Raw genomic sequence first — 56,910 nt, 5'->3', positions numbered from 1 at the left:
GTTACAAGTATATGAGATTTTAATATGGCCTTAGTATCTGCAAAAGAATCTGGTAACTGATTTGCAATCCCTTGCAAATGTATAATCGTTTGAACTTCAAGTTCACTTTGATTTTTCCTAGAATCTAAATGAGATAAACTCATAGCATTCCATGTGATTTCATGTTGTGCTTCAAGCACTTATTTTGCTCCCCTGATTGTAAGGAATACTGTTTTATCAAAATGACAATCTTGAAACCGTGTTTTAAACAAATCACCCATTAAAGGTTCTAGATATCTAATACTAGAAGGGGAATCAAAACCAACATAGATACCAAGCTTACGTTGAGGACTCATTTTAATTCTTTGAGAAGAGGCAATAGGAACATATACAGCACAACCAAAAGTTCTTAAATAAGATATATCAACTTGTTGCCTAGAAACTAATTGCATGGATGAAATATTATTGTAAGTAGTTGGCCTTATATGAACTAAAAACGTAGCATGAAGAATAGCATGTCTCTAAACAGATAAAGGCAATTTGGTTCTCATAATCATAGGTCTAGCAATGAGTTGAAGTCTCTCAATAAAAGATTCAGTTAAACCATTTTGTGTATGTGTATGAACAACGGGATGTTCAACATCTATTTCAAGTGACATACGATAGTTATCAAAAGTTTGAGATGTAAATTCACCAGCATTATCCAAATGAATTGATTTAATTGAATAATTGGGAAAATGAGCATGTAATCTAATCAGTCAAGAAAGAAATCTAGTAAATGCGATATTACGAGTAGAAAGTAGAGAAACATGTGACCATTTAGTAGATGCATCAATTAAGACTATGAAATATCTAAATGGTCCAAATGGTGGATGTATTGGTCTGTATATATCATCATGAATTCTTTGTATGAAACTAGGAGATTCAAGACTTATATTTGAAATAGATAATTTGACAATTAATTTTCCTTGAGAGCAAGTAGTACATATGAAATCACTTGATAAAAGAATCTTCTAATTCTTTAGTAGATGACCATGTGAATTCTCAATGATTTTTCGCATCATTATATCTCTAGGATGTTCAAGACGATCATGCCAAAGTGTAAATAACTTTAGATCATTACACTTATGGTGCAAGACATTATATGATTCTACTACTTCAATTTTGTATAATATAGTTAAGAAGATAAAGTTGGTAGTTTTTATAAAATTTGTTTCTTCCCAAAAACAATAAAAATAATAATAACTCATTATTATAATTAATCATAGCAATAATAAATATGATAGTTTATTTATTTAAAATCAAATTTTGCTTACTTTACATCTTATATTGCATCATTATTTTCGTCTTGATTTGTAAGAAAATCAAAAAAATTTATTTCTACTTCTTTACTATTTTCCTTTTCATTTATAGAGGCTTGGTATAGATCTATCAAGTGTATAAGCGTACGACAGGTACGCCACCAATGACTTTTTCCTCCGCATCTATAGCATTCATTTTCATGATGTCTAGGTCGCTGATTTTGATCATTATCCCATTTCTGGGTCATCCCTCTTCTGAAGGTTATCCGTCTTTTGGGGGATTGTAATCTCACGTCGATGTCGGTGATTATTTCAATCATGGCCATGACCATGCCCACAACCATACCCATGGTCTCGTCTTGAGGAGGTCGATTTGAACATCTCTTTGGGAAATTAAAAATATATCCTCTTCAGGAGGTTGATTTGAACATCTCTTCGGGAGGTTAAAAATATACCCTCTTTAGGAGGTAATATTTACCATCTCTTCTGAAGAGTATATATATAGTCTCTTTAGGAGGTCTATCACTTTGGGAGATTAAATACGTAGATAAGATATTTAAATATATTACCTCTTTAGGAGGTCTATCTCTTCAAGAGATTAAATATATAGTCTCTTCAGGAGGACTATCTTATCATCTCTTCTGGAGATTGGTACTTTATAAACTTTAAAAGACGTTCTCTTCTAGATAATATTATATTCTTGTGGAGTAAAATTTATAAGAAATAAATAAATTAAATATGATTTTTTTAAAAAAATATCTCAGTTGGTTAAAGTCTCATGCTGATAACGTGTTATAAAAGATATAGGAAAATAAATATAGATGGGACAAAAATTTACGTGGTTTGGTTATGCCTACTCCACGAGCGAATGGAATCAAAAGTTTCGCTATCTCAGGAAAAATTACAAAATGATTTGAAACCAGCCTTATACAAAATATCTCTCTTCTCTTTATCTTTCCTCTCCTCTCATCCTTTCTATGGGTCTACTCTCTTCAAGTATTTTTCTATATCTAAAAAAAATGAGAGAGAGAGAGAGAGAGAGAGAGAGAGAGAGAGAGAGAGAGAGAGAGACCTTTTATAGTACATAGTGGTGAAAGATGAAGGGGGGATGTAATTCGTAGGATTTTGCATTTTTTCCTTCCTAGTTATAACGATGGTTGAGAAAACATTGTGTAATGACCCGGCCCTTTACACGGACTCAGGTGTCACTCACATACATCAAATATCTATACCTGTTCAAGATATGGAAACAACCCTCCCTAAACAGGGACATACGAGTGTAAATCATACATAATCATGATGTAAATGTCACGGAAAAACATAAACATCCATTGGGATTACTACTAGCCTTATACCAGAGTTCACTAATACATCCATAATTTACATACATTCGGACTTAGAGTAATCGTCATATTACAACCCTCCTAAAAGGACTTTCATCAAGTTTAGTACAAAATTTGGATGCTTACGTAAGTTAACCAAAATAACCTCCCCAGTCCCTTTATCTACTAGGACCGACGCACGGACGGACCTGAAAACAAAGGTTGTAAGATAGGGTGAGACACCTCTCAGTAAAGAAGAAGGAGTTACAACTGTGTGTGACTGCATACATGCATATTTTCATTCAACATCTGTAATATAAATCAAATATTTTCAATACAGTAATGCATCAGTTATATCATTATTCATATTACAAAATTCCCACATCTGTCTTTCGACCATTTAATGATTTATCAGATGACCAACAGCAAAATATCCCTATAACCAGTTTTACCCCGTGGCTCGAGTTGTGCACTGGTACTCGTCCAATGCCCTGTTCGTGTAGCCACTGCCGAGTACCTACATACGACCCAACTGCCTCCATTGGCCCAATATCAGCCAATGGTTTCACCCTGCTAGCCGACCATCTTGATACCCACATCGTTTAGTACGTGTGGTTGCACGTGTACATCTAGCTACGATATCGTGCCATATCATATAACAGTGGTTTCATTTCACCCTGCAAAGAAAGTATTTTTCAACCCTCCTGAGACTCTCAAGCTGTGGTTCTGTGTATCATAAATTCAATTTATACAAATATAATAACTTGCGCATTTTCAGTATTTTTCACAAATTCACATAATAGCATTGGGTTCAAACCGGTGTCTTTCCACTCAGTTTACCCTTCTTTGTTTACTGATGCGGCTCGGTGTATTACCAGCCTCTGTTTATTCACATTATCAATATAACAAATTTGGAACTTCATTCCCATATTCTATTTCAATAGTATAGAAAATTTATTCATTCCCATATCAACATATATCACACAAGTTTAATACAAAAACCCACTAAATGATAGAAATTCAATATACATAGTTTAACTGAATAAATAAAGGATTCGAGCCTCTTCTACTATAGTATAAACACAAATAAACAATATTTGTAAAATTTGGAAATCACACGTCGAAATCCTCGTTTTTACCAAAAATCGTAAAATCGTCAAACCGGCATTTCTACTCAGTAGAATTTCACAAATAAGTATTTAAATCATACATAATAACATAAACTAATTTTTTAGCGGTTTAGTTTTTCAAAATAGCTGTTGTAATCAAGTTCCCCTTACTTTATATTCGAAATGAAACTTCGTACAAAAACGGTCCAAAACGACAACTCGAGATCCCGAAAACCTAAAACCACAAAACATAACCTTACTATGTTTTCTATTGCTATCCAAATATCCAATTAAAATTAGGATCAGATTCCTACCTTGATTCTTGGGAAAATCCGAAACTCTCCGAAACGATGATCCGATCCACTAAAAGTATAGAGTTTTCTCTTCTGATCCACGCAGTACCCTCCGTTTTTTGAAACGTACAACGAACGGCGAAGGATCTTAGAAAGAGAGAGAGAGAATGAGAGAATTTATAGAATAAATCCTAACTTAGCCCTTAAGTAGTTTAAATAAATATCTCCTCCAAGACATTTATATATAAATATCTCAAAATATCTCTTTTCAAAATATCTTCTCCAAAATATCTTCTTCTTTTTTTTTTTTCGGGGTCGGGTTACTACACATTGCCCCTAATTATTTCGATAAATAACTTCTAACATGTTGAATTTTTTTACTTTATAATGATGGAAAATTTTAAAATATAAATTTAATTAAGTATATATTCTTAATAAGTTTTTGAGTTAAAATTTTGATTATTCCTTATATTGTTCATACACACATTAAGGACATAATGGCCATCTTGAAATGACTACTAGAATTCTCATATTAAACTAGAGAGAAATACTAGTTTTTGTACATTTGAAAACCAAATAAAATTATCCTATGGAACAAGCATCATATTCTCAAAAATGATATTATCATAACCATCCAAAAAGAACCTAGTTTTTGTTCTTTTCTCCTCCTCTCCTCTTTTCATCTATTTATTTATTTCTCTTCTCAAATTCTCTCCAAGCAAATTGAGAGTTTTGCATTGCATCAACTACTTATACTCATTTTCCAAATACCATATGGTAACGTCGTCTTTGAAAGCCATTGCACATGGTAAAAGAGCTCCAGAACCAGCCAGAGCAGAATTGAACAATTGGCCATGTACCGAAACATTGCATATCGCCCAGATCAATCCGCATCTCGCGTCTCTCATCGAAATTTTGGAAACAAAAACCTTCAAACCTTGGTGCATGTCAAAATAAATAATTACACACTTTCACTTGAAGCTACAATGAAGGATATCCAAATGCTCATTGCTCGGTTAAAAAAAATTAAAAACAGAAGTTTAACATTCATCCTCAAGTACTAAAGGGAAAAAATCTATTCAAGTCCTTACTAAATCTTGCCATCCATCTAAGATTCTATTCTCACCAATCTAATTAACAAGACAATCTTCCATATCATCATCCTTCTTTCCACTCCTAGATCTCTGAGAGAAACTTCTGCCCAGGTGTTAAGCCAATAACTTAGCATTTCCAGAAGAACATGAAAACTTTACAAACCCCAGCAGCAAGAAATATAGATGATTTAGGAGAAGCATCCACCTGCCCGAGGTTGGGAATCAAATTTGCTGCCACCAGTAGATTTCAGATTCACCATCAGCCAAATAGATGGCAGGAAATGGAGCAAAGAACTGCAAGGTTTGGGGCATGGTTACATCAACAGGCGCATCCTCCTGATTGAGGCTGTGCCTGTGAAGCAGCACTGCTGGTGGACTTCAGATTCACATCAACCATGTCCTCTTGTTTCGTTGAAGAAAGATTTTCCATTCCTGGTAGTGCTGCAGCAATTTTGCGGAACAGTGCCTGCAAAAAAAGGGTTCGTCAATTGGATACAAATCCCAGCATTATAGGCATGGAGTATTACAAACCACCATCGATGTCACCATTCCCCAGAACTAAATAAAGGAAAAAATCAAAATTAATACAATCATTAACTATGACAATTAGACATGAGTTAAAAAGGCATGGCGAAGTGGTCAAAGATTTTATTTTTAAAAAAGTGGTCAAAGAGACTCTTTGTATGGTATATTCCAAGAAAGAAAGAAAAAATGTTAGCAGAAGCAGTAGTCACCATCTAAACTGTCAAGTTCCTTATGAACTCTCTCCCCTTTCTGTTCTAATATGATAAAATAAATCATTACTACGATTCTTGCACAGGATCTTGTTCCCCTTCAGTGACTCCAGTATATTCAGTGACCAGTGGGCGATCTGACTTGCCATGTCAACGTTTTTATGATAAACTAGAATTTTTCACCACAGTTTGTCCAAAAATTCATGTACATTTAAAAGAAAACATTTCCCAAGCTAACACAAGGGAATAACACTAAATTTAGTACAAAAAAATATACATGACCTGAAATTCAGTAACCTGATGATCGAGAAAGGGAGTGCAAAAGCACAAGGGGAAAAACACTTTAAACAAGATATTTTAAACTAGAAACAGAAACTAAAAACTTGAAACTAACAACCTGTTTGGTTAACATTTATAAAACTAAAACAAATTAAAATTTTAATTAAAATATGCTCATTTTCATCTTTAAATCAAAATATTATAAAAATATGATTAAAATAATAAAACTACAAATAATACACATTAAAAAATTACTATGATAAAAATAAAATTTATTATAATTATTTTACTTAATTATTCTACTTTCAAATTTTACTTTACAGTAAAAAAAATTTTAGACGTGACAATAAAAGATAGTAAAAGTATTTTGTAATTGGCTTTATTACTATTATTATTATTTTAAATTTATGTATATTCTTATTTTAATTTAAAAGTATATAAAATGAATAATTTAATCCAAAAAACTATTTCTGGATCTAAAAATTTCTAGCAACAGGTTGTCAAAACAACTGAAAATCATAAAATCTAGTTTCAGTTTTTTGACAAACAGCTGGAAACTAGCTGCAAAAACAGAAAACTAACAATAGAAACAAACGCATTTTTATAATCTATTTTTTTACTATAGAGAAATAGAAACGGAAACAGGAAACAGCAGCAATACCAAAGAGGCCCTACAGGTTTGGTTTACTCAAGAGCAAATAAATGGTCTAGTATCATGCATATTTTAAAAAAGCTTTGAACAAAATCTTAATCTATAGCATTACACAGTGCATGGGGGTAGCATAGTAAGCAACAACCACCTACCCACTCCCAATTACTGCCTGAGCTTTGGTGTTGACCCAAGTTCTCTAGTTCAACTCAGCTTGTAACATATATTCCAAACACGGCTTTAAAAAATAAAAATAATAATAAATAAAGAAGAAAAGGAAGGGCATTGAAGAAAGATCAGGACCTATGGTATAACGCATGTCAAGCAGGAAGAAAACATTTTGTAAAAAAAAAATGAAATCAGAACAATATTGGCCATGCAATTTGTTTACTCTTTTCAAAATCCAGAAATGAGACCGATAACACCAAAAACAAGCCAACTTTGAATTCTTAGCAAAGTAGGGAACCCATTGTAGAGTAGTTCCCATGCTTTTATAGTGAATTGTGCTCCCATGTAACAAGATAGGGTGGAGAATTTCGTTCGCTGAAGTTCAAATTAGGTTCATTCTATTGTACAATTTCTGCCCAAGTATGCGCCAGAAAATTTGAGGGACCCGTACAAAGGTTGGGCCTAAAACCCTCACCCTCACATGCATTGACAAACCACTAGTCTGTTTTTCAGTTGCAACCTATGTGCCACCTAAGAATACAGAGAAGTGCTACATTACAAGAAAAAGTTTACCTTTATATTAAAGCCAGCTTTTGCACTGGTTTCAATAAACATGACACCAAGGTCACGAGATTTGGCTTCTCCTTCCTCTATAGAAACTTGCCTGTCAGTTCATCCACACAAGAATAATGTGTCAGAAAATAACAATGAAAATGTAACGAGCACCATGTAGAGACCAAATTCAACAATATAAAACATCAAAAGTAATTATTGATGTGAATTAGCATTTAAACCATTCTAAAAAATGAAATACACAGGGTTTAATCTAATATAGTTTGGGGCATTTTGGCCAAGTGGGACTTGCCTTATGAGATGCCCTCGACTGCCCACTCCCTTTACACCCAGGAAATTGTATAGTTCGCCTGAGAAACGTAAGCATACTCATATGGTACTGCATATCTCACTTGAAACCAATAATTTTAAGATTTTTCATCCCTTTGGGCAGGCAAGTAAAAACTTTCAGAGAGAGAAAGAGAGAGGATTACAGCTCATGTTTAGTACCATTAGTCTTTTATCTTTCATCATCACAATTCTCATTGTTTCTTTCCATTGGTTCTTTTAGAATATATATCAACACAAAGACTTCTATTAAGGAAGTTGCTGAAGCTTCTTTTTTGTGCTGAGCAACATAATGATCAAGTTCCTCCCCAAAATCATACAATGCTAACAAGGTTGTACAAGAGCTTGATAAATGGAATATAGATTATGGGTGACTGTTAACTATGAGTCTAACACTCAAAGATGATTTATCACAACAATCATAAATGAATGTAAGTACCATGGATGGGCATCTCTCTCACACACATACACACATATCAGGTGTCACACATAAGGGTGCTTAACCTAGAACAGCTTTGAAGAGCACCAAGACGAACAACATCCATGGACAGATGTATATCTAGCCTCATAACTAGGATTTTCAAAACCAAAGCATCGTTCTCTTAACTTTGACTGAAAATTTTCACTTTCCCTTTCCCTAAATGATGCAATCATTGCTGCAATTTCAACATGATCAAACCATATCAAAGAACTCCATCCTCCCATCCTAAATTGTGCTGCCTAAAAACTTTTCAACAATGCCGTCATATCCAATTCTATCTTTCTTCACTTGCCATTCAGTTAGTTAAACATAATTTTTCAAACAGAGGACAGAGCCAGCTAACGCAGAGATAAGGCCCTAGAATGGTTCTCCCCAATCAATATCTTCGTCGCAATTGTGTAAGTTTAAAGCTGAGTGCTGTTGCTTGCTTGCCCAAAATTAACTACCATAAAGCATGGTCAACCAACAACTATTCGTCCATTTTAAAACTTATCCCTCATCAACTCTTTAGTAGCTTTCACTGATCCACCCTGCTATCTGATTTGATTAGAAATGCTCCCCCTTGAGCATATTTCCTTGCTTTAGGACGCAATAATTTTTTTATTTAAGACACAATAATATCGCATACCTGGGCTCATGAATTATGCAAGCACCAAGGCCCACGCCCTGTCAAAAATTTTTTACCGCATAACTTACCTCAAATGCCCCACGATTTGAACTTAGAAAGAATAATAACAGCAGCAGCAATAATAATAATAATGAATATCTGCCAGAGAAAGACAAAGGAAACAAAAGCAATGCTCGGGCCACTAGTAAATACAACTATAATGCCTTCTCCAGTATATAACAATATACACAATTCATTCTATTTTCGTAATAATAAAAAATTATCAAATCATTAGTAATTCTGAATACCCAAATTCAAGAACCATTTCAGAAGGAAAATGAGGTTTAAAAACTAGCAAAAGTAGGTAGTAAATTCTAAAGCTGTGGGAACAATTCAATGCATTGCCTCCTCCTCGTTCTTCTCAAAGGTTTCAGGAAGCAGCCACAACCCTTACCAACATAAACATGTTGAGAACCATCAACTGCAGGCCTCAAAAACCCGAACAAGACAAATGCGTGTTTTTTAATTGAAGTGTTGGAGTTGCTGGTTGCAGTCCGTCCAACTTTCTATGTTCTTCCCAGTTTTATTTGAGTTGTCATGAGTTGGGGTTCTCTGAGCTGGGTAAGTTCCCCACTTTGTTGGTCTGATGTGCGCCATTTACTACTGGTTTTGTTTGTAGACAGACTGTTCATAGTAGACTTAGTTTTTGTGCCACAGCTGATCTTTGAGTGTTGTCAGTGTGTACTGCCACTAGTCTTGTTTGTTGCAGGGTTCTGGTTTCTGCCGATATTCCTGGCTATGTGATGGTTTCGTTTTGGCTGGGCAGCATATTTAGTGTATCATCTGGTTTCATCAGACTGCAAAGGCTGTGGGCCTGATGTCTATGGGAGTCTCTCCTAAAATACGACTCAAACCCTGCCGGAAGGTCAAGGAAGTTGGTGATCTGATGACAGGGGAGCCAGCAACTGAATTTCCGGTGAATGGCTGCCATAATTATAATGGTCCTAAGGTAGTGAAATTCCTTGTCAGGGTAAGTTCCAACTTGCACGGAAGGCATAACGGCATGGGCACTATCTCGGAGAGAGGCTTCAATGAAATAGACATGCCTGTGAAGATGTGGATGCAATATACTTGGACAGAAAGATCCTATACAGCTTCATTTTTCCTGGGGATTGACTTTGGGCCTTCCTGGGCAGCTTAGGCATTTATTTTTAGCTCAATAAGAAGTAATTCAAATTTGACCGAGAGAGCAGATACATCAATCAGCACCACAGTACCCTAAAGAACAACCTAAATATGGGAAGAATTGTATCTCTATTAACCAATAAGAACTGATGTTAGATGCTTAAGAAGCAATAGGATAATATTTTAACCACTAAGGTCTTGTCTAGGTTGAGTTCTGACTTTCATACAATTTGCCATCAGATCTGCTCAAGATGCATAGATTTCATATCTTCTATGAATGAAGCAAATGCCAGAATCTAGAGGATCACTAAAATGAATTTATCTGCTCTTTTCAAGCTTCTCTCAAGGACAGTTCAACCAAGGTTGGTGCTACATCTGGTGGGAAAGGCGGTGCTAGTGGGAGAGTAAAGGTTCAATGAGTAGTAGTGAAAGAGGTGGAGTTTCTAATAAGAAGGAAAAGGACAGTGTGTGTCATTGTTGGGATCTTCATGAAAATAAGCTTGAGCAAATAAGCCCTTTGTTAATGGTGTTTCTCAAGTAGATGCTTCCAACACACCTTACCATTCTACCGTGCCCCTAGAAAGGCTTATAACAATCCAGTCCATGAGTCCAGCAATTTTAACTCAACCCCGTACTACATCTAGTGCTACTGTGGCTCATTCAGATGCAGAAGGTTTCTAGTCTCTTCATCCTCTGATTCTAGGATTATTGATTATAGTGTCACATCCAATACGATAGACAGACCTAATTTATTTCAGTCCCTCAAACTAACTCCCAATGCTCCAAAGTTTGTCTTTCTGAGGGTTTGAGTTACTCCAGTTTCAAGTTGTAGTTCCTTTTATTCCTCTTTCAGTTGTACTGTATGTGCCCAAATTTTCCTTAAAATAATAATCCATGAGAGACAAAATGATCCAGGACAAATGTCCAACAGCTTCAATTCTAACTCCAATCTCCAAAAAAAAAAGAAAAAATACATAAGAGGCTTTTTGTGGGCTTACAACATTTGGAGAATAAAAAACTAATTTAAGAAACCTGAAATATAACTAAATTACTAGTTTACTAAACAATCCAAACAAAAACTTGGCAGCCAAGAACTCTGTAGATTGCCTGTTAATCATCTCAATGCCAGCACCAGCTTATTGGTAGATGTTGAGTTCCTCCCACATATCCTTCAAAGTTAATACTCACTAATGGACCTACCTTCATGATCTTATTTGAAAAACTTCTCATATAGATCAAGAATACCAATTTGATTTTATCCTATGAGAAGCTTTGGAGATCACTCCACATGGCCTTGGCTGCTCTATGAAACATCTTATGTTCACAGCAATTCATGGCTCCATTTATCCCACAACCACCAAGCAATATGGCATTTCCTTTCATCCAACCTTCATAATCCTTGGAGTTTGGAGATGACAGAGGAGAGTGCAGCACATACTTAGATTTCCCTTTTGTGTGTTAATATACGCATGCACTGCTGCACGCCACAACAGATGGTTGGAAGACCCAACCAATTGATGGATGTGACCTACACGTTAATAGTATCAGCTGAACCTCTCACCATAGAGGCCATCAAAATCACCACTGGCCCTAGTACACTACAATGAGCACACACCAGTATTTGGATTGAACACAGCAAAAATGCAGAATCAGGCAGCACACACTAGAACATAACAGCACCTCAAAAATTCAAAGATCCAGAACTTCAAGAGGCGGCCATGACCACAGAATTGAAAGTTACAAAAAATACCACATGCACTCAATAAACAATCCAGCAGGTATTATGGCTGGCCACAGCTAGAAGGGATTGCAGGCAAGAGCAGGAAATTGAGTTATCGAACACTAATTGGAACCAACCAGCGATTGATACAAGTTCCCAGCGATCAACCACGAACACATGCAGCATTAAAACAGCATCATCACGCCACAACCAGCCAGTGGAACATTAGGACAGCAACAGCAGTATACCAGTACTAAATTAACACAGCAAACCACGATGAACACGCACAACATCCAATCAAGGATGCTGCACAGCCTAACTGAGCCGAGGAGTGTCCCTAAACAACCCTCAAACCATACAGGAAGTCAGGTTTGAGAATCAATTAGGGAAAGATTTAAAAAAAAAAATTGAAAAAGGAGTGTCAAGAATCAACCTAGATAAATCAGACTTAGAGAAGATCAATACTCTAATACCATGTTGGAGAAGAGAAGAAGAATAGAAAATAAAGCGAAAAGGGTCAGGTGGCAGTTTCCTGGAGCATACGTACAGCTCCAGGTCTTCCACATATATATAAGAAAAAGAAATTTATAACAGCCAAACCAGAAAGTACCATGAGGGAAGAACAAGATGTCCTCCCAAGAAGAATTGAAATACAGCCAAAAGTAATTGCATAAGCACTGCTGGCCGATCTCTAACCAGATGAGGCAGCAGCAAACCCCTAAAGAACCCAAGAGAATGGACCCAGAGAGACCAAAAAGACTGCTCTATCCCGTAAGAAGAGCAGTCCACTAAAGAACCTGCCCATTCTAATGCACCTCATACTTACTTTTAATCACTCTCTTCTGTAAGGAGTTTACCTCTAAGGGGACCTCCACAACCATTCTCCCAAAGAGAATTTTCTGGAAACCACATTCCCAAGTCCCACCTCCCGTTCTGATTTCGATCTACTGACAACTTCCCAACTAACAAGATCTCCTCTATTCTCCTCAGGACCTGATCATAGAAAGGCACACATTATCCTCTCCAAATCCTAGCCAGACAATTGAACATTGTAAAATAGAGAGGAAAAACAACACTCCCGAGTCCCACCTCCCCTTCTGATTTCGATCTATTGACAACTTCCCAACCAACAAGATGATCTCTCCCATTCTCCTCGGAACCTGACCATAGAAAGGCACACATTATCCTCTCCAAAATCCTAGCCACATGATTGAGCATTGTAAAAATGGAGAGGAAAAACTAACAGGATGTTACAAAGGGTTGCACTGATGAGGATGGTACAACCCTCTATGGAAAAGGACCCCTTTTTCCCACCCCTCCAACTTCCTCCTAACTCTCTTGATCACAGAAACCAAAAAAGCCACTGAACTAGGATTTCCTCCAAAATGGAGGCAAAGGAAGGATAATGGCCAGTTGGCCACCCTACAATAAAACAACCCACCATGGCCTTTAACCCCTCCAAAACCCTACTTCCCGCATTGATGACCTCTATCCCGCTCTTAGACAAATTGATCTTCAATCTAGAAATCCTTTTGAAAAATTTTAACAAAATGAGAGCCTTTTAGAATTTCTCAGCCTCGTCCTCAAGAAACATGATAGTGCCATCGGAAAATTGGAGATGAAATGCCTCCACCTCTTCCCTACCTACTGGTCCCCTAATCACCCCTAGGTCATATGCCTAAGCCCTCACAAGGCTCTAAACCACTCTTTGGGCTATCCGTCAACAATGATAGAAATATTGATTGAGCCCAAGCACCCTCTTATCCATCTCCTCCACACATGCCCCAATTATATATCATAAATTAAAAGACATGAAATCAAAAATGCTCCCAGACACCACAAAATTACTAAAGTTGCATATTCTCTTCTAACATATCTTAATAATCTGCATTTCTTGTTGTGTCTCATGTTTTTGGGTGCACCTATTTTGTTTATGTGCACCATGCTAGTCAGCGCAAGTTGTCTCCTCATGTTGTAGAGTTTTTATGGGTATTCTAAAATGCAAAAAAGCTATAGGTGCTATGCTTCTGAAACTCATATACCATATGTAAATGTAAATGCAACCTCCTTTGAGGAAACAACTTATTTTTCTAGTGCTAGATATTCTTTGCATAAATCTATTCTTGGCCAACAATTAGTGGTTCTCCTTCTTGCATCAACCTCTTATTCCTACCCCACTCCTTTCTAGGAATCTCCTACTGTTGTCCTATGTGATGCATTTTCCATTACTCTAGAAAGAATTAACACGACTGCAAATATCAAGGCCCATTCCTGTGCTGGGTAAAAGCAGGCAGTGGGTGTAGAAATGCAGACTCTAATTTCTTCAGGGATATGGAAATTGGTAGACCTTCCTTTTAGTAAGGAGTAGGTGAAGTGTCGCCGGGTGTTCATGTATACAATGTACTCCAGCAAAAATTTACTTTATACTTGCTAAGTACACTATCATGTTGGGAACTAAACCAGTTGATACTCTTATGAACTCAAATTTGAAATTATCCAAAGATAGTAGACCAGATGTTGGAAGGAAATTAGATTGTTTGGCTCTCACTACATCTGGCATATTCTTTTCTGTGAGGGTTATCAATCAATTTATGGAGAATCCCAAGCTAGTACACTAGGACGTGAATTAGGCTGAGTCTTTTGAAGATCAAAGATCTATTACCGATACTATATTTTTTTGGGTAATAGTTGCAGCCTTACATAGCAAGAAACAAACTGTGGAAGCAAGATCCAGTGTCAAAACAACATATTGAGCTATGCTCATACAGTCATTGAGTTATGGAGGATGAGGAGATGGGACTTCTAGAAACAAATCTTATAGGTATTTGTTCTATGATAGTAAGACGGCTAACGATGTTGTATGTTTGATGAGAGAACAGTGCATCAAAGTTGATGAACACTTTGTGAGAAATGCTATAATGATGATGATAGTGGCCACCAAATTTTTGGAGTCCTGTTATCAGCTAGGAGGTTCATGTACAAATGAATTTGTTTAGAACTAACTTTTCTGATCAAACAAAATGGGATTACGTGATATTTATGCTCCTCAAGGTTGAGGGGAAGTGTTTTGGTGGCAGGATATTACAGTTTGTGGCGTGTGTTTTGTGTTTGTCCTAAGAAGGCATTAAATAAAATCTACAACTAGTATTCCCTCCACTAATCAATTGTCCTCCCATCCTTCTCTGCCCTCCTCCCCTTGCATAATCCAGAAATTTCTAGTTACTTAGCCGATCAATCTACATCTGAATTGTATCAGAAACTCAAAGTGACACTGACAAGGCTAAATCCAGGAGGGCAGTAAACAGGGTTGTGTGGAAGGAAGATGCATGAGCAGAAAGTAAAGGTGCGAGGGGGAGTGGAATGACAATAATAAAAAAAGAACAATCAGCAAAACTATAATATTTCATACAGCATAAAACCATACATAAAACTAAGTGGATGTTATCTGAGACAGAGAGCATATTTATACTACAGACCCAAGTACTTCGTAATCTTGGAACAAAGTACAGTGATTATGCTGATATAAAGATAAGACCATATATTCAATTAAGATACTTTCCTGGATGTATTTTACATGACTTAATTATTCTCCATCTTTTAGATTTCTTAAACAGCATACTAAAATTTAAAACTATCAATGTCAATCAATTTTTTATCACAGCACATAAAAAGGTCATCTCCCCTGCCCCATATATTTCCTATTAAGTAACACTTCATCCATCTCCAAGAAACAACTAAAATCATAACACTTTGCCTGTTCTCATTTCATCCAATAGAGAAGGTTTTGCATTGACAAGTTTATTAGTTCTTTTAAAGCTCTCTGTTCCTTGACCGTCAAAATTTATCTCCAGACAAAAAGCAACTCCCAGAACAAAACCTTAACTAAAATAGAACAAGAAAATGCACACAGAACTAGTTAGTCAGACAAGGCCAATATTAACCATCTTCAATTGGTTGAAGTGTACCTTTTCTCCACAAGGTCAGTTTTGTTTCCAACGAGCACGATAATGACATCACTGCCTCTCTCAGTACGAACCTCCTCAATCCACTTTGAAGTGTTTAGGAAAGACTGTCGGCCTAATACAGTGAGAAACCATTATAGTCAAAAGCATCAATCAGGTCTGGTAGCATAATACCCACACAAACAAGTAGAAAAAGATAAGTATCTATTACATTTAAGAGAGATTGAGAAAGAATCTTGGATGCTATTTAGTTAGAAAGATAGCAACACAGTTATCTAGTTAGAAAACGAGCTCGAAGATTACATACTTGCGACATCAAACACAATAACAGCAACAGATGAATCCCTAATGTAGCTTGGAATGAGGCTCCTAAATCTTTCCTGCCCAGCAGTATCCCTGCAACAATAAAAGTATCATTGGACAAACAATCCAATGAAACAAATTCTCAAATGAAAGAAATCTTAAAATGGTAGATGAAAAGCAGGCATAACATATAGACTAGATTAATCATCTCTCTTCTCAGAGATCATGCTAATAATTGCCTAGGGAAGTGAAATAGTCAGGATTACATGCATGAAAGAAACTCTCAAAGTCACCCACTCTCAGCAGTCATTGTGCTCATCAGCCTTCCAGGAAAGCACTACAATTTTCAATTATGTTTCAGAGGGGTTTGCATTAATTAACTCATTACAGATTATATCTTAATCAAATACATCCATACTTGGCATATACAGTTCCCAAACACATGCTACCCTTACAATTAGAACTTAGAAGATGCAATTGAGTTTTCCACACAGTTATCAACTCTTTTATTACACCAGCAGATGTATCATCCTCAAGTCGATCATCTGCGCACCAGGAATGACAGGAGAAGTTTCTGGGAAGTTTATGGCTTGTGTACAAGGTTGGACCATTTGATGACAAATTTCAGAAAAAGGAAGCAAGAAATGTCACAAATCACTGCACAAACAAAAGAAGCGAAAGGAGAAAAAAACGAATGTGTCCAATGTTTTAGCAGTAAAAAGATATCAAGCAATTCCATGATGTTCAGTAACTCATCCCCTGCATCAAAGAATCTGCAGGGGACATCTGAATATTGTAAGCAGTTCATTAATGTCCTTGTTAATAAAAAGAACAGAGTTATATTTTTTATTGAAACTAAAAATGTCCTAGATATAAACAATAAATAAAAAAATGTCCCTACATCATGCAAGAACTTCCTAAAAATACTGTGCTATCAGTTTCAAGAAGCGTATTTTGAAGGATTCATAAGATAGTTTGAGTACTGAGAGGCATTCTCTCAACATAAACTGCTGGGTAAGTAGAAATATAAACAACAACTAAGCCTTAAGTCCTACCAAGAGGAGTTGGCAATACGGATGCTTTTCTACCATTATGCAACAAAAAAAAAGTAAAACAATATAGATATAGATGTGTGTGTGAGTGGATATGTGCATATTAAAACAAAAATAATGGAAATATCTAACCTCCTTTATCACCCAAAATCCTCTCAAAAGGGAACACAGATGAAAGAAGAAATTGTTGTTTCATTTTTTTGAAAGGGTGTTAATAATTATGTCAAACCAAACCATTTCAAAAGGAGGAGGTGGTGGGGAGGGGGAGGGGGAGCGGGAGGGGAATAGGTACATAAGCCAGCAGGGATCACACATGTATGTCAGGAACTTCATGCTTATTAGACTTGGATGCCAATTTGAATAAGCCTGTAGCTTTCAGTTTGGACCATCTAAGCAATTGAGTTAGACATCAATGAAGATAGACAAAATTAGGTTAGACTACCAAAATTAATTCTAAATTGACTTGAGGCAACTCATTTGCTTTTAAAGAAAACAAAGCAAAAGCCTATGAGAATTGAGCAGTTGTTGTAAGGATGATGATAGCTTTATTAACCATTCAAAGTTTAAGCCCTCATTAGCTGTAAACCCTATTTAATACTGAACAAATCTTTGAATGGCTCCATCTTTTTGTAGCACAACCATTTTTTCTCGTTTTATTTAATTTCCAACCTTTCCTTTAGTAAAGAATACATGGAAAGCTAATAAGTTTGTGAATTTTGTTCAGTCTTTAATGAAGTTAACCCCAACAATCTGTTGCAGGTTTAAAAGAGTGAATCATGGTCTTAAATTTACACTAAATTGTCGAATTCCCGTCAAAATTTCCGCTTTCCGTTGCCCTATAAATTGAAATGGCAGTTGATTTCCATCTTGCATAATTCCCGTCAAAATTTCAGTGAATCAACTGAAATTTATCAAAATCTCAAAATTTTAGCAAAATTTGTCAAAATTTTAACTATGGAATGAAGTTTTTTAGAATTCAAATAAGAGATTTAGACACAAAATGAAAGTTCTCTCTTACTTTATCTTTTATTATTATTATTGAAACAAAAATTTATTATAAGGGCTCTTAAATTACATGAAAAATTAAACTTTCCATTAATGTCTAAATTATCTTTTTTTGTGTAATAAATAATATTTAATTAATTTATGAATTTCATTTATATTAACCTAATATATCTAATACCTCATATATTACAACTATAGCACCTAGGAGTGTAAGTGAGTCAAGTTTACTCACGAGCTACTCAGATTCAACTCGTCCCCTAATTGGACTTGACTAAACTCTACTCGAGTTCGAGTCAAGTTTGAGCTACTCAAGTATTTTAACGAGTCGAATTCGAGCTTCGTAATAGTACTCAAGTTGAGTTTCGATCCAAATCAAGCTTTTTAATTTTATTTTCTTATATTATATATGTCATATAATATATATTTTATAAATATATTTACTATTACATGTACATTACATATATTTAGATATGTATTTAATATTGATTTATAATTGAGTGAAGCTTAATCAAGTTGAACTCGAGTTTTATGAACTTGTAGTCGAGTCGAGTTTGAGTTTTAACAATTATGAAATCAGTCGAGTTCATTGTTTTAAAAGGCGTTCATAAGGTGCGCCTCTTGAGGCATTTGGAGCATAAAACACCTTAAGGCGTAACTGGAAAGGCGTAAAGCCCTCCAGCTCCTCCAAACTTCCGTATCTCTCCGACGATTCCTCCAGCTCCTCCTCTCTCTCCAACAACTTGACAGCTGCTTCCAACGATTCCTCCAAGCTTCTCGTCTCTCTCTAATGAGTTGACGTTCCCTTCCAAACTCTGATCTGCCTCCGACGACTCCTTCTGACGTATCCTCTCCCTTCGACAACCCTTCGGAGTTGTCGTCTCTTTCGAAGCTTGCGTCTGGCTTTGAATACTCCCCCAGCTTTTCGTCTCTCTCCGACAAGTTGAAGATCCCTTCCTGCCACTGATTTGCCACCCCTTCTGACATCTCATCTCTCTCCAACTACCCATTCAAACCTCTCATCTCTCTGCAGCGACCCTATGCAGCCTCTCGTCTCTCTGCAGCAACCCACTACAGCCTCTCGTCTCACTTCGCGACCCTCTCGTACTCTCTGCCACTGTCTCTAAAACTGAAGGTAGCTGCAGCTGGCTTTTAGAATTTAGAATCTTGGATGATAAGACATTGTGATGCTTTAATTTGACTTTTTCTTATGGCTCATGCTTATTTTTTAACATATATTGTCTGTGTTTGTTAGTTAAAATTGGCCTATATGATATTTAAAAATTATGCTTTTATATTTTTCTCCATTATTCTAAAAATTTTCACATTTTTTTACTGTATATAAATTGATTTTATTTATTAATTATTTAAAAAAATACAGTCCCAAAATGTTTACGCCTCACCTCGCAAAGGGTAAAAAGCCTCACCTTACGCATTTGCGTTTTAAAACGTTGATCGAGTTTGAATCGAATTTCGAGCTTAACATTTTCGAGTCAAGTCGAGTTCGAGTTCGAGTATTTTACTATGTCGACTCAACCCTCTCTCATTTTTGTGTTAAAATACAATAACTTGCTACATACACTTTTGAATGGTACTCTTATTTTTACTTATGGTCCCCACATGTTTTTAAATGAAGGATCTTAATTTAAAGTCAAACAATTGATATTTTGGAAATTTGCTTGACCAATTTACATGTAATCTTAAATTCGTACGTAATTCCTTGAGATATAATTTATTAGTGGAACTTTCCTAACTATTTAGTTTGAAACTTTTGTCTTTTTTTTTCCCCTTTAGGAGAGTGATTAAATAATGTCAAATTGAATCCAAAAAAAAAAAAGAAATGGAAACACAATCAACCAATTATATTCTTCTCTCTCCACGTTAACCTGTGCTTCTTATTATTACTGATCTAAAGCTGATCTTTAAATTGAAATTATTTGGAAACTGAAGCTCAATATCGAGATTTTATTGTTTTATTGTGTGTATGAATTATTTAATCTTTTAATAAGATTAATGGAAAAGTTTAGAAAAAAAGAAGAGGGACCTGGATATGATATTTATTGACTTACAGAAAGTATATAATAGGGTACCTAAGGAAGTGCTATAGTGGGTTTTAGGAAAAAAAAAACTACTAATGTCATTAACGATATGCATGATGGATTAATGACTAGTGTTAGGACTATAAGTGGAGAAACTAGAGAATTTCTAATCATAATAGGTGTACATCAAGTGTAGAGACCCGAAAAAATAATAACAATAAAATAATAAGGAAAAGAAAAGAAGGAAAAGGGGATTATATTAAAGAAGCATCAGCAGGCATTCGTTGACGAACCCAGGGTTCTCATTAATGAACGTCCTTCTAGATCTCGTCAACGAAGTACACATGTCTCGTCGACAAGAGGATACCGAGAGCAGGGAATTCAGGCCAGTAAGGGTTCGTCGACGAACTTATTATCTTCGTCGACGAACACCCTTCTGCGACTCGTCGACGAGTCACGTGTCTCGTCGATGAGTACCACATGACAAGCAGCCTATATATATGCAGAAATTGAATTTTCAGTGAGGGTTTCAATTTCTCTCTCTACTTTCGGTTTCTCCTCCTTCTCTCCTCCAATCCGGCTCCATTTTACTTTGTTTCGACGATCAGAAGTTACCACGTTGATCCCGAAGAGATTCTCTACAACTTAACCGAAGTGGAATGCTGATTTGGGGTTCTTGAGCACCATCCCAAAATCAGGGTAAGAAAGTTATTTTAGAGTTTATGCAGTTATTTGGTATAGGTGAGCCGAGGAAAGGTGTTATACGGTAATATATTGGGGTTTGAATTGATTAAACTGGGGTTAATTTGATTTCAGGGTGTGGAGTTCTGAACGACGCAAGCATGATTTAGGGTTTCCTACAGGCTTCTCAGGAAACGGGTAATAGAATAGATTAAGTCAAGCATTTTCAAAAATTTATTTATGAATTAATGTATTTTTGGAAATACTGATGTTGAATAGAGAAAACAAATTTTATAACATGTTATATTATAATACAGAGTAGAACTCACTCGTGTGGCATGAGTATAAATTTAATGTAATAACTGTATGGTAGAATATGTTATTATTTCATAGAATAAGTATGATTTTATAGTAATTTTAGAAAGATGATAATCAGTACAGGAATTAAGATATTTTCCAGTATATTATGATATGACAGCCAACGCAAATGCCGAGATAGTATAACCGGCGTAGATGCCGTGATATGACAGCCGGCGCAAATGCTGTGATCAGTTTTATTATGATGATATGATTCAGAAATTATGAAATAACAGTTTTTTATTCAGAAATATGTATAGGCCAAATTTTATTTCAAAAATATGAGAATGTTATTTACAAACAGAAATATATATTATGTGAAATGTATTATATAGTAACAAAACCCGGATGGTTACGTATGTTAAGAGCACGATACCGTAGCTAACTAATCAGATCGGTGAGAGGATACCCACTATGTGCCGACCTGCAGAGATTTGACAAAGAGTAGGTTGGGCGGACCAGATTGGAGTATAGCCGATAGTGCAACCACACTATTCAAGAAGAGTGGGTCAGAGGCCGATTAGCCCAGAAGTGTAGGCGGTGTAGTAGGATACCCACTGTGTTACTGACCCGTTAGAGGTTTGACAGTGTAGTAGGATGAGCAAGCCAGGATAGGTGGGCAATCGTGCGTATTTATGTCATGTTTGACTTAACCTAGTAGGTCAGCCAATGTTAAGTCCAGCATACGTGCCGCACAACCCGGATCATGTGGGATGAAATCATGATATACAAATTTACATCCAAAGTAAAATTTCAGTAATGTACAAATTTAATAGATGATTTAAATGATGCGATAATTCATTATGATATAGCAAGTTTATGTTTATAAGTACAGATTTTCATGTATTATGAGTTACAACTTTAGTTATACTACAATTATATTATTTGCAGTATACGTTTATAATATGATTAAACTCATGATGTCACACACTGATATTAATTTATTTCCCTTACTGAGAGGTGTTTCACCCTAACATTATAAAAATTTCAAGAAATCCTGACATACGAATGGAACGAACTCTGTGACAGAGGAGTTCATTGGTCTTACCCAATTGCAGGGTAAGTAGTCGAGTCGGGGACATGATGGATTTTTGGGATATATGTGTGTATACATAGAAACGGTGAAACTCTGGTATTGTATATGATAAGTACATTATAGTTTCCACTGCTTAGATGGCATGTATGTATAAACAAGTAAACCCTGGTACCTATGGGTCCGGGTTGATTTTGACTATGTTTTATGGTATCAGAGTATTATTAGTATGTGGAATTATATAGCAGAAATTTGGGGTCGTTACATCAAGGATCTACTTAGAGCCCTTATCTTTTTGTTTTAAAGATGGATGAACTGACTGGGAATATCCAAAATGAGGTTCCATGATGTTCTTGTTTGCAAATGACATTGTCTTGATTTTGTCTTAATTGATGAAACTAGGGGTGAAGTAAAATCTGAATTAAAATTATGAGGAGAAGCTTTAGAATCTAAATATTTTAGGATAAGTAGAAATAATACAGAGTATATGAAATGTTATTTCGGTAATAGTAGGAGGAATATTGAAGACAAAGTTAGACTTGATAAAAAAATCAATACCATTAGTAGACTTCGATACCTTGGTTCTATTATGCAAACTGACGGAGAAATTGAAGAAGATGTAATGCATAAAGTTAAAGCAAATTGGGTGAAATGGAGAAGTACTTTGAGTGCGCTCTGTGATCGTAGAATACCCTTAAAATTAAAAGGGAAGTTATAGGACGGTTGTAAGACCAGCAATGTTATATGGATCAGAATGTTGGGCGACTAAGAAACAGCATATCCAAAAAGTAAAAGTTACTGAAATGAGAATGCTTAGATGGATGAATGGTCAATCGTTAAAAAATAAATTAAGAAATGAATGTTTTACAGTAAGTTAGACATAGCTCCTATAGAAGATACAATAAAGAAGGGACGATTCAGATGGTTTGAGCACTAGCAACGTAGGCCACATAGTGCAGCAGTGAGGAAGAGTGAATTAGTCACTGTAAGAGGCAATAAAAGGGGTAAGAGTAGACCTAAAATAACTTGGAATGAGATACAAGGATTTAATAGACCTAAATTTATCAAAGGAAATTGTTCATAATCACATAAATTGGCAAAAAAGGATTCATGTAGCCGACCCCATCTAGCAGGACTTAAGGCTTGGTTTGTTGTTGTTGTATCACTTTGACTTTTTGATTATAAGGGACTCCAAGAGATGTTGGAAGAAGCTTGACAGGTCATCTTTGTCTCAGTAGAGTCTTTCAGTTGCATATTGTGGTCCTTTTTCCCATTACTTAGAAAAAGTGAGCCACGGGCCCAGGTACAAGATACTATCATTACTGCCTAAACAATTGGACAACCAACCCATAATTGCAACAACCCAATTGCAAGAGTAGAGCTCTACCAACTGAGCTATAGATATTCTCATCACCAAGGGCCACGTGACAAGAAAGGTTTTGAATAGCAGCTGTTTCCATTATGTAACAGCAGTTTTTTTTTTTTTGGGGGGTTCCCAACACCATTACACACCACTAAATAGGTGGGAAGAAAATTCACAACCCTAGTGGCCATTATGGGCTGCTACCATTACATAACAGTTGTTACGATCATTAAGTAACCACTACAAAACTATTACAAAAAATTTCTTTTTTTTTATTTTTACTTCTTCTTTTTTTCCCCTTTTCATAAGTCATTCTCGAAAAATTATATGAAGAGTTTTGGAGATGTGGTTAAATTACAGTGAGGACAGTAAATTTTATTAATACTAGTATAGACCATGCATCATGATTTAAAGCATAACAAAAATAAATTGTACACATATTTTTTATGCCATCCCTTATTATATCGCAAGAGCCAATTGTCAATTCAATTTGACTAATTAATTTCTATATAAATTATAAAAAATATATATTTTATCACAATGTCAACTAATAGTTTGTAAATTGTATGGCCATATAAATATAATATTTATTTACTTAATTGTACAAAAAATTTTGATTAATATGAACTTTATTTTTTTTTTAAATATTTATTTTTGTTAAAAATATATTTTATCGGTGTCAACTAATAGTTTGTAAATGGTGAGGCCAAATAACAAATATAACATTTATTTACTTAATTGTACAGAAAATTAGATTCGTTCATATAATTTTGTTTTATTTTTAATTCAAAATTACTAGAAATTAGCATCAAGGTTTTTGAGGCCAAAGAGTGCCTATTGTTTTGCTTTTATATATAATTAGCAGTGATGCATTAATAAACAATATTATTTTGATAATATTAGTAACTTGATATTTATTTTCTATATTTTTCCACTCCAACCTTCTTTTATTTCTAGTTTTTATTGTGTTCAATTATTAATAATTTATTTATTTAATGATAATTTATATATCATAATTTAATTTTTTTTTAAGCCTGGGTTATAGTTGTACAATATAACTTGATATCTAAATTTGTTAGATCTTTATTACTTTAACAAATAAAATAACTGAAATTTTTTAAGATATTGTATTATTTGTGTCTTATGTGCTTAATAAATTAATGGAATGCATAATGTATTTTATTAATTAATTTACCATGCATACAATTAATGAAAAAGTGAAAAAAAAAAATATAAATAATTTTCCATCAGCAGTTTAAAACAAATTTAAAATTTATTGTCCTTCCTAAACAACATTAGTAAGTTGAGCTGAAGGATCCAAAATACAATAGAACTCTTTTGAAGAAGGGTTGAGAGCACATGCAAATAAACCAATATACATAAAATTGTCTGCTTAAAAACAATTCACAGCTGTTAGACCTGCTTCCCATGCGTAACACCTGCTACTCCTGCTTCTCGCTACACCCATTATGTTATGCTACAGTACCTTTACTGCTATTTTAAACCATGACAAACAAGGTATAACTTTCAAGAAAAATAGGAACAATATTGTGATATTCAAAAGCTTCCTATGCTCAAGAGTTTGAAAATATAGAGTATTTTGATGGCTTGCACGTAATAGAATAGAATAAGAGAGCCCATGCTTAAGTGTATTTTTCTAACATGCTTCTCTCTCTTTTCTTAATGTCAATAAGCTTGAAAGACCAGATGTTTCATTAGTCAACCGAATGCAAACGAATTCTAATTCTTGAGTTGATTAGGTAAACAAGCTTGAGATATAGTTCTAATCCTTGAGTTGATTAGGTAAACAAGCTTGATATATAGTCGTGTAATTATATAGTTCATATTCTTTACTCCAATTGAAATTGGTGGTTGGACTGGTGATGGTTTTCCGAGGATTTGATAGCCAGAATGTGACTTATACAGCCATTGTAGGATTGGATTGCATGTCCGTGAGCCAAGTGCATGATTGTGAGAGTTGATTGGTATAGTGAAATACTCAAAGAACTTGCTTTGGGAGTGGACGTAGGTCAAGAGGACCAAAACACTATAAATTTTGCGCATTTATGCGTTTGGGTGATTTACTTGTTTTTGCTTCTGCACGTTATTTTTAATTGAATTGATAAAGTTCATTTTTTTATAGAACACCTAAATGAACCCCCCCCCCCCCCTTCCTTGGGTGCCTAATACACCAATAGCTTCTTTAGCTAGTTGAGGTGTTTTGGATTAGCATTTGACTTATTTACAAATTCCTCAAGGTGGAAACCCTAGGGTTACATTTGATTCACAGGATGCCTATTTTAAGGAATAGATTAGTTATAATTAGTTATAGTTTGTTATATAAAAAAAATATTGTTACCATAAAAGAAATAACAAAGTGAAATTTTTTATAAATCCATAAAAAAGGAATAGACAAGGAATAATTATTCCCAAATTTCACCATAGAAGTGTATATTCCTTTCCTATCACATAGATGAAATAGTAAGGAATATATAAGGAATAACTATTCCCTCTATTTCCAAAATTTTCACTATAGTATATCTTATTCCAAGGAATAGCTATTTTTCGAACCAAATGTAACCTAGACTTTAGCTTTTGGGGATATTGTAGTGGCTAGAGCATCTAAGCACCTCGATGGGTGAAAATTGCCTTGTTTTCTAAGAGCAAGCCTATCACATTGATGCAGGCTTGTCTTTCCATTATTCCCCCTTAATTTTTGTCTTTTAGGATTCCAAATAGGATGTTGGAAAAAATAAAGAAGGTTAAGAGGGATTGCCTTTGGTGGGAGATGAGAGGAGGGATCATTTGAATTGTTGGTAGGTTGTTTGTAAATCTAAGGCCAAGAGGCTCTTGGGTCTTGTTACTTTGGTGTTCCAAAACACAGCATTAGTGAGTGTATGGCTATGACACTTCTTTGAAGATTAATTTTCTTTGCCAACCCCTTGATGCCTCGCTGATATATTTTCTTTTCGCTGATAAAAAAAAAGGTGATTAAAAGTAAATTTGGCTTGCAGGAGAATGGCTGGGGCTAATATCGGAATCAAAGCTACCCATGAGAGTCCTTGGATTTACATCTTCTCATCAAATATAAAGTGGGAGATGGCTTTTGTGTCCATTTTAGGAGGATGCCTGGGTGGGAGATGCCTATTTTCAATGTTCTTGTCTTTTTCAGCTCACTATGGTTCATTATGCTCCTATTTCTTCTTTCATGTTGGTCTCCTAGGATTTTAACTTTTGCAGGAATCTTAATGATTGGTGGATGGATATGCTTTCTTCTTTATTTTCTTTGCTAGATGCTTGTTGTCCTTATAACAGAGGGGGCTTTTGGGTGTCAATTTCGGATGGTTCAAGGACTTTTTCTTACAAGTGATTTTCTTATCATTTTATTCGATCATCCAGGCCTTTTCTTCTTGTTAACTTCATTTGGGAAACTAAAGTTTGCTTAAATTTAAGGCATTTATCTGATTAGCGGTCTTTAATAGAGTTAATGACAAGAATTACAGAATAGGCGGCCCTATAAGGCTATATACCCAGATATTAGTATTAGTCAAATTCATTCTCACCTTTTTTTCCCCACAATATAAAGCTGCTTGGGTTTTTGTGGAACAGATTGTTTGGCCTTTTTGAAGAGAGATGGGCTTGTCAAAAAGGGTTTTTCGGTTTTTCCTCAAGTCTTTCAGAGGTAAGGATGTAGAGTAAGGATGCCAAGTGGCAACAGTTGTGAAATGTATTGTTTCGCTGTTTTGCTGGGCATTTGATTGGAAAGGAATGCACGCATTTTTAATGTATGGGTTTTGGATGTACATTGTTTTCATCTAGAAGGGAATTTTTTGCATCTTAATTTGCTTTTCAGACATTGAGCGAGAGTGGCAAGCTATATTAATATGGTAATGTTCTTTTTATTATATTTTTTATTTTTTGTTCTTTTGATTTAGGAGGATATCTGATCCTCCACTTTGTATCTTCTTTTGCTCCCTTAATGAACTTGCTTCTGTCATAAAAACTAAAAAAATAAATAATTTTTAAAAAAAAAAATCTCATTCGGACTAATATTAATGTTTGGAACAGTTCAACAACTATTGCCACTCCAATAAACAACAAAACAAGAATAGATGAGTGAAATCAAGATAGTAACTTCTTTTTTGATCTGTACTCCCATGGGGCCTATTTCACTCCTTGCCTTTTGGAACTGCAAGTCAACAAGTCTGGCTTGGGAGCTGCTTGGTGTACCCAAATTCTTGAATGAAAGAAACTTTTCAATATTAATGGCAAAAAAATGAGGGAAAAAAAGGGTCAATGTCACTAACTGGGCTGATGATAGATTTGCTCATTGGTGGATTTTCTTACACTATGTTTGGGAGCATTGAGTTCAAGACTTGGATTTAGAATTGTGCCAAATTTGGACATAATGCAACCCAGAACTATACTGAATTTTATTGAATTCCAGAGAATTCCAAATCCAGGACCGGAACTTCATGCTCCCAAATATAGCACACAACAATTGAAAATGAGAATATGTTTGATTGATGAAGAATGTTGAAATTTTTAAGAAAAGTAGTTTCAGTCCATAGAAAAATTGCAGATACCACAATAGAACATAGAAGTGGTAATCATCTCTCATCATACACATTTAACTTCGTAAATATAATCAGTATTCACAATCAACAATAATACAGTGCAAAACAGCAATAAATCTAAACTGGTTGCAGGAAACAAGAAAAAACATAAGCTTAATCCACCCATATAGAAAAGATGTGGCATAACAGAGGTGTTTCAATCTTACCATAGCTGCAGACGAACTGTTCGATCTTCAAGATACATGGTCTTTGATAAAAAATCAATACCAATTGTAGCCTGACAATCAATTCAAACATACATATTAAGTTTAAATACAGCATAAAACTAAAAGTCAAAGTTTAAGTTCAAGAATAAAAAAAATGTGTGACTTTAAAATAATATAAAGAATAACAGAAGTCATTGCAAGTATGAAAGTTCTCTCTTGAAATCTTTCTTTTTATTCAAACACTATTGTGTGACGATTGAAGCTCTAAGGAAGCCCAAAGAATCTCATTCAAGAGAGCGTTCATAGAGGTTCTGGTTAGACACCAAGCATAATAGTGGAATCGAGAGGTTGCCTGATACAGCTTCGTACAGGTTTAAGAGAGATTGCCAAGATACGGGTAGTACAAGTAATAAGCTTTTATTAATTAATTCTTCTTCCCCCTCTTTTCTTTTCCTCAATTTTTGAGTCTAGCAGGATTCGTGTGAGAACTTTTGGACTGAATAAACTTTTATTAATCTATCTCAATTTTTCTTCCCCAAACAAAGGGTCGGAGATCCCTTTAAATAGACTCTAAGGGAGCACAGTTTGCTTTCTCCTTGATCGACAAACTTACTTTTAAAAAAGCAACTGACAGCTTTACTTTAATAAAGCAACTGACATCTTTACTTTAATTAAGCAACTGACATAAAAAAGACACTACGTAGATATATAGCCTACCAATCTTGACCTTTTAATACATCAAGTACACATCATACTTTAATAAAGTTGCTGCAAAGATAAATAATACAACAAACTTTAATAAAGCTGCTTTAAAGATAACTTGATATGGCTTGTCGAATTGTTTGTTCTGCAATGCCTGGGTATGACACGTGTCTGGACATGCCTGATATGACCCTACTGACTAGTCCGATCAGTTTGGCCTGGGATATGATGAAAATTGGACTATCATCTAAGTTGTACACCTGTCAAGATCTCGTCCTCCTTCAGAGATCTTCCAAAGTTGCAATGATTTCTTCATCGTGTTCTTTTCTTGCTAATTCTGCCAGTACAATTTGAAGATCACTCTTCATAGCCTGAGTTGTAGGAAGATGATACTCCCAAATCTTAATTTGATTGATTGTTTTCTTTACTTCAATTGCAAGTTCTGCTAAACTGGCTTCTTCAAATTGTTGGAGATACTTCCCCTCAATAGCAATTAAAGTTTCATGGTCTGTAAAGAAAATGCAATTTAATGTCATTCTTGCTTCAAGGAGATAAATTCCCCAAAGATTTTGAACCAATTCATAGAATTTCCTATGTCTCTGAAAATCCTCCCAGTCTGGTTTTTCTTCATGGAAGTCTGATATGGGACCTTCTTTCCAGTCTTCTAGCAACAAATTCCAAAACAAAACCTTTCCTATTTTTAATTCAATGGGTTCAATGTATCCAACCCACCATAACCATCCTGGATTAGTGAAATTCAATACATGTTTTACCACTGATAGCAGGAAATTAAAAGATTGGCCTATTTTGCTGAATCCAAAAAACTTAACTTCTCCTATTCTTAAGGTCTTTTGCACTGCAATTAGCAACTCAGGGTTTATACTTCTTGGAATGTGTAATTTCGGAATACACAATCCACTCCTTATCCAAAACTGTTTTAATTTTGGATATTCTGAAATACTTACTATCGCTCTAGTAGTGAAATTGTATTTCTTCAACTGAATATCCATTTCAACTTTGAGCTTGATTTGTTGATGGATAAGTTCTGTTGTATCTTCCCTGTCCACAATTTTGAAATTTTCTGAAATAATGGCTTCAAATTCTTCCGACATTTCGACCACTTCTCTTAGACAAACTGAAAAGGATGTATTTGCTGGAATTGCGGGATTATTGACTATCCCTTCTAGCAAATTTCTTTTTTCCTTGGAGATTTCTGGAGTCCTTCCTTGAAAATCTTTGATAACCAAATCAACTTTGACTGTTTCAACTTCAACTATTTTTCTATCCTTATTGGATTTTGAAACATTCTTGTTGATAGTTTCCTGGTCAATTCTCTGCTTTTCTTTCATGCCTTCTCCTCTTACCTTTCTGGTTCTAGGATTATGAACACACTAAGTACTGTAGTGTCCATATTGGCTGCAAATAAAGCATTGAATATGACTTTTTTCACTCGGTTTTCCATCTTTTCTAGACGAACTCCCTTTCTTTACCTGGATCTGATCCAAAGCTGGAACCGAACGTTCTCTTTTCTGAGAAACATTTCTTCCTCTACTACTTCCTTTCTGGAGTTGGAAGTTAACAGTCTCTATTTGTCAACAAATTTGGCAACTAGGCAATCTTCCACCTTATGCTTTTCTTGACAAATCGCACATTTCAAATCGCTACTACTACTACTAATACTGCTTGCCATTTGTTTTGCAAGAATTCAAATATCTAGTTAAAGTATCTACAATAATATTATCTCTACCTTTAATATGTTCTACATTAAAGGAGTAATATTGTAATTCATTCCTCCATCTAACCAATCTTGCTTGAGTACATCATTTTAAATTAATTCCTATGAAGTGCTTTACATAGGAACTATCTGTTCTAACGATAAAGGGTTTACCCAAAAAAAGTTCATTAACCCTAATTCCTTTAAGGACTGCTAATAATTCTTTTTTATGAACAGGTTAATTTAATTCTGCTTCATTGAAACATTCACTCCAATATCTACTGAAGTGTTCTGTTTTATCAATTTTTCTAATTTTTAAAACACATCCCCATGCTATATCTGAAGCATCGATTTTCATAATTATATCTAATTCTGTACCGTCTGGATATTCTAATTTTGGCAAATTTTGAGCTTCTTTCTTTAAAACTTTTACTACTTCAGTATCCTCTAAAGTCCAATTCCAATTATTCTTTATTGAAACATTTTTCTGAATTGGTGCTGCCTTTTCTGCCAAATTTTTAATAAATTTCCTAATATAATTCAATACTCCTAGAAAGCATTGACACTACCTTCTGTCTTCAAATTCATTAGGAAAATCACATATATGTGGCTGAAGTTCCTTTTCACTTCCCCGAATTTTTAATCCTAAAAATTCAATATAAGGTTGCATCCAAATGGTTTTTTCTTTCTGAAAGAACCATTCCTTCTTTTCTGAACACTTGAGCCACCTGTTTCAAATGTTCTAGATGATCCTTAATGTTTTTACTAAATACTATGACATCGTCAATATAAATTGCAACAAATCCAATCATTCCTTCAAAATCCTGATCCATCATTCTTTGGAAAATTCCTACGGCGTTCTTTAATCCAACTGGCATAACTAGCCATTTGAAAAACCTGATCGGCGTAGTGAAGGATGTAAGAGCTACTGCTCTTTCTTTGACCTTTATCTGCCAATATCGTGATTTGAGATTGAATTTAGAATACACTAAGGGTTTCTCCCTTCTTATTCTATTTCTAAGAGATTCTTAATTAGGTAAATTATACTCATCATCTCTTGTTTCTCTATTCAGATCTCTATAATCAATAACCATACTAGCTTTACCACGTACTTGCTCGGCATGATTTGTTACCATGAATGTAGCACTCCTGTGCTCACTCTTACTATGCCTAATAAGTCCCAAATTCAATAATTCGGGAATTTGTTTCTCAAATTCATTTATCATTTCATTTGGATAACTAATCCCTTTACATCTGATAATGGTATCAGGGTTTTTAAGCACAATATCCGCTTCTAGCATGGCCTTCTACCATAATGCCTATGGATTTTCTGACCAATTGTCTGAAAGCATCTTCTTCACTTCTTCAAGACTACTTTCTTCTTCTAATTGATTTACCTTTAGGATACTTCTTGATACCAATTCCTTCCAGTTATCAAGCTTCTCTTGATAATCAAATTTTCCTTGTTCTTCGACTATCATATAATTCTTTATAATAGCCCCTGACGATTTTGGAATGAAATGATTATCTAGGATTATTCCTTCTGAAAATATTGTAAATGGTTGATATTTCTTAAGGAACTTACTTCCCAAAAGAAAATCATCTAGAAATTTAGGAATCAGGCCAAGAATTTGCTCCCCATATTCTTTGTCATTCATCCTTATCTTCGCATTTCTGGCAATTTCTCCTCCCTGGAGTATTGCACTATTACCAATTATAACTCGAAGATTTTCTGATTCCCAATTCACTTCTGGAAATCTGATTCGTGTGCAAACCAAGTACATCCAGTATCGATAAGGGTTGTACATTCTACCTTACTGATAGAAATGTTTACAAGCGTTGCCCATTCTTCAACTTTGGCACTCAAAATGGATGTTCCCATGTATGTTACTTGAGATTGATCTTCTTCCTCATCTGTGTAGATAGGGATTCTTATGGTTCTCTAACCAACTATCCTTCTACTTCTTGAGGATCTTAAGTCAGATTGTCCAGATTCTTCAGAATTGGCTTCTGAATTAACATTTTCCTCTCTAGATACACTCACTCACTCTATTAGGAGTATAGTCACTTAGAGGTTCCGTTATGATCAATCTGTTTGCCTCTTGTCGTACGGACTCTGGCAATAGATTTTTCAATCTCTCTTCAGTTCTTGGAGTTACCCAAATCTACGGCCAACTTAGTGCTCTTGGATTTACAACTTCTAGTTGTAAACCTCTGATTGAGTCGGTTTGATTTGACTGGAAGAGTTGGGTAAATCTACTAACTCCCCTTCTAAGGGCTAGTTTCCCTGTGTTATAGAACTTCAAATATAATCTAGCAATAAGTTTAATGCACCTCATGTTTGGGCTACATTTTAACATATTCTGCCAGTCCCATGTGTTGACTCTAATCTGCAAAGTCTTCTCCACACTTTTATCTTGAAGATCAACATGTAAATTTGGTATTACTTTTATCGAGGCTGCTCCTGAATGCAAGTTAGCCCTTGCTCCTCCTAGTAAGGACCTACCAAAATTACCAATCCTTCCATCCATAACTGCAACAAGGATAGGAAGATCTTGTCCCTTTCTTACTAATGGATCTATCCCAACCTAGATGATTCCATAATGGACATATCTTGCTTTTTTATCCATGGCTTTCTGAACTTCTTGTGTGGTTAGTAATGGAACTATGAACGTGCCTACATCCGTACTGGATACTTCTGCAATTACTTCTTTCTCAATAACCTTTACAGTTTCTTTGTAAGGTATCCATAAGGTTTGGTATGCTTCAGCCCAACTGGCTCGAGGCATCCTCCATTCCTGACAATCCCTACTTTCTAAAGGAATTTTAGTTTCTGCAGTCTACACTAGATCTTCTTCTTCTCCTTCTAGAGAAACTAATTCTGGTGCTTTATCTACTGCTCTCATCATAGCTAGTCTTAATTGACTTAGCTTGATATGATGAGGAGATTCTTCTTCTAATTCAGAGTATTCTGAGAAAATAGAATATATGCTCTCATCATTTGAGTCTATTTCCTCTCCCCAAATTGGTTCATATAACAATTCTGAGGAATCTTCCATTAACATCCTTTTAAGGCTACCTTTCCTCTTTTCCGCCTCTGGACAATTATTAGCTTTATGGCCCTTCTTGCCACAAAACCAACAACAATCACAACTTTCCAGTGATTTTCCTTGCGGACACTTAGGATACCATCCATACTTTTTCTTGAACGATTCCTTGACATCTTCCCTAACCCTACTGGGTCTAAGATATTTTTTTTCTGGATTTTTCTGCCCTTTTCTAAAGCTCTTCCTTTTTCCAAATCTTTTCTAGGTTCTTCCTTTAACCTTGGAGGATCTAATCTGAATTTCTCTGCAATATTTCTTAGAAATTTCCTGCATTTTCCCTCAAGGTAGATATTGCAAACTTATAAGCTCGTTCTACGTTCCAAGTTTCAACGCCATAACTTAGGATATTGTATCTAATATCCATAGCCCAATCATCTATCGAGACTGCGGGATCCTTTTCACAGTCTAATCTAAGTATTGTCCCATTCTGGGGTACTCCTTCTGGAATACTCTTCTTAGGTCTAAATTCTTCCTGAATTCTTCGTGGATAATTCAAAACAGACTCCTGTTGTTTTGTTGTAGTCTGGAGCATTTCTTTGAAAGATAATTTCTTTCGCTCCCACGGGCGAGATTCCAATCTTAGGGGCTGCCATACTGGTTTTGCATCCCAAGATGAAACTTCAGGAAAACTTACTGTTTTCGAAAATCCTAATGGTCCTGCTCCTTCAGTTCCACCTCCTACAAATCCCTTACTTGTCTTTGCAAGAAATTTTTCCGCACTGGCTAGTTTCTTAGCCTTTAGGTCTTCTACCTCATTCAGCTTATTATTGATTCTTTTCTGAATCTCTAAGACTTCATTATCTATCCATTTTTCTTGATGTAGAAGCTTATCCAGCTCATCCTGAGCTTTCTGGATATCTTCTATTATGTCTTATAGGACTTTAGTTTCGTCTATATCTCTGAGGACACTTTGAACCTCCTGTTCCTGTGCTTCCTCATGTCTCTAGGTGTATATATTCCAGATGTACTGCTTCTACCTTCTTGAGTTCACTCAAGATCTACCATCCTATCTTCATAACTTCTCAATATTTCTCTTATTTTACTCGTAACGGACTTTTTATTAGTCATTTTTGAAGATTAATGAGATCTTGGCCATCTAATTTTGATCCTAAGGTTCTGTGGAGTTGCTCTAATTATCACTCACACTGCCTAATTCTAGATTGATAGAGACAAATCTGCTCTTCAATCTCTGGTAGCTGTGATTCAAGACCTAACTTAACTCTTTTTAAATCAAGTACTATAAGATCTAATTCAAAATTGACTCTAGAAGAAAGTAGTCTAAAAAATAAAAATTTTTCTCTCCACACTTCTTCAATTAAGTTCTCATAAAATCGTATATTAGATTTTATAGAAGTCTTCTTATAAAAAAGTGACCCTTTTTCTTTTTCTCTTTTACTGATCATAGAACCACAACAAGGCTCTAATACAAAATAATAAAATCTGTTGTGCCTCAACTAGGGTAGGGATCTATAATTCCGCACAAATGATTCAACCTCACACCAAACTCCGTATGCGTGCAAAACACAGTCAGCACGGTGACCAATGAACTACGGCCTTTGCGGGCCAAACCACAATATGACAAGAACCAATTGCGACGTAAGGGTCCTTAAAAGATGATCTCCACTGAAAATTTCCACTCTTTCACCTGATCTCAGACGTCAATATCCAAGATCAAACAACTAATATCACCAGCAGCAACTTATTCAACACAAATCTCTAAACAATCAAACCAAAATTGCACGTAGAAATAATCCTTAAATAGCTGGTGCAAATGAGAAATCCATAAAAACCAAGGAAAAATGACATAAACCAATTTCAAAACCCTTAGATCCATTGCTATGAATCTGTTCTCGATTCCGTTTAATGCACAAACAGAAAGAAAAGCGTTGCACGCATCATAAATGCAGAGTCATGTACGGGGATATCTAACTAGCGCGATCCTGACCTGATATGTGTTGTCGAATTTATCGTACATGAAGCGAGTGATGATGCTGGTTTTACCAACGGATTGGTCTCCCAAGAAGACGAGCTTGTACTTGGCAAGAGCAGAGACTGGTGCCATTTTCAGGGATTGAGAGAGAGAGAGAGAGAGATGGATCGGAGAGACAACAGCTGCTGTTTTGGGATTTGAAAGGGCGTGAATGCGACAGCAAAAACCTGTACGTTTGGACGTTAGTACGTGAACTTCTTTCGTTTTCTCTCTCCCCCTCTCAAATTATGCATATATTTTATATGCCTCACCAAAACTTTCATTTATCTTACAATGATTTCTAAATTTAGAACCCCCCCCCCCCCCTCCCTCTTTCACCCCTATGCCTCAATTAAGGGTTTGGACAAAAAGTCAACATGGTTATCACTCAAGAAAATTTTGGATAATCATGAACTACCAACTTAACATGTGTAATGGTGATTTTGTTCCACTCAAATATTATCATAGTACCTACTAATTATCATTTACTTTCTTTTCATACATGATTAAAGATATTGGACCCTAGATATATGTATCAATATTCGAGTGGAGCAAGACCACCACTTGATGTGTTGAGTTTGTAGCTCAATACTATCCAAAATTTTCTTATTGAACTCTCGTAGGCAGAACCTTCTTGCAATTAGGACATTCCTTTATTTTTTTCATAGATCATAATATAAATTAATACAAATCCATATTAAGTTGTATGTGAAAGTGGCATCCACGACATATTATGATCTCGATATATTAATGCGGGGCTACTACCTTAAGGACTTCATGGATTGAGATAGATTTCAGGAAAGGTTTCTTGAGGATAATGTCATGATGTACAAGCAATTTTATTTATTTTTTTTTTTTTTTGTGCAAAAAGAAAATGTTACGTATTTGGTAATGTAGTGGTAACGGGTGCAAAATTGTCTCTTCTTATAGTGGTTTTAATAACTTTTTTCTTTTACTCGGTAGCAATGATAACGATTGCAAGGTTTTTTCTTCTATTTCAAATATTTGTTTGTTGTGACACGACGTATTTAAATACAATGTGACTTAGCATTGAAGTCACATGCAAGGCAGATCATCGATCATGTATTGTGGAATATTAAGTGATTGGAAAGGCATAATACGATAATGAAATTTTCTTGTATTATTGTGTATGTTGTTCTTTGTTTTGGTATGTGCAAATTTTAGATCAGATTGGTTTGTGTGTAATCATATGGAAGCTAGGATATGAAGGAGGCTTGGTTTGTTTTATATGTGCATTGTGTTTTGGGTTGGAAGAATGTTCATCTCTAGTGTACAACCCTTATATTTTGTTGAATGAAATGAAATATAATACTAATTGCTCATTCAAAAGAAATGGCTTGTTCATTTATGGAGCGCAAATATCCTACTAATCAATTATATATTTAAATATGGTTTTAATATCAAAAACACACCTATGTAGTATTTGAGTAACCATAGAAAGAGCATATTCAAAATTCATGGATCACCATCCTAGAGAAATAGCAGCAAACACAAACTTGGATTAGAAATGAATGAGTTGTGCGACAAAACCAACCACACACATTGAATATGAATGAGTTGCAATCTCAAAAAATTGACATACCACATAGATTTCGTCACACAACCCTACCATTGCAATTTGTGTAAAAATCCCAAAAAGATATATAAAAGATTGGCGGATTGATTTCCAAAAAAAAAAAAAATTTTCAAAAAAAATTAAAAAAAAATTAAATTAAAAAATTTAAAAAATATATTAATTAATTAATCAGATTTTAAAAGAAAAAGAAAAAAAATAATTAATTAAAATTTATATTTATTTTATTAATAAAATATATTATTATTAATATTAATTAAATATATTATTATTATTATTATTTTTATTATTATTATTATTATTATTATTATTATTATTATCACCTGAAGCCTTCTCAAATATGATTCCCCCCCCCCACCTTTCTTCTTCTCTATTCTTTTCTTTTCTTTTCTTTCTCTGTAACGCTCTGAGCTCTCTCTCTCTCCTCTCATTCTCTCTCCCTCTCTCCTCGATTTCGTGACGGATTTTTGCCCGATCGAAAATCCGAAGATACCACTAGACTCCATTCGCTGCTGCCGTCATTTCTACTGGAGCGGATCGATGGTAGGAGCGGCGTAGGCATATTCCCTGGGGTAAGTCATTTCCCCCTTTTTCTTTAATTTCTTACAAAATATAAGCCCAATTGACGAACGGACACCACCACGAGAATCTAGGGATGATTCTCTACAAGTCTAGTGGGACGGAATTCTCGTGGGGGTGTCGAGCCAAAACTCCAAATTTGGGGTGCGGCGATTATTAAGGGGCTTATTTTTAATTAATTAACATTAATTTAAAAATGCTAAAATATTAAGCATCTGCGACTGAAATAGGATTTCTGAAATTTAGGGCTCGGGTGAGCGCCGCGGGTGTAATTTTAGGACCCGCAGGCAAAATTTGGAAAAATTAAGTAGGGATATTAAATAATAGTTTAAATATTAATTTGAGGTATATGGAGCCTAAAGAAGGTTAGATGAGTATTATTTTAGAGAAATAGATTAATAAATTTGGGAAAAAATGTAAATTGCAGGAATTAGATTTCGGGCGCCAAGGGCGTAAAATTTTGGGTTCTAAGGAATTTCTCAATAGTCAGGTAAGGGAATAAACTAAAGCAGTAATTTTCCATACAAATTATTATTGATTATGAGTAAATTTATTTTCAGAAAAACATATGTTATATTGTGTATTTCGAATGAAATGTACGATTGGGAAAATACTGCTGTGATGATTAAAATGTATATGTATGTATGAGATGTAAGGAATTCATGATTTTAGAATATGAAGAATGACTTTTAATAGCATATGTGTGGCATGAATATTATTTTATGTGAAATGTATTATGATGTGAAAGATTTTACGAACCAAGCAGTTATGGAAATATGAGTTATGTTGCGATAAATGATGTATTTTCAGTATATATATACCTGAAACAATTTTGGTGCGAGGCCATATATTTATGTTATCGGCACGAGGCCGTATTTATGTTATTGGCGCGAGGCCATGTATTTATGTTATCGGCACGAGGCCGAATCTATGCTATCGGCACCAGGCCGTATTTATATTATTGGCACGAGGCCATATTTACTATGATTTTGGCGCGAGGCCGTATCTATGTTTTCGGCACGAGGCCGTAATGATGTTATGTATGATCATGTATTATATATTTTCATAACCAGGATGTTAGTTTAGTTCAGACCAGGAGCTCGGTACCGTAGCTATGGGTTCATTTTGGCACGAGGCCTTATTAGTGCTACCGTCCCACGAGGGGATGGGAGATGGATAGTCGATGTGGCTTTCAGTAGAGTGTGGACGTCCACCTAGCAGTCCGGACCAGGGTGTGGTGGGCTCATCGTACTTACAGACATATTTGATTCGGCAGTGGTCGGCCAGCCATTGTCGGGTCCCGCCTTCGAGCTGCACAACCCGTCATGGGGGGTAATACATGACACTAGCTAGCTATTCATCCTGTGTTTATTTTCAGTACTACAGTTATAACAAATGATTTTATGTATGATATGAATTATTAACAGATGTGAAAATATATGTTTACCCAGTACGATATGATGATGTTTATGGAATTATGAAATGTACTATATACGTATAAATGCATTAAATATTCATGTTGCCACACAGCTGTATTTAGTTTATTTTCCCTTACTGAGAAGTGTCTCACCCTCAATATTATTACATTTTTCAGGAGTCCCTGAGAGACCGGCGGGTCAAGGCCGCCGTTGAGATTAGTGAGATTATCCCGTGAGGAGGGTAAGATTTTGTACTAGGGTTAGAATTATTTTGTGTTTGACCCTAGAGATATTTTGATGTATATGAGGATGTATAGTAGTACAGTATCATAATGTTATAGAAAGCTCTGGTATTATGTTTTATGATTGGATGTTTGAGATTTTATATTTACTGCTGCTAGGTTTTCCGCTATGTTTGACAGGTGTCCCCGCTACCCACGGGTTCGGGTTGACCATTTTTATTTAATATGTGATATTTTATGTTAAGAAATTGAGGGACGTTACAATTTGCACATACCATACTCATCAAATATTCATTCCCATCCAATTTAACCCTCCATAACAATAACCCTTGCATATTTGCCATGCATTAAAAAAAATCCATTTAGAACTATAATAGAAAATGGAATTGCCATTCCAATATTAGGCAAAAAATTGGCCATACATTAGTAAATAATTTTTTTTTTTTTACTAAAAGAGGGTGGCACCTCCATTTATTTATTAATAAACTCTCACTTTTGGTAGAGGAATACCGTGACTACAAGATAAGCAAAAGAGAGATTACAAAAAAATAAAATAAAACTCTCCTAGAAACAATACCAACAACCAACCAAACTAGGACAATAAAACTAACAAAGGAGATAGAGACACAAAAACAACCATAAACAAATCAAAATTTACCAAACAAAACTCGAGAGTTGAACTAACGACGAATAGAAGTGAGACCCCACCTATCCATCCAAATAATACCTTTCAGATAACGTGGTAGAGGGTGTTGTTTTTCGTAAATTACATTTTTTCCTATTTCTCCTTCTTTGGTAAGAAAATCAGTCGCACTATTGTCTTCCCTATATTGATGTGTCACCATGATGTTCACTCCTTCTATGTCCACCACGAGCTCCTCCCAAAAATCGCAAAGATACCACAAAGTATATCTACCTTTCCGAAGCCAATCAACTACGATTTGCGAGTCATTTTCAATAATCACATTAAAATAATGCAATTGTTCGCACAAACGAATTTCTTCCCTAATTGCTTTTAATTTTACACTCTTATTCATACCATTGTTAAAATATCTTTAAAAAGTCGCTTTTGCCATGTCATGGCAATCCCAAATAATTTCTCCCCCTCCTAAAGTACCTAGATTGCCCCTACAGCTCTCATCACAATTAAGTTTTATCCACACTATTAGAGGTTTAACCCACGAAATAAATTTTCCAGGCCTGTTGCAAACTCCCTGATGCTTAATTTGAAACTCGTTCAAAATCATAACGTCTGACTTCTTCAATTTTTGAAAAAAATTGGTGCTCCCAACTATAAAACTAACCCAGAATCGAACACTTCTCCACATTTGATCTGCACTTTAATAAACTCCTTCCATTCTCGCCTTACATCTTCGATTCCAGAGGCATCACGCAATCAAACATGGAATCAACCCGATTAAAATACCTTTAATAGACGATTTTCGAGCATAATGGAACCAATTTGTCATTCTCTTTTTCCAGGAAAGGGATCGTTGAAAAGGAATCCCCAAACCCACACTTGCCCAAACGCCAAACCTCTGAAGCCACCTCGCCTAAAGAAAGAATATGATCAATATTTTCCTGACTTCTCTGTACGTAGCAATCACAAGTCAAAGTCATCGATATTCCTTTGGTATGAATTCTATCATCTACAACCAAGCATCTAAACCAGGCTCTCCATAAACACATTGAGATTCTTCTGGGTAATAAAGAATGCCAAACCAGTAATTCCACAAAAAATTATCACTTCTGTTCCTCATTGCTTCCCAATTTGTTTTTTGTAGAAAAATTATCGTCAGGGGCAGGCTTCTAGATGAAAATATCCTGCCCAATTTTTCCAGTCGACACTTGATGCAAAATTTCCATTATTTTATCGACACCAACCAATTCTAATAATAAATCAGAATTCCAATTATTATTCAACCAGCAATCCTTAATACACTGTTTCTTATTCACAATATCCTTAGGGCTCAAAGATAACGGGCCTGGTGACAGCCATCTATCGAACCAAAAAGAAGAGTTCCCACCTCTCACCAAAATTTTAACATTATCCATAACTTCCGGAATGGTGACCATAATTGATTTCCAAAACTAAGAGTCATTTGGTCTCTTTTTTCTTATTAATAAATTATCATTTCTACAATAATTAGCCCTGAAAAAACCTGCTCGTATATTATTAGAAGTGAGCAATCTGAAGGCAAGTTTAATGAGAAGAGATTTCTGAACTTCCTTAAGATCTGTCAAGCCGATACCCCCTTCCGAGGTAGGTTTACAAAGTTTCCCACAAGAGCGTCAATGAATCTTCCTTTTACCTTCTGTTGACTCTATGAGTCCAATCCTGTCCTGATAATGACAAATCACTTGGTATTTGATATGTGCATTGAGATTGTGAACAGAAACAATATTTAGCATGCACGGAAGGCCAGAAAGTCATGGAAGACATGAAGATTAAAGTATATATATATATATATATATATATATATATATATATATATATATTGACACAATCCATGGAACAAAAAAAGTTGAAAAATGAAGATGCAAGCGGCAAGTTTAAGATCATCATGGGAATGGGTATTTAGAACTCAATGTATTTACATATTTCATATGATTTAATTCGAAACTCAAAATATACCCTAAACTGACCTTAGGATTCATGCATCTCATGAAAATTTTTAGGAGATATTTATGGACTTAGAGACCCTTTTTAAAACCCTAGAAAATATTTTATAAAAGAGCAAAGAAAGAGAGCAAAACAGATTTTTGAAACTTAAATGAAAAAACTAGAAAGTGTTCTATTCAGAAGACCGAAGTCCCTGCCCAAAAGTTTGAAGTGTCAACTTCAAAATACTGAAGTGTATGCTCAGTCGTCTGAAGATTCAACTTCAGAAGATTGAAGTTTAAACTCGGTCGTATGAAGAATTTCTTCAGAAGACCAAAGATTAAGTTCAGTCGTCTGAAAATTTATTGGAGAAACACAGAAACAGGCAGAAGTACATCAAAAGTCTGAACCCCAACTTCAGACGTCAAACCCTGTGTCCAATTCAATTTTTCGAAGCTTTAAGGAACTTCAGTCATCTGAGGTCTAATCCTCAGTCGTCTGAACCTACGGGAAGATTAAAATTTTAATCTTTAGTGAGAGAACACGCGAGTTATTTTTTAATCAGGTTGATCCAACGGTTAGGACTTATCCTAAGACCAAGTTTACCTATATAATCAACCTCTAAACCCTAGTGCCCCAACTTTTGGTAAAAGATTGAGTGTATTGAATGTTTAGCACAACTTGGGAGAGCATTGAACATACTGCTAAATTCTTGCTTGGGATTTCAAAGCTTATACGTCAAATCTAAGCTAAGACTACATTAATCTTCAAAAGGCATTCTAGCGATTGTTGTGCATTCAACTTGGTATTGAGGTTTGGTAAATCGATATGTTTGTTACTACTTATTCTCAAAGAGTTTTTCATCTCAAAATCTATCATTGAATATTATTTGAGAGATTGATCTTGAGTGTATTTATATACATATAGATTGTTTTGAAAAGCTCACTACTTGAGAAAAGTTTTGTCAATGGTTAAATATTTTTTATTCAAGTGTGTATTCATTTAAAGACTCGATGTTTTCGATATTATAAAACCACTTGATTAAATATCCTTATAGCTCATAACTAGATATATTATTGAGGGATATTTTTTGAAAAATATTATATTAGGTCTTTGATCTTTGGAACACATATCATGTAAAGACCTAAAAAATTAAAATGATTAAAATAATTTTTAAAAAATAATAATAAATAAAATAATAAATGAACAGATAAAATGAATAGCATGGAAAAATATATATATATATATATATATGAAATAAAATGAAATTAGACTAATTATTAATTAGTTAATTAATCAAATATTATTTGATTGAATTAATAAATTAATTAAACGTTATTTAAATAAATTAATTAAGTAATTTATATGATGGGTATATATATATATAAGGATATGGTGTGTATATATATATATATATATATATATATATATATATATAATATAAAATAATATAAGGATATAATTAAGTGAATTGGATTTCAATTTGAAATCCAATTCAATGTTAGATTCATCCCCCCCCCCCTCCCTGCAAATTGCTCCTGCTGCTTCTGCTTCCTGCATGCAGCTCGCTCACCTCTGTCTCAGTCTCTCTCCTTCTCTCAATTACTCGGTGAGTTTGCGACGGATCGAGAAACGGAAAGTGCCGTTGGAATCTTGGTTCCACTGCCGACATTTCTACTGGAGCAAATTTTTCATGGGAATGACTTAGGCACTATTATTGGGAAAAGGTAATTTTTCCCTATTTTCTCAATTTTGCTGTTAATATGTGGTTAAATCGACGAACAGACACCACCACGGGTTCCTAATCGTTGTCGTCGTCATTTTGGCGTATGTAATTTTCCAATTGGGGTTTTCTAAACCCTACTCCAAAGCGAGAGTGGGATTTGAGAATTTGGCTAAATTTAAGAGTATTATTATTTATTTAAGAATTATGGCCCTAAGAAATATTTAAATAATATTTTATTTAAAAATAATTTATTGGAATTAGGAATTTAATTTCAGGGTCTAGGTGAGCGCCGCAAGTATTTTTCGGAGTCCCTGTTGGCGAAATTTAAGAAACCAAGTAAGGGAAAAAATATATATTAAATCAGAATTTTTATGAATTTAATTGAAAAATAAATTGTGTTATATATACGTGTATATGTTTCAATATGGGTAAAATGCCAACTGTTTAAATTATATTTTTTTCAAGTTTAGGGTTGTTTATTATATATGTATATGCGAAAATGAACTAATGAAAATGGAAAAATATTTTCAGGACAATCATGTAAGAAATGAAATGTATTTTCAGTATATAAACGTTTAATGTTGGTTGGCTTATTTTACAGGCAATGTATGAATGTTACTGTTAAATTGTGTGACATGAGAATCTGTGCAAATATATGTTAAATGTATGAGATGCAGGCTAAGTAAGTAAAACAATAAGAATAAAATATGATATGGACACTGTTGCTTGTGTATGTTAAATGCAACCATGTAAATGTAAGACAGCTGAAAGACAGCCATGTTAGCAGATCTAGCACACTTTTGTGTAGACTAACTGATGACAGCTAAAAGGAGCTGTGTTAGCAGATCTAGCACATTTCTACATAGACTAACTGATGATGGCTAAAGACCAGCTGTAGTACGAAGTAATGAAATGAAATGTTATGCAATGAAATGACGATGAAATGGCAATGAAATGAAATGACAAAGGTAAATGATGTAAATGGGAAAGAGTCACTTAAAGTGAAACAAAATGCAAAGTTAAGTTATGAACAGGAATGAATGTGTATAAATGTGTAATGACAAAAAAGAATGATGTATTATGATAATTGAAGTATGTATGTACGTATAACATGTTATGATTGGGCGAGGCGTACCTTTCGCATGAGGGCTTGCTGAGTAAGGCGAGTGCACTAATAGCTAAAGATGTGGCAGTAGCCGCATAACGTACTAGGGCAGAGGGAACCTACTTGTATGGACGGGTAGATTTCCCTATCCTTAGGGCCTTTGCCGATAAGCTATTGTTAAACGGTGTGAGTACGAGATTAATTTATCATTTGAGGGCTTACTGAGTAAGATGAGTGCCCTGATATGCTTTAGCTACGACCTTTGGGTTACCTAAATATCATAGTAGAGGGGTGCTACTTGTATGGGCGGGTAATCACCCCTATCCTCGGGTAATCTCGTGGGTTAAACATTTGCATGTGTTTGATTATGATCAGGGAATGATTTCGAAAATTATGTTAAGGATTTTCAAATTTTAAATATTATGTTATCTATAAACTCATGTTGGCCACACACTATTTTAATATATGGTTTCTTCCCTTACTGAGATGTGTCTCACCCGAATATGATTTTTTTTTTTTTTTTTTCAAGATTTCCTCGAGATCGAGTTTTGAGAGCTCGAGGTTTTTATAGCATTATTGGGAAATAGAAAAAGAAAAGGGTATATTTCTATGTTAATTTTGGGATGCAAATATTTATGTTTTATGCCTTTATGTTTTAAGGCTATTGAGTAAGGAATGATTGTGAAAATACTGAATTATTTGGGGAGTTACGTATTTATGGAAATGTAGGTGATTGATAATTTATTATGGATTATAGTTAGAATTAGTAAACTCTGGTATATTTATATGGAGATTATGATTATGTTTTCCGCTGCGTATATTATGGATTATGATTTATCAGGGATATGATCAGGTATAACGCACCGGGCCCGGGTTTAAGGGTTCGGGGCGTTTCATTTGGTATCAGAGCAATGTCCAGCCGGAAGTGTGATTAATTTCACATCGCCTGGATATGTAAATATTAGAGTATAAGGTTAGAGATGATTTATATCAGAGTATAGGAAACAGTTAGGATAGGATGCTAGATGGATAGGTTAGGTTAGGTGTTGAGGAGTAGGTATGGAGTAGGAAAGTATAGGATTTTGTCTTATAGCTTGGAGGCAGAAATCCCTTGGCGGACTTCTATGATTTTCTAATTCAGTCGACGGTCTCAGAAAATCACGGCAAATCCATCGATGGTGATGTTTCTTAGCCGTGGGACTGGTCCTTATATGGAGAACTTGGATGTGTATTGGATTTAAAGTATATAATCGTGGTTGGGATTATGATGTGGGATATGGTAAATTGTACAATTATGGCAATGAAAGATCGGGTAACAAATTTCGAGGACGAAATTCCTTAAGGAGGGGAGAATGTAAAGACTCGAAAAATTAAAATGATTAAAATAATTTAAAATAATAATAAATAAAATAATAAATGAACAGATAAAATGAATAGCATGGAAAAAAAATAAAAATAAAAATATATATGAAATAAAATGAAATTAGACTAATTATTAATTAGTTCTATTCTGGCTTCTTCGATCACGCCAAATGATGTGAGCTTTTAAGTTCTATTCTGACTTCCATTTTCCCTTTCCTTATATATGCTAAAATTTAAGTCTATTCACATACTAAATATACATATAAGTAACTTATGCTTTGTTAGCATCAAAATAGGGACCAGACTCAAAAAGTCAATAAATACACAATCCCTACTAACTCAAATTCCACAAAATTACACCCACAACACACACATGGTGCAATTTTTTTAACAATTCAACATATGCATACACAAGTTTTTCCATAACAAGTAAAACCATCATCCTTACTAAAGAAATATCTATCATATGGAAATTCTCCAACTAAAGAAGATATGCAACTATGATAACCAAAGAAACATGTATATGTATTCTATAGCCATATCAAGTAAATGGAGATAACAAACTTAAATCTTCCTTATTAAGATTCAACTCTAAATAAGTTTCTATCGTTGTTTCCTTTAAATACCCAAAATTCCTAGGTGAATAAATGAAAATTAAAAATACCTAACTTGATTTTTAGCTTCTTTAACTTAGTTTAAGTTCCTCTATGAATTTCTAATATTTTCTCTTGGTTTTGTCACACCCCGAACCCGCAGGTGGGTCCCAGGTGTGAGTTTAAGTAATCTAATGTAACGACCCGAATTTTTAAATGAAATTTAAAAAATAAAGAAAGGAAATTTTGAAAAGGGAAAAGAAGGGAGGCTGCCAAGCTTCGTCGACGAACGCTTTAAAGATTTCGTCAACAAACACAGGGCTTCGTCGACGAGAAAATACCAAGAGGGGTTCTGAGGCAGCCTGAATTTCGTCGACAAATACAGGGTCTCGTCAACAAAATTTGTAAAAAACTCGTCGACGAAGGTCGGGCTCGTCGACGAAATCCTCTGCTTTATAAATATGGAAATCTGGGGAAAAAATCTCATTTTTTTAGAATCTCTCTCTCTCCTCTCTCTCCCCTTCGGCTCTCTCACTCTCTCTTTTCATTTTCGGCCCCACCAGTCGTCGGATCGGCGATCCGAAGCTACCACGACGTTCTTGATGAAGTTCCCTACAAGGTTGCCGGAGCGGATCGTTAGGAAAATGAAGTTGGAAATCATCCCAGAGTTAAGGTAAGGCTTTTTAAGCCAAATTAGATTTTATGGTAGTTATAGAAATTGATGTACGCATGAAAATACGGATGTTTAATACTGTGAGTTTTGAGTTTCAAGGTATTGAGTAGGAAATCCTATCGGGGTCAGGCTAAGATTTTAAGGGGCTTTCTCAGTAGCCAGGTAACGAAGTAAACTAAAGCAGCCCTTTTTCATGCAAACTATTATTGATTATGAATAGATTTATTTTCAGAAAAACATATGATATATTCGTTTATTATGAATGAAATGTACGACTAGGAAAATATTGCTATGTTGCTTATAGTATATGTATGTATGAGATGTTAGAAAATTATGATTTTAAAATATGAAGTATGACTTTTAATGGAGCATGTGTGGCATAAATATTATTTTACGTAAGATGAGATATGATATGAATGCTTTTATGAGTAAAATACAATCTCAGGTATTTTGGAAAGATGGGTTATGTTATATTGAGTTGACGAATACATGATAAATGAGTTATTTTCAAATGTAAATACCTGAAATGTATTTGGCGCGAGGCCATATTTATGTTATCGGCACGAGGCCGTATTTATATGATTTTGGCGCGAGGCCATGTATTTATGCTATCAGCACGAGGCCGTATTGATATTATTAGCGCAAGGCCATATTTACTATGATTTTGGCACGAGGCCATGCGTATGATTTCGGTGCGAGGCCGTATCTATATTTTCGGCACGAGGTCGTAATGATGTTATGTATGATCATGTACTATATGTTATTACAACCAGGATGTTAGTTTAGTTCAGACTAGGAGCTCGGTACCGTAGCTATGGGTAAATCAGATTTGGCACAAGGCTGTATTAGTGCTAACCATTCCACGAGGGGATGAGAGATGGATAGTCGATGTGACTTTCAGTAGAGTGTGGACGTCCACCTGGCAGTCTGGACTAGGGTATGGCAGGCCCATCGTACTTACAGACATATTTGATTCGACAGTGGTCGGCCAGCCATTGTCGGGTCCCACCTTCGGGCTGCACAACCCGTCATGGGGGGTAATACATGACATTAGCTAGCTATTCATCCTGAGTTGATTTTCAGTATTACAAGTTATAACAGATGTTTATGTATGTTATGATTTATTAACGAATATGAAAATACATGATTATCCAGCATGATATTATGATTATTTCCAGAGTTACGAAATGTACTGTATATGTATAAGAACTTTAAATATTCATGTTGTCACACAGCTGTATTTAGTTTACTTACCCTTACTGAGAAGTGTCTCACCCCCAACATAATTAAATTTTTCAGGAGCCCCAGAGAGACCGGCGGGTCAAAGCCGCCGTTGAGTTAGTGAGATTACCCATGAGAAGGGTAAGATTTTGTACTAGGGTTAGAGTTATTTTGTGTGACCCTAGAGATATTTTGATGTATATGGATATGTACAAAGTACAGTATTATGATGTTAATAGAAAGCTCTAGTATTATGTTTTATGGATGGATGTATGGATTTTTATGTTTACTATTGCTAGGTTTTCCGTTGTGTATGACAGGTGTCCCCGTTACCCACGGGTTCGGGTCGACCATTTTATTTATTATGTTGTATTTTATTGAGGGACGTTACACCTAACCTATCTCTGTATCAATTTAACATACATGATACCATACAAATAAGAGGGTCCGACCCCGTGGGGTACACAGTTGCCCTACATACAAACATATACTTATTAGATACTCATCATATACGCAGCGAAATGTGGTCTTTTATATAATAACAGTATCATACCAGAGTCTATACTATACATGCTAGGATACACATTCCCATAATACAAACGTACCCCAGGTGTCTGCAAAAACATCCCGACAACCTGGATACCAAAACTCGTACCTAAAAGGTACTAGCAGTAGCTACGACACCCCTTGCTTCCTGATGCTAGGATGTTACTTACTGCTACCTGAAGGTCCTGAAAAATATTGTACGTACGTTCGGGGTGAGACACCTCTCAGTAAGGAAGAAAAACAGTTTATATCAGTGTGTGGCATACTAGTGTCATTTTACATACTGAATAACATTACACATACGATACAGTTTGAAACAATTCGTATAGTTTCATACATATACATACAGTTCCAGTATTTTTAGAAAATCATTCCAGTTCATACAATACCCAACATACATACATACATACGGTCAGTGTCGTCACACTAGTTCGCAACTACACTAGGTCATCCCGTCTCACGGCGATTACATTGCTACCTACGCAACTACGCTGTGACGAACAAGGCCCAATGGTGAATCCATTGCATCATACACAACTACACAAGGTCACCTAGTCTCACAGCGATTACGTTTCTACACATGCAACTACGAAGATCTACGACTCAGGCCCAATAGTGAATCCATTGCTACATACGCAACTACACAAGGTCACCTAGTCTCACCCCAATTACATTGCCACGTGTCAAACTATGCTGCGTCAACCTAGGCCCACTATGAATCCATTGCTACAAACGGTGTAGATCACACCTTCAGTGACCAACCGAATCATACTAGTGATATTTCACACCCTGGATATAGAGTCAGCCACTATCGGCGTACGGTAATTAGCCGCCACTAGCCGATTTCACAAAACCTGTAATCATTTTGGGAACTTATGTCCCTATACATTTTAGTGTACGGTAATAAACTGCCACATAGCTGTTTCACAAATATCTGGAACAACATACATACATTCATAGGTACCACACTTATTTGGTTTACGGCAAACGATATCGTTTACAATTCTAAGTATATAGTTTATGCAAATATGGATTACAGTCACCTCAATAATACAGTTTTAAACAAGACAAGCGGTTTTCCAACCAAAGTATAGATGATACCCGAAATCCCCAATTTTCCTGAAAAACTGTAACTTGAAAATCCCGCATTTTTACCTAATAGATTTCCCTAAATAAATAGTCAAAACATACATACGATCGTAGCCTACAAGCTTACCGATCCTGATTTCAAAAATGAACTGATATAAACAGAATCCCCTTACCTTAACCCAAAATCCAACTACGAATTCTACAGTCCTCAAAACTATGAACCGAGACCCCAAAACCTACAAACCACAGTACGAAACATACTTACAGTCCGTACTACTATATATATACCGAATCAGAAATGAAAACCAAGTCTTACCTCGATTTTGGCTTGAAACCCGAAAACGCTCGAATCAAGATTCCGATCTAGTAGAAACATAGAGAATCCTTCACTGATCCTCGCAGTATCGTTGGATTTGTGAATCCAGCGACAAACGGCGAAGGAATCGAAGAGAGAGAGAGAGAGAGCGCTTCGAAATCTAGAGAAAGAGAGAGAGATAATCCATAACTTAGCCAAGAAGAAACCCAAAAGATCCTTTTATAAACCTTTGACCCGAGGGATTTCCTCAACGAATTGGTCTTCTCGTTGACGAGGTCTTCAGGGATTTCATCGACGAGGCAGCGATTTCGTCGATGAACCCTGATATTTAAATTTCCCTAAACCCCTCAGCTTTTTCTTGTTGATGAACCTCTGAATTTCATCGATGAATAGTCTACTACCTTTGTCGACGAATTTCGGCCTCGTCGATGAAGTCTGCAGAATTCCATACTTTACTTTTCTTTTACGTAATTACCCCATACAATACAAATTCGGGTTCTTACAGGTTTTCTTTGAAATTCATATATTTTTTTGCAAATTCTCTCCCTTTCTCTCTTTCTCTCAATCTAGAGTTTTCAGCCAGAGTTTTGGGGTATTTTTTTCTATGTTCAAGCTGTTCTATAGGCTAAAAAAGTTAAAGCAACTATTGGCAGCAAGGGTCCATGTAACAACTTGAATAATAATGGTATTTAAATAATAAAGAGAGAGGGAAATGGAAACAATAACAAAAGGATAGGGGTGTACGCGGTTTAGTTCGGTTTGGTTTTTGTCTAGAACCGAAAATCGAACCGAAATTTTCGGTTTTGGGATTTCCGAACCGAAACCAAAATCGAACCGAAATTATGCTTTAATTGAAAACCAAAAATTTGGCGGATCGATTGCGATTTTTCGGTTTTAAACCGATTTTTTTTTACAATCATGATCAGTGTTCTTTTTTTTTACTCAGTCACAAGTCAACGGAGGTAGAAGCTCCAATTTATGTTGAAATCTACATAATAACAATAGGCAAAATCTGCGGCGAGTCAAGCACAATCGCCGACCGGCGATGTTTCGCTGGATATTTGAAAAAGGTATGAACTTCAATCTTTTGGAGCCTCTGTTACTCTGCAGTGAGTGGGTGAACGGACGAAACAATCTGCATCATGCATTATCTGAAGCGAAGTGCATAAGAGAAAGGTTGCAAATAAAAAACTAAAGATGGGTTCTGCGGGGTTTCTATTATTGTATATCCATATAATGAGATTCAAAAAAAAAAATAATTACCATATATGCAGAAAGAGAGAGAGAGAAAGAGATAGGTGCAAAGAAGGGGGACTATATAGTAGAACACATCTGGGTGGGTTTGACCAAAATGAAGATTCAGCCGTTCACGTCAAAAAATGAAGCGTGGGATTTATGTCTACAGAGGGATGAAAATGAAAGGGATTTTTGTTTTGATATACCTTAGCCTTATAAGAAAATCTCTTGAGAGTTCTTTTTTAATCTTTTCTTGTTGACATTTATTCTTAAGGGATTTTTTATATATCTTATATAAATCGGTTTTTTGATTTTTTTCAGTTCGATTTTAACATAAAACCGAAACCGAAACTGAACCTTTTATTTTTGAAAATTGCAATCAAAACCGAAAACCAAAAAACCAAACCGTTTATGGTTTCGGTTTGGTTTCGGTCCGATTTTTGGTTTTTCGGTAATTTTTGTACACCCCTACAAAAGGAGGCAACACACTTCATCGACAACGTTGCCCTTGTCGATGAACACATGGGATTCGTCAACGAGGGTACAAGAGGACCTCATTGACGAAGACAAGTTTCGTCGACGAGAAGATACTGAGAGTGGATTTTTGGAAGTCTGAAATTCGTCGACGAGGGTGTAGGTTCGTTGACAAAATTTCTACAGGCATGGTCGATGAGGTGACGTGGCTCATTGACGAAGGCCGCAGTATAAATAGTGTTAAACTCAGTTTTATTGAGCAAAAAACTCACCGAAACCCTCTATTTTCTCTCTCTACGGTCTCCCCATCCTCTCTCTTTGATTTCGGCCCCGTTAGCTGCCGAATCGACAATCTGAGGCCACCACGACGCTTCTGGGGAAATTCTCTCTAAGTCTGCTAGAGCGGATCGTCGGTGGGACGAAGTTGAATTTCATCCCAGATTCAGGGTAAGGTCTTTTAAGCAAAATTTTGCTTTCCAGCAGTTGTAGGAAATGCTGTAGACATAGAAATAGTAATATTTTGCTCTGAGATATATGGTTTTCAAGGTGTTGAGTGGAGAACCCTTCGGATGTAAGACCTATTACAGTAGGGGATTTTAGCAGGAGTTAGGTAAGGGAAATATGTTATGCTAGACAATTCTATAATAATTTTCAGTATGAAATGTATATTTTTACCATGTTATTATTCACAACCGAACTTTATACAGTTTATCAATTATGAATAATATGTTTTAAATTACTGTGTGACTTGAGAATATACATATAGTACAGAAACATGTTTTATAGTATTTTTCAGAGTTATGTTTTACATAATATACAGATAGTGGATATGTTTTATAGCAATTACAGAATACCATGATTATACAGTTTACAATACCATGACATACAAATTTACAGTTAATTTCAGAAACACAATTGATATAGATACATTTTACTACAACATCATGGTTGATACAGTTATTATAGAATCATGGTAAAACAAATAGTTGTATATAGAGATATATTATATAGTATCATACCCTGATGGACCATTACAAATACAGTTTACAGAGCACGGTACCGTAGTTATATACAATATAGAATGCAACCACCTATTCAGATAATACGTGATATGTAAGTCAATCGTATAGTGCCCACGAGTGGACAGACTCCCCATCAGATATGAGTTGAGGAGGGCTGATTAGACTGACCGAGTATAGTGGTTTATCTTGGTTGGCCAACCAGGATAGATCCCGCCTATGGGTCGCACAACCCTGTCATGAGGGGTTAAATCATGACATATAGTTATCCATCTAGGGAAGTTTTCAGTTATTATTATGTATGTACAGTTTCACAAAAATAGCAAATACACACACACACACACACACACATATATATATATATATATATATATTAAAAGTATTATGTATAGAAACCTAAAATACAGATATATTAAGCAACATGAAAAAAGGGGGGTGGTTTATATTTCTTGTTCTGCATTTACAGATTCAGTTGTACATGATTATATAGAAACAGATTTTCTTAGTATTGTAACTCATTGCCACACACTAGTAAAAGTATATTACGTCTTACTGAGCGTCGTCTCATTCCATTAAATTAATATTTTTTAGGTGATCCAGTCAAGCGAGCAGATTAGGCTCGCAGGTAAAGGGGTTTCAGTACCGCCCTGTCAGTAGAGTGAGTATTTTAGGGAGTATTTTTGTATAGCCCTAGCCCAGTTGAGGGTATTTTGGGAAATAGTCGTATATGTATATTTTGGGAACATTTTAGTATTTTGGTATTGCATATTTACTTGATTGTGTTTATATAAATTCTGCTTCTCGCTGCTTAAGTTGATGGTTTGGTTTAATCTAGTAGGTATCAGAGCATTATAATTTCATAGTATATAAAAAAAAATAGAATAGGAAAATAAATAGCAGGTCGTTACAGTCTAGCCAGGTATCTACTGTTCTAGAGGCTAGCAAAACAGTTGCTGGTTTTATTTATTATGTTAATAGCTGATGGCAATAAGGGTCTATTATTTTGGAAGCTGACAAGACTAGTACTAGTTTTATTTATTTATTATGCTCTCAGTAGATGGCAGCAAGTGTAATAACACGAGAAAAAAAATTAAAATTAATTAATTAATTAGTTAAACATTATTAAATTATTGTATTAGATAAACAATTAAAAAGAAATGGTAAGAGAAAAAACATGGAAATGTAAATAATAATAATAATAATAATAATAAAATAAAAATAAAATTATTTAATTAATTTAAAAATAAAAAATTAAATTAAATTAATTAAATAATAATAATTATTAATTTAATAGTATGATATAATAACATTATATATATATATATATATATATGATAAAAGTAACTTCCTGAAGCTTTCAAGCTTCAGGAAGAAGGAAAGTTGCAGGCGCCCAGCTCACCCGCCACCTTGCCTCTCCATCTCCGTCTCTGCCTCTCTCTCTCTCTCTCCTCAATTTCGTCAGCCCAACGAGCGTCGATCAAGAAACGGAAGGTGCCGTTGGATTCCTAACTTTGCCACCGACATTTTTATTGGAGTGGATTTGTTGTGGGATCGACGTAGGCACCATTTTTGGGGTAAGACAAATTTTTCCTAATTTCTCAATTTCTCGTTAAATTTGTCATTTAATCGACGATTATGTACCACTGCGGGGTCCTAGTTGTCACCATTTTGGCGTAGGTAATTTTTCAATTAGGGTTTTTTAGGCTTTACTCCAAAGCGAGAGTGGGATTTGAAAATTTTGGTAATTTGACTATATTTAAGGGCATAATTATTTATTGGGTATTTAAGGGCCTAGGAAGTATTAAAATAATATTTTATTTAGGATTAATTTAATAAAATTAAGATTTTTGATTCAGGGTCTAGGTGAGCGCCATAGGTATTTTTTCAAGATCCCTATTGTCGTAATTCAAGAAACCAGGTAAGGGAAAAAATATATATTAAATCAGAATTTTTATGAATTTAATGAAAAATAAATTATGTTCTATATACGTGTATATGTTTCGGTATAAGTTTAAAATGCCAACTATTTAAATTATATTTTTTTCGAGTTTAGGATTGTTTATTAGATATGTATGTGCGAAAATGAACTAATGAAAGTGGAAAAATATTTTCAGGGTAATTATGTAAGGAATGAAAGGTATTTTAGGTATATAAACGTTAAATGTTGGTTGGCGTATTTTAAAGGCAATGTATGAGTAAAATGCCAACTGTTTAAAAATATAATAACCTGAGAAAAAAAATTAAAATTAATTAATTAAAATTATTAATCAATTAGTAGTTAAATATTATTAAATTAATGTATTAGATAAACAAGTAAAAAGAAATGGTATGAAAAAAAACATGGAAATGTGAATAATAATAATAATAATAAAATTAATTAATTAAAAATAAAAATTAATTAATTAATTAATAATTATTATTAATTTAATAGTATAATATAATAACATTATATATATGATAAAAGTAACTTCCTGAAGCTTGAAAGCTTCTGGAAGAAGGAAAGTTATAGGCGCCCAGCTCACTCGCCACCTTGCCTCTTCGTCTCCGTCTCTACCTCTCTCTCTCTCTCTCTCCTCAATTTCGTCAGTCTAACGAGCACTGATCAAGAAACAGAAGGTGTCGTTGGATTTCAAACTTCGTCACCGACATTTCTACTGGAGCGGATTTGTCGTAGGAGCGACGTAGGCACCATTCTTGAGGTAAGACAACTTTTTCTTTATTTCTCAATTTCTCATTAAATCTGCCATTTAATCGACGATCAGAGGCACCACCACAGGGTCCTAGTCATCGTCGTCGTCATTTTGGCGTAGGTAATTTTTCAACTGGGGTTTTTTAGACCCTACTCCAAAGCGAGAGTGAGATTTGAAAATTTTGGTAATTTGACTATATTTAAGGGTATAATTATTTATTGGGTATTTAAGGGTCTGAGAAGTATTAAAATAATATTTTATTTAGGATTAATTTAATGGAATTAGGATTTTTTATTCAGGGTCTGGGTGAGCGACGCAAATATTTTTTCGGGGTCCTTGTTGGCGTAATTCAAGAAACCGGGTAAGGGGAAAATATATATTAAATCAGAATTTTTATGAATTTAATAAAAAATAAATTGTGTTATATATACATGCATATATTTCAGTATGAGTTTAAAATGCCAACTATTTAAATTATATTTTTTTTCGAGTTTAGGATTGTTTATTAAATATGTATATGCGAAAATGAACTGATGA

The 56,910-nt window shown here is 35.0% G+C and overlaps 1 protein-coding gene across 1 annotated transcript; it reads right to left on the bottom strand.

Moving 5' to 3' along the window:
• Positions 1–4,917: 4,917 nt before the first annotated feature.
• On the bottom strand, positions 4,918–36,215 carry LOC131164970 (ras-related protein RABH1b-like). Its single transcript, XM_058122540.1, has 6 exons — positions 35,865–36,215; positions 28,397–28,467; positions 16,091–16,179; positions 15,787–15,898; positions 7,502–7,592; positions 4,918–5,564 (listed from the first exon to the last, which is right to left on the bottom strand). Exons 1-6 carry the CDS (start codon positions 35,979–35,981, stop codon positions 5,418–5,420), a joined length of 627 nt encoding a protein of 208 aa, XP_057978523.1. The 5' UTR covers positions 35,982–36,215; the 3' UTR covers positions 4,918–5,417.
• Between the last annotated feature and the right edge of the window lie 20,695 nt (positions 36,216–56,910).

This window comes from Malania oleifera, chromosome 9 (genome assembly GCF_029873635.1).
Source record: "Malania oleifera isolate guangnan ecotype guangnan chromosome 9, ASM2987363v1, whole genome shotgun sequence".
NCBI classification, from domain to species: domain Eukaryota; kingdom Viridiplantae; phylum Streptophyta; class Magnoliopsida; order Santalales; family Ximeniaceae; genus Malania; species Malania oleifera.
This window is presented reverse-complemented; position numbering and strand designations above follow the sequence as displayed.

Coding starts and splice junctions, on each gene's coding strand:
- LOC131164970 (XM_058122540.1), bottom strand. CDS start 35,981: ATGGCACCAGTCTCTGCTCTTGCCAAGTACAAGCTCGTCTTCTTGGGA. Junction 28,468..35,864: donor AATTCGACAACACATATCAG/GTCAGGATCGCG, acceptor ATTGATTGTCAG/GCTACAATTGGTATTGATTT. Junction 5,565..7,501: donor AAGCTGGCTTTAATATAAAG/GTAAACTTTTTC, acceptor CTTTTTTTGCAG/GCACTGTTCCGCAAAATTGC.